Source organism: Phalangium opilio, unplaced genomic scaffold, assembly GCF_054372755.1.
Source record: "Phalangium opilio isolate 3A_F unplaced genomic scaffold, DU_Popi_V2 ptg000039l_1, whole genome shotgun sequence".
Lineage (NCBI taxonomy): Eukaryota > Metazoa > Arthropoda > Arachnida > Opiliones > Phalangiidae > Phalangium > Phalangium opilio.
This window is the reverse complement of record NW_028324162.1, coordinates 2,839,580-2,911,668: the sequence shown is the minus strand read 5'-3', so window position 1 is coordinate 2,911,668 and position 72,089 is coordinate 2,839,580. Positions and strand designations below refer to the sequence as shown.

Here is a 72,089-nt window from a genome sequence, read left to right as displayed (position 1 = left end):
AAGTTATTGCAAGACATGGGCATTGGAAGAGTGCCTGCACCACAATGGTAATCACATTGAACATTAACGTGGACGTTGATGTGTACCAAACAGATTAGAGGTTGTAATTTGAGGCCCAAATTCCAAGACTAATCGTAAGACTGTGCTTCAAAATTTTCTGTTGCTCCCCCCATTTGACTGGTACGCTAGGTGATATTTCAGTAGAAGAAAATTGGTTGAATTAGGGATAGCGAGAGATGGCTAGTGATGTGGCTTACTTATGGGCTAGACGCCCTTGTTTTTTGGCAACGTTATTACATTGAATCTTGCCAGATTAAATTGTTGCTGGTAATTTTGCGAACTATGTTAATGATATATTAAAATTGAAATGGAAAAGTTCCATTTTGACACATTCTTTACCCTAAAATTTTGTATTTGGAGCCTATTAATGTATAATGTAATTAATTTTAGTGTTAAATAGGAAAACATTTAGGCTGAAAGAACAACTCGCGTAGTTTGATCTTATTTAATTATTTCAGTTAAGGGTTATCTATAGTTAACCAAAAAACCTATTGTTTTCGATTAATTTCAAGTTAAATATGGTAATTAAGTTAAAATTAAAGGCTTATCTTCTTTTACTAGTGTTATTTCAGTTTATTATACGAGTTTGAACAAGAAATTCTCCCTAACTGCAAACTTTAGAGGAGTGACTGTTTGACTCTTGCGGAACAATGACTATTTTGCCCCAAAACTTTTAAATATCGCGGCTTTTCAATGGCTCTCTTTTCAAAATGGGAAAAATGCTTTTTAATGACAATTTAATTAATCGTAAGAATTAAACAGGAGAGTGGAGGCTGGGTGAAAGATAAGTGTAGTTTTAATTTTAATTTGTTAGTTTAATTATAAGATATCCATGAATTTCCCCAAAACACGAATCTTTCACATTAATTATACTTAATTTAACGGCTTATCTTGTTTATCTAGTGTGAATTTAGCTTATAATACAAGTTTCAATAAAATATTAACTTTAATTGCAATTACCCTAAAATTTTAATGTATGCGCTTTTATTGTATTTTAACGATCATTTTAATTAATTTGAAAGCGAAATAGGAATCTACTGTGGCTGTACGAAAAACTTGTGATGTTTTAATCTTTATATGAGCGTGGTTCGTGAGAGTGGATTAAGCTTAAAATTTATTAGAATTTTTTACCCTAATTGCAATGTTATTATTATTATTATTATTATTATTATTATTATTATTAGTGAGTAGGGGGGGCTCGCGCCCTAGCACCGATGCCACAGGCATATTGTGCACCCTCGTGTTCAGGCCTTGAATAGACCCGTGGCCACAGCGAAGAATTGCAATGTTAAGTGCAGTTTAATATTTTTGCCATATATTCATCATTATGGTACAGTCGCCGCAATTAAAAACTTTCTCTCTCGCGACGTCTTGTTTCAATCATAAGCCGCAAATTATTGATCTGATACAATGGGTATAAAAAAACGTATCTTATATTGTTGTTTCAATAAATTTTTTACTAAGCGTTTTTTTTGCACTCTCCACTTTCCATTTCCAACTGCTAAATAGGGGGTTTTGAATGATTGGGATGATTTTAAAGAGAAGGTGAACAGTTGAGCATAGCTCGTCCGAATTACCGAATGACATTCCAGTAAAGGGAGAGTGATGTTAATTGCAATTTTCTGAATACACGTCCCCCACGGAATCAATGCCTTGAGCCATATTGCACAAAGATATAATCAACAATTGTGGAATGAAACTTAAAATCTTCCTCCGGTGAAGATATGGCCACGGGTGCGACATTCTGTTCCACTATGGTTCGCAAATGCCAGGGGGTGGAGAAAGAATTCTATCTAGATTAGTGGGCGATTCTTGATGTCAGATTCAACATAAGTCTGCACGAACGTTTGGTTGAAAACGGCGCATTTCGGAGAGAACCATCTAGAAATTCAATGGCCAACCAATTCCCTCAATATGTCACCCATTGAAAACCGCTTGATGGAGGAAATAAAGGTTCACTGAAAAGGAGAATACCCACACTCAAAGTATAGCATGGGTCACAAAGTGGTGCCTACATTTGAGAAAGTGGTTGTGTTCATTGTCTTCAACTAATTGGGATTCGCCATAATCAAGATGACGAACCTTTCTCAAGAAACCCTTTATTTACAATGCGAAATTAGTATTATACTAAAGTTACACTAGTCTTAGCAGTGTATCCCATGGCAAATTATGGTCTTTTTGACAATCAATGGAATCTGCTGAGCTGCACGAAGTATTATATCCTTGAAGGTTAAGTAAGGACGCAATTAATGCAGAGTGTGTATATATTTTATTGAGAAAAACCCAACCAACATAACAAGTTAAATAAAGAATAAAGACACTTTGCTAATAACTATCCAACATTTATTCTTAATTATGTACATGATTAGGATAAATACATTTATACGTTTTCATTTTTAATTTCATTATGCGATTAATATTTGATCATTTTCCCGTTGGCGTTTACAACCTGTTGCATTCTCTGCGGCATTGATGAAAACAGATTGCTTATGTAATCGGGCCGCTCGCCAACCTCTTCCCATGCGGCCTGGATGATGGTGAATAGTTCGTCCTTATCATTGGGAATTATATTGTTCTGGGATACAATCCTTTTCATAATCGCCCAGACATTTTCGATTGGAGATAAGTCGGGTGAATTTCTTGGCCAGTTCATTACATCTATTTCCGGATGATTCTCATTCAAATACGCCATGGTTGCACGTGACTTGTGTATACTCGAATTATCTTGTTGAAATATAAATTTACCGTCCGGAAAATGATTGTCTACGACATGAGGAAAAAAGGTATGTTCCAATACATCAATATATTTATCGGAATTAAGGTTCCCTTCTATTCGCGCTAAGGTGCCAATTCCATGTTTTGAAATATAACCCCACACTGGCACAGAAAACCGTCCGCTCTTCTGGATTGAATGAATGTTAGCCGCATCATATCGGGTCCCTTTCTCTCTCCACACTCTTACGTGATGGTCCGTAGATGAACAAAATGTTGATTCGTCGCTGATGACAACTTCATTCCATTCGTTCCTCCAGTGAAGGTGAGCGCGCGCAAATGCTAGGCGTTCTTGTTCGTGCTCTGGTTTGAGATATGGCTTCTCCGCGGCGATACGACTGTGTAGCCCAACGTCACGTGATCGGTTTCTAATCGTTGTTTCCGACGCTTCCAATTCCATGATGGATTTTACAGATCGAACAGTGTTGGTAGGATTATTCACAACAAGAGCAGCAATAACGTCGTCTTCTTCTGCAGTGGTAACGCGTGGAGTTCCCGGTCTTGGTTTGTCTGTCAATCGCCCATTTTCACCATAAGCGGCTAGCCATGACCTCACGGTTGGCTTTGAACAGCCCAGTTGCTGCGCAATAAAAGGAACACCCCGACCAGCCTCATGTAACGCAACGAGCCTATTGCGTTCTTCCTGTGATAATCTTGGCATACTGACTGGTGAGAGAGTGAGACAAACTGATAGTCTTTATATAACAATTTAAGGTAAAAAATATATTCTAACACATATTTGTTCTTTGTTGATATGAGGAATTTGTAAGTTCCAGCTAACTTGAACTTTTCATTAGGTTTAAAGGGATACATAAATGTTCTGAATTTTATGAATAACCAGATCGGTCGGTCTACTCAAGGTGAAGGTTGAAAGTCGGTATTTTCTTAAGTATCTGTGATCTTATATTTGAAAAGGTAGTTTGTTTATAAGTTTATTTAGTCTTTATGTACAGTCACGGTTAGTTACCCAATTTGACCACTAACAACAGAGGATGACTTCACATGTGGATTAGCTGAGGCTGGGTCTACGAAGGTCTAAATATTCACTCTCTTAGGGACGTCCTATTATAGACACGCAACATATTAGTTTTATGAATAAACCCTGGTTAAGCATTGTTATTTTGAATTTGAGAGTTGTCAAACACCTGGTTAAAGTCAATTTTTACAACCGAACAACGCCGCGTAGCTAGACTAGTTTGAAATCCTTACACACCACACTATCTTATTCATAGAAAGAATGTTTAAATTTACGATTAATGTGACGTTCAATTTCTGAATGTCTTGGGTCATGAGTGAAAACAGTATTTTCAAATGATCATTGGTATGAAATTTCGGGCTTTTCTATTGCCAGGCCAATCGTAACATTGTTAGTACGACAGCAGTTACCACAAATACAAGTGGATTTTTAGTTCCGAATCTTAAATTTACTTCGAAACGGTATACGGACTAAATACCCTCAAGACCGAAACCCCAGGTCATAATCCCCACTATTGAAAAAAATTAAAACACCCCTCCTTAGACAAAATACCCGGTCGTTTTCCCCCATTCTCAAGGCAAAATCCCCCGGTCATTTTCACCCATCCTAGAAGAAGGTAACCCCCCTCCCATTCTCAAGGCAAAATCCTCTGGTCCGTTTCGCCAATCCTAGAAGAGAGTAAAGCCTCCCGTTCTCAAGGCAAAATCCCCCGGTCATTTTCCCTCATCCTAGAAGAAAGTAAAGACCCCCCATTCTCAAGGCAAAATCCCCCGGTCATTTTCCCTCATCCTAGAAGAAAGTAAAGCCCTCCCATTCACAAGGCAAAATCCCCCGGTCATTTTCCCTCATCCAAGAAGAAAGTAACCCCCCCTCCCATTCTCAAGGCAAAATCCCCTGGTCATTTTTTCTCATCCAAGAAGAAAGTAAAGCCCCCCATTCTCAAGACAAAATCCCCCGGTCATTTTCCCTCATCCTAGAAGAAAGTAAAGCCCCCATTCTCATGGCGAAATCCCCCGGTCATTTTCCCTCATTTTAGAAGAAAGTAAAGCCCCCCATTCTCAAGACAAAATCCCCCGGTCATTTTCCCTCATCCTAGAAGAAAGAAAAGCCCCCCCCCCATTCTCAAGGCAAAATCCCCCGGTCATTTTCCCTCATCCTAGAAGAAAGAAAAGCCCCCCACCCATTCTCAAGGCAAAATCCCCCGGTCATTTTCCCTCATCCTAGAAGAAACTAAAGCCCCCCCCCATTCTCAAGGCAAAATCTCCCGGTCATTTTCCCTAATCCTAGAAGAAAGTAAAGCCCCCATTCTCAAGGCAAAATCCCCCGGTCATTTGCCCGCAATCCTAGAAACACCTCACCCACAACGGAGCAGTTTAAATATGAACTATGAATTCATTTTATGAAACATTGTTTCATACGGACTAAGGAAGAATAAGCATTAAAACAAAGTTTACTTATACAGAAAAATATTTATTAACAATTTTGTTTCAAAAATTATTTAGTTATCGAGCATACGCCCGTGCACACTCTAACATTTTATTAGCCGTTTGCGAAACGACAGGCATACGGTTTCACAATAGTTTGGCGGCAGCAAATTGTAAGCGTTTTGGACCATCAGCAGTAAGTCTTCGTTATTATTTGGAACTCTTTTCTCCATGAGTTGAACTACTGGTTCTCAACCGGGTTCAAATCAGGGGACTTGGCAGGTCAGTTCAACGTCTGTATTCCTTCACCGTTCAAGATGGCCGTTAGGACCCTTGCAGTGTGCGCTGGACAGTTGTCTTGCATGAAATAGAGACTGAAAGCCAAAAATATTTATAAAACATCATGGTTCTACGGGGAAAACAGTAAATTAATAATACTCTGCTGCATGTTCCAATTCGTAAATTGCGGCTGCCGATGGAATCATGGCTTCCCGCAAAACGTTTATGTAAGCGTTACCGGTCAACCTGCCCTGGATATGGTGGAGTATTCCGGCTTAATTGTTTCCCAAGCAACACCACATATTGACGCTGCAGCGGCCACTCTTCTTAGTCTCTTCGATATTCCGCTGTTGCGCTCTTTGGGAGCGCCTTCTGGATACCCACAAAGTTGGCGCGGAAGAAGAGCTCTGGAAGGTCTAAAATAGATATCTCAAAGTGAGTGTTTAAACGCTTATTGATCAACAACTACTATATAATAATTTTTCGTCAGAAAAGAGAATATATTTCTCCAAAGTTTCTCTTGGCCAAGTCAACAACTCTCGACAAAACTCCATTGGCTCTCGTCTGTGCATTGCCGTTAACATTGGTTTACATAAAGAGCGTCGTCGTCTCACACCATGTTTCTAGAGGTTTCGCGACAGGGTTGGAACCGACAGACTTGCTATCGGTGATGTCCAATATTTCGCAATGAAAGATTCGGCCTGCGAAGAGCCTCTCTTGCCAGTCTTCGTCCCAGGACATCGTTTAATACCGGTGGTCTACCTTCTCGTGGTAAATCCTTCACAACGAGAATTAACAGAAAGATTATTGGCTATTTACAACGAAAATACTAATTTAAGAACGATGGAATAAACCCATTAAAACCGTGAAAATAATTTACACAAATACACCATACCATGACACGACCATGTTGACCATAACTGGTGTAAGTATACTATGCGCCGCCCACGGAACATCCAATTGCACCTGCAATATTCGCCCATGTTTCCCCTCGATCTCTCAACGCGATAATTTGAACTCGATCAGCTTCTGTAATTCGAGGCATGATTGAGAATAAGTGACATTTATCCGAGAGGGCCATTTATATAGTCGTATACCTTAAAACATAACCAACATGAGAAGTTTTTTTGGATAAAAGGGAACCCTACACACTCAACAATTTGCACGAAAAAACGTGGGGCCCGTCGTTAAGTTACAAAGTATAAATAAAACGCTATCCAGACTACTATTTGTGCAAAGTTCAAATATAATACCACAATATGTTTTTAGGAAACGGAACATAATTTGCGGTTTTAATGTTTTTTTTTCTATATAATGGGCATTCTACAACATGTTGGATTTTAATTTGCACAATTAGTGAAATGTTTTCTTAGAAATCTAAGAGATGATGAATTTTATCGATGTCCTCCATTTAATTTGTGCAAAAAAAGAGAGTGTAAAGATCGACATGACATATTTTTTACTCAAGCGGTTTTTCCCTGGTAGAGTTGGCCAACATTTATCCAAAAAACTTCTCAAATTGGTTATGTTTTAAGGTATTCGACTATATAAATGTCCCCTCTCGGATAAATGTCACTTATTCTCAATCATGCCTCGAATTACGGAAGCTGATCGTGTTCAAATTATCGCGTTGAGAGATCGAGGGGAAACATGGGCGAATATTGCAGGTGCGATTGGATGTTCCGTGGGTGGCGCTAAGTATACTTACACCAGATATCGTCAACATGGTCGTGTCATGGTATGGTAATTTGTGTAAATTATTTTCACGGTTTTAATGGGTTTATTCCATCGTGGTTAAATTAGTATTTTCGTTGTAAATAGCCAATAAACATGGTGTGAGACGACGACGCTCTTTATGTTAACAGCAATGCACAGACGAAAGCGAATGGAGTTTTGTCGAGAGTTGTTGACTTGGCCAAGAGAAACTTTGAAGAAATATATTCTCTTTTCTGACGAAAAATTATTATATAGTAGTTGTTGTTCAATAAGCGTTTAAACGCTCACTTTGAGATATCTATTTTAGACCTTCCAGAGCTCTTCTTCCGCGCCAACTTTGTGGGTATCCAGAAGGCGCTCCCAAAGAGCGCAGCAGCGGAATATCGAAGAGACTAAGACGAGTGGCCGCTTCAGCGTCAATATGTGGTGTTGCTTGGGAAACAATTAAGCCGGAATCCTCCACCATATCCAGGGCATGTTGACCGGTAACGCTTACATAAACGTTTTGCGGGAAGCCATGATTCCATCGGCAGCCGCAATTTACGAATTGGAACATGCAGCAGAGTATTATTAATTTACTGTTTTCCCCGTAGAACCATGATGTTTTATAAATATTTTTGGCTTTCAGTCTCTATTTCATGCAAGACAACTGTCCAGCGCACACTGCTAGGGTCGTAACTGCCTTCTTGAACGGTGAAGGAATACAGACGTTGAACTGGCCTGCCAAGTCCCCCGATGTGAACCCGGTTGAGAACCTTTGGTCAGCAGTAGCTCAACTCATGGTGAAAAGAGTTCCAAATAATAACGAAGACCTACTGCTGATGGTCCAAAAAGCTTACAATTTGCTGCGGCCAAACTATTGTGAAACCCTATGCCTGTCGTTTCGCAAACGGCTAATAAAATTTTTAAGTGTGCACGGGCGTATGCTCGATTACTAAATCATTTTTGAAACAAAATTGTTAATAAATATTTTTCTGTATAACTAAACTTGGTTTTTAATGCTAATTCTTCATTAGTCCGTATGAAACAATGTTTCATAAAATGAACTCATAGTTCATATTTAAACGCCTCCGTTGTGGGTCTAGGAAGATTTTGATTAAAATGTTATCATTGCTTCCTATATTATATGAATCGTAGTCCTAGTTTGTAAAAATTTCGAAAAATATTCATTAGTTTCAGTTTTTTTATCAAGCCAAAATGCGAGCCGAGTTGAGCTATTGGAATTAAAAATTTATAAAGTATGTTAAGTAGATGTTGGTAATTTCGGCACACGAACCAAGCAGGACGTTTATTATAACTGCCGCAGTCTCTCTCTTGTATGCCTCTTTTATCAATTTTTTTGGCGCTCTACATACTTCAAAACCTTAAGGAGTTTTTTTAGTATTAATTGGCAAAAGTAACACTAAAACCGTAAGAAAGAAATCCAATAGTATATCCAAGTGAGGTGTTTCTAGGATAGCGGGAAAATGACCGGGGGATTTTGCCTTGAGAATGGGGGGGGCTCTACTTTCTTCTAGGATGAGGGAAAATGACCAGGGGATTTTGCCTTGAGAATGGGAGGGGAGGTTACTTTCTTCTAGGATGAGGGAAAATGACCGGGGGATTTCGCCATGAGAATGGGGGGGGGCTTTACTTTCTTCTAGGATGAGGGAAAATGACCAGGGGATTTTGCCTTGAGAATGGGAGGGGAGGTTACTTTCTTCTAGGATGAGGGAAAATGACCGGGTGATTTTGCCTTGAGAATGGGGGGGGGGCTTTTCTTTCTTCTAGGATGAGGGAAAATGACCGGGGGATTTTGCCTTGAGAATGGGGGGGGCTTTTCTTTCTTCTAGGATGAGGGAAAATGACCGGGGGATTTTGCCTTGAGAATGGGGGGGCTTTACTTTCTTCTAAAATGAGGGAAAATGACCGGGGGATTTCGCCATGAGAATGGGGGGGCTTTACTTTCTTCTAGGATGAGGGAAAATGACCGGGGGATTTTGCCTTGAGAATGGGGGGGGCTTTACTTTCTTCTGGGATGAGGGAAAATGACCGGGGGATTTTTCCTTGAGAATGGGGGGGGGCTTTTCTTTCTTCTAGGATGAGGGAAAATGACCGGGGGATTTTGTCTTGAGAATGGGGGGCTTTACTTTCTTCTAAAATGAGGGAAAATGACCGGGGGATTTTGCCTTGAGAATGGAGGGGGCTTTACTTTCTTCTAGAATGAGGGAAATGACCGGGGGATTTTGCCTTGAGAATGGGGGGCTTTACTTTCTTCTAGGATGAGGGAAAATGACCGGGGGATTTTGCCATGAGAATGCGGGGGGGACTTTACTTTCTTCTAAGATGATGGAAAATGACCGTGGGATTTTGCCTAGAGAATGGCGGGTCTTTACTTTCTTCTAGGATGAGGGAAAATGACCGACGGATTTTGCCTTGAGAATGGGGGTCTTTACTTTCTTCTAGGATGAGGAAAAATGACCGAGAGATTTTGCCTTGAGAATGGGGGTCTTTACTTTCTTCTAGGATGAGGGAAAATGACCGGGGGATTTTGCCTTGAGAATGGGAGGAGGGGAGGTTACTTTCTTCTAGGATAAGTGAAAATGACCGGGGGATTTTGGCTTGAGAATGGGGGGGGGCTTTTCTTTCTTCTAGGATGAGGGAAAATGACCGGGGGATTTTGCCTTGAGAATGGGGGGGGGCTTTTCTTTCTTCTAGGATGAGGGAAAATGACCGGGGGATTTTGCCTTGAGAATGGGGGGGCTTTACTTTCTTCTAAAATGAGGGAAAATGACCGGGGGATTTCGCCATGAGAATGGGGCGGCTTTACTTTCTTCTAGGATGAGGGAAAATGACCGGGGGATTTTGCCTTGAGAATGGGGGGCTTTACTTTCTTCTGGGATGAGGGAAAATGACCGGGGGATTTTTCCTTGAGAATGGGGGGGGGCTTTTCTTTCTTCTAGGATGAGGGAAAATGACCGGGGGATTTTGTCTTGAGAATGGGGGGGCTTTACTTTCTTCTAGAATGAGGGAAAATGACCGGGGGATTTTGCCTTGAGAATGGGGGGCTTTACTTTCTTCTAGGATGAGGGAAAATGACCGGGGGATTTTGCCATGAGAATGCGGGGGGGACTTTACTTTCTTCTAAGATGATGGAAAATGACCGTGGGATTTTGCCTAGAGAATGGCGGGTCTTTACTTTCTTCTAGGATGAGGGAAAATGACCGACGGATTTTGCCTTGAGAATGGGGGTCTTTACTTTCTTCTAGGATGAGGAAAAATGACCGAGAGATTTTGCCTTGAGAATGGGGGTCTTTACTTTCTTCTAGGATGAGGGAAAATGACCGGGGGATTTTGCCTTGAGAATGGGAGGAGGGGAGGTTACTTTCATCTAGGATAAGTGAAAATGACCGGGGGATTTTGGCTTGAGAATGGGGGAAAACGACCGGGGATTTTGTCTAAGGAGGGGTGTTTTATTTTTTTCAATAGTGGGGATTTAAGATTCGGAACTAAAAATCCACTTGTATTTGTGCAGTGAGCACGAAAATAGAGGAGAGTCGGAGAGACCGAATTCTCCGTCAGCCCCCCTTTCAAAAACGTTACCAGTGCCAGTGGCTCTCTAGGAGCGTGGCGCACATGCGCAATCGGCGCAACCGAGAGAGAAAAAGTCAGAGAAGTTTGTATACATTATTACGGCCGAGGCTTGAGTTTTACGGTGTCCGGGTCTCGGCGATACTCCGATACTCGAGCCGCTTCGCGAATCGTGCGTGCCTACAGTGCTTCGGCGACGGTACTTATCAAATTTGTTTCTTGTTTTTAATCTACTGACCCTTTCCAGTGTTTTATTTATAACCTCTCAATATTCAAAGAAAAATAATAAATATGGTTATAATAAAGTATTGTTATTACCGTGGCTGTCGCAATAATTCGAGGCATTGGGACACTGCTCTACCGTACGAAATAATCCATCTTTTACATAGGTCAAATATGGTTTTATGTTTGGGGAATGCCGGAATGAAATGAATATAATATCGGGGCTACAGTTTTTCGTATTATTGTAACAGTTTTTGTAACAACATTTCTTATAGGAAACCATTATTAGGCTTACAAATTATTAAAAATTGTAAATTAACCGTAGACAAAGCTACAGTAACCACGCTGAATGCTGATCTCTAGTGTGTAATGTTAGCCTTTCTCTAACCGTATTTTCGGGTTTACCCTTTTTGAATTTCCCTCTCAACGGATCACGTGACGTCTTACTCCTCGGCTGTGCGCCGAGGTAGAAGCGCGTAAGAGCCAGGGTGCCCGGCCGTTATAAAGTACCTTCCCTCTTCTATCTCTGACTCTCCTTTGGATAATGTGTTCCCTGATTTGTGGTAACTGCTGTCGTACTAACAATGTTGCGATAGGCCTGGCAATAGAAAAGCCCGAAATTTTATACCAATGATCATTTGAAAATACTGTTTTCACTCATGACCCAAGACATTCAGAAATTGAACGTCACATTAATCGTAAATTTAAACATTCTTTCTATGAATAAGTTAGTGTGGTGTGTAAGGATTTCAAACTAGTCTAGCTACGCGGCGTTGTTCGGTTGTAAAAATTGACTTTAACCAGGTGTTTGACAACTCTCAAATTCAAAATAACAATGCTTAACCAGGGTTTATTCATAAAACTAATATGTTGCAGGTCTATAATAGCACGTCCCTAAGAGAGTGAATATTTAGACCTTCGTAGACCCAGCCTCAGCTAATCCACATGTGAAGTCATCCTCTGTTGTTAGTGGTCAAATTGGGTAACTAACCGTGACTGTACATAAAGACTAAATAAACTTATAAACAAACTACCTTTTCAAATATAAGATCAGAGATACTTAAGAAAATACCGACTTTCAACCTTCACCTTGAGTAGACCGACCGATCTGGTTATTCTTTAAATTCAGAACATTTATGTATCCCTTTAAACCTAATGAAAAGTTCAAGTTAGCTGGAACTGACTAATTCGTCATAGCAACAAAAGATAGGTAGAAATACCCTATATGGGATGTTTTAGATATCTGGGTAAACGGTTTTCATTTTCACTTTTTGTGGAACTTAGAGGGTTCTCAATTTTATAAGTTTAAACAAATTGAAATATCTTGCGAAAACTTAAAGATACAAGGAAATTGAAGACACTTTCTGGATATAAATTGACCCCTCTGATAACGAAAATCACATTTATTTTCTCCAAAAACTAATATTTAAAAAGTTGAACATTTTCAGATTTTCGAAAAATTCGCGTTTTTTGCACGTGCTTGGACCTACGACTTCAAATTTAGTCTCATTTGATGGGCAACTAAAATATGTATCTTGGTGTCAAATATCAATTCTCTGTGATCAACTTTTTTTGAATTATTCAAAGTTTTCTGAAAAAAAATCAACTGGCAAAGACTTTTCGAACAGACTGTACGGATTCACGTAGAAAGGGTGATAAGAAGTGTTAAGAAGTATCATCTATTAAATATGACATATCCGAATTCCATGAGTGCTCAGTTGCAAAAGATTTGGAGAATTTGTGCACGCTTAACAAATTTTTGCAACGAACCATTATTGGATGTATGCGAATCAAAGCAAGACGAAGGTCAAAGCACTACGGAACAAAACGAACCTCTATCAGATATAACTGTTATAGAAAACAATTAAAGATGTTTAATTTTCCATTTTTAAAAATTGTAATCTTTAATTTTCCAGTTTTAAAAATTGTAATCTTTAATTTTCTATTTTAAAAAATTGTAAACAGTTTTAACAAACTTATTTTTGAACTTTATTGTTTTAAACAGGAACTATATGCTCTGAATAAAATTTGACTAGTTTAGGAAGCATGTTATTTGTTATAAAATTCTTCTTGAAATTTAATTCTTTCAATGTGCGGATTATCATCTTCACAATCGACAATAATATCACACCATTGAAACCCTGTAATACCTAGTTGGCCTTGGATCTGGTAAAAGTAGTTATGTTTCGAATCCAATCTGATATCACAATTTTCATTTTTTTTAAATGATACGCTTGACTTTTTTAAATCCATAGCGTCTTTAATGGATATATGGCTAAGTTTACACCTAGATAAAGTTTTTACTTCCAATAAACCATATTCTCCAGTATTTTTTTTTCAAAGAATAGACGGTCTGGGGATGCACCCAACATTGGAATAGATGTGTTCATGCATAACCCTACTGAAGAAATTTTGACTGGACCTCTTGCGTTTTTATATTTTTTGGGCTGCAATTTCTTCATTTTTAATGCCTTCCTGTAAATATTTATTTCTGGACAAATCTGTCTCCTTCACGAATATTTTCACAAACGCTGGTGTGACGGCCCTTTTTCTCTTGCATACTATTCCAAACATGGATGCCGTTATTCGTTGAAGTCTTTCATTTTTCCACATATCACAGTTTGCTTGATTTCTGGTTTGGGTTTCTAGAATGTGAGGAGCATTTAACGTTATCTTGAGATTTGGAGGAGTTTTGGCCAAAGCATTTTCTATATTTTCAATGACATTGGCATTGCATTTGTTGACATCAAAAACGGAAATTGGGAGGGATATTCTTGAATCGCTCTGCTCAGTTTCTTCTGAATTGATTTCAGTTTCGTAAGCCAACGGTTTAACGGGCAAGAAGTCACCTTCTTCTAAAGAGCTAGCTAAAAGCTTCTTTTCGTACCCACTCCAAATTTTGTTGCCAATTTTTTAATTCTTTCTCTCATATTGTTTGTATCATTGGGGGTTTCAAAATCTTTAATACTGGAATAGCTTCTCAAATTGATGGATTTTTCTATTAAGATGTCACTACATTTTCCAAGTTTGTGGCGAACGAAATTCAAATTTTCAAAACATTTTTTTTAAGAGCCCCTTTAGTATTAGGAACACCCCAGGCTTTACGAATTTCTGTGCAGTAAATGTCATCAGGTATAAACTTTAAATCTTGACGTAAACAGTCTAACATGTGCCAAAGAAGGGCTGAAACATGAATGCAAACACCACCCTGACCAGCTTGCATTTACAATTTTCTTTTTCAATGAAGCCGCTAGTTCGGCAAATTTTAGCTGCTGTATCATACTTTTTTCAAGCTTGAACGAGGCTTGTACCTTACGTTTTACATACAACGATGAAGTTTCTTCAACCCCAACACTTAGTATTATTTTTGATACCTTGTTTGCTTGAAACATACGGTATCCATTCTGACAATGTTTTGTAGTCTTATGCCTGGTGAAATGTTTTCTGATTAATTCTTCTTTGAACGTTTTGGAGAAAAACCGCATTTGCTTACTCCAATTGCCCTTGGGAAGGTCCCATGTTTGAGTTTGGGGGATTGGATCCATAATATTCCGACAATATTCAGATCTGTCATTTATATAAAAGTTAAAAAATGCTCTAAAAACAACTCTCATCTTCATGTAAAATAGCAAAACACATACCTTTGGTCTAAGCGTTGGTTGCGTGACTCGTGAGGGAATTATTTCTCCGCGCCGTAGCGTGCCCTAAGCAGTAATTTTAAATTTCTTGCAGACGACATAACAAATAAACAAATTTTTAGAGTGACGTTTTGGCTGCGTTTAGTGAGATAAACCAATCTTATGTACTATACTGAATCAAAATCTTTGGTACTTTACACTGAACGTATTTATTGTGACGTCGACAAAACAGTAAACCTGTCCCGAAACAAATTGGAGAAACACCTATTGAATAGAGCCATTTGCGCTTCGTAACGTTTTCAGGGCTAGTAAGACGTTTCCCAACTCCATTTTCGAAAACAGCACTAACTTCAAAATGTCTTTTTTCCGTACAACAACCTTTTACGTCACTGTGACGTCTCGAGCCCATCGAACAAACATCAAGAAAACAGTGATTTCCTTGAGATTTTCGTTACAGATGCATATGACAAGGATATATTTCTCATAAGCGAGAATGGCCAACTTTTTTGTGTAAGAGACAGCCTGGCAGCCCGGTATTTGTTTGTTTCTTAGCGGTCAAGTCAGGTTAGAAGTAAAGGTTTTCACCTTTAGAAGTTAATACAGCCCTTTGAATTTAAATAATTAGAAATGAGAAATGTTATTAAATGAATGAATCTATACGGTTGCAGTTGTGTCGAAATGAGAGAAATTAAATATGTCTTTGATATTTAGCTCTGATAATTTCAGAAACTTAATAAAAAATAGTGCTACGTATTTAACCAGAATTGATTTTTATTGATTTAACAATAAAATAAAAAGCCAGAGAATGGGATCCTCTTAAAAACCAGAATCACGACCCATAAGCGTCAGTTTGAAACAATTTTTGGTAACGTACACTTGCGCCTAAATAAATCTATTCCCAATAATTTCCAAGACTTTGACTTCTTTGAGAAGGCTTAGTACCAACACCACTGAAAATGCATATACCAAAATTAATATTATTTAATTAAACATCGTGTTATAATCGACTTAAAAAACTCGGCCTCAAAATTGCGAGAGCTACGTTTGTATGTCGAAATTAAGAAATCGTGTTAGAGATCCAATGAACAGCAATATTTTTACCTTTAATGTAGAATTTAAATAATGCAAATGTAAAATGTTATTAAATGAAAGAATCTATACAGTTCTGTTTGTCATTATTTCCCTTGGAGAGTTATCACTTACGCAGGGCTTCCACAGAAATTTCTTAAAACAATAGTGAAACAATAGACCTTTCACGGTAAAAATAGGGTACAATAAGGACCAAATTATTGGAAATAGGAACCATATAGAGACCAATTCAAAATCAAAATGAGATCTTTATTTGTACGGAAGTATAACAAAAAAGTGTTTAAGCTTTAGTTATCACATTAATAAAGATTATATGAGGCAAATTCTTTAAGATTATTCACTTTTTGATAAAGTCACATTAAGAACTTCTGTTTCGATTTTCAACAAAATACGAAATAATATTTTATTTCTTCCAATCCGTTCTTTATTTCAAAATAATACTTCCAGTAAGTTTCAATTCGTTCTGAATTTACCCAAGAAAGGTTGTCTTCTCCAAGCTGGATTAACGTCCAGAAGTACGTCAATTGGAAATTTTATGGGGAGAGCTGAAGCTACTTTGAATAAATCAATGCAACTTCTTGGCTTTGTTCTCTCTGCTGGTTGAAGGAAACGAAAATGTTTCATGTTGTTTTGAGATACTGAAGTTTTCCTTATTATGTGATTTGATGCTTCAATGTAGCACTTTTTAACTCCGATGAGGAACTCTAGAACGTTGTTTTTAGAAACCTTGATCAGACAGGTCTTAACCGTCTCGCCTCATTTCATATCTTTTCTTGGAAGAAGATTCGCTTCGTCAGTAATGAGTTTCTCTTCGTATTTAGCTTTTTGTTTCAATAAGTCTTTTTTGACAAAACGACCAAGAAGTGTTTGTAATAAACTTCTAAGTTCGTCGTAAAGGACGTGAGTCAAAGGCTCTTCGCGTTGAAAGTGACCAGTGAATCTCGTAAAAACTTACGCCAATGAAATTACAAAATGGAGCCTTGCCTTCATCGTAGGGTTTTTGATTGCCAGGCTAATTTTTTTGTACATTTCATTATCCTTGATTTTTGGTTGATTCTTTGGTTAAAAAATACAAAAATATTTTTCGATAGCTAGCCACTGATCGATTACACACTCACGCGCTGGTTCAAGAGTTAGCCATCGGCATGGAACGTGCTTAACAAATGGTCGGACTTTGAAACTTAGTTCCACTTGGATCTCCTCAAAGTCCTCGCGTCTTGTTGGCGTGTCATGGAAAAAGTATTAAAGAGATAGTACAAAATCCGAAGGATTGCTATCAAGTTATTCTAGGCCTTTAAGAAATGCATTGTGCATAGTGTGGATAGAATACGTTCCAACGTCAATCAGGCCGCAATTTCTGTCTTTCACCAGTTTTCATTAATGGATCTCCAAACAGTTTCACTAACATTGGGGCCATCACTACCGATCATTAGCACATGGTTTATGGGTAACTGGGCATTATCTATTGCTTTTAGAATGTTCTAGGATAATTCTTTGCCTTTGCCATGTCTAATAAAAAATGTTTCAAGATGTTTGCCTATAACAACGTTTTGGGAAATTGACCAATATCTGATAGCAATCTCAAGTTCTTTCTTTCCTTCAGAATTTGTAGTCTCATCATACTGAATGGAATAATAAGCTCCAACAACATCACTTAACATCATTTCTCTGAAGTATAGACCCAGAGCTTGGCTGACTAGATAGCTCAATTTCGTTTCTCCAATGGAGAATTGACTAGGCACAGCTTCGCCAAACATTGCTTTGAATGTATCGGCGATTCAATTGCACGATGCCGCAGAGCAATTACAACTTACGTTTTTCATAGCCCAAATAAGTTCGGCTTTTCTGCCACGATCAGTTTCGGTTTCTTGCATCTTTTCCATTGGAGGAATGACTTGTACTTAACCGAAGTTGAAGTTTTCCCAAACAGGCTTTGGCTTTTTCTTTCTGTGTGCGTGTTTGGCCATGTTTCTGTATAGCGGCGTATCCCTTAAGGTACCTAAATGATTTGAGACATACAAAAGGCTTGTTTCTCATCAACCTTCATACACCAAGATGAAACTTCATGTCCATTTTCGTCCATTTTTAACAACCAGTCATTGCAAAAATGTCACTTTCCCATTTTAAATGCGAAATGATAATCATAACATTTAAATGACACTCACACGAGACACATATAACCACTATCAATTTCCCGCCTAATTTGTCGTCTGCTTCCAAAATACATGGGCTATAGACTAATATTTAAAGGGAGAGTCGAACCCCTCGCAGCATACCAATGGGGTTAGATCCCTTGAGAGAGGGTTTACTACGTCAGCGGACACGGGTACCTACCGCTGCTGCGACCCCAAGATCCCCCTTTCGATATTGGACTATTCCTACTAAGTAGCTACTGTGAAGAGACAGGAGAGAAGTAGGCTATGAGTTAGCTTAGAAAACTAAGGTAAGCTAGTGGTGCCACCTTGCGAACTAATAAAGGTTTACTAAGTGTGGTTTAGAGACCAAATGGCGATTTAAGGGTGGTTTAGAGACCTACCCAAAAAGTAGAGAATTTTAGGTATTTTAGAGACAAGATGGGATCCCTGCCAGCACCCATTTTGCCTGCCACCGGATCGCCAACACCGACTACGCCTGCCACCGGATCGCCAACACCCACTACGCCTGCCACCGGATCGCCAACACCCACTACGCCTGCCACTGGATCGCCAACACCCACTACGCCTGCCACCGGATCACCAACACCCTCTACGCCTGCCACCGGATCGCCAACACCCACTGCGCCTGCCACCGGATCGTCAGAACACTCTTCGCCTGCCACCGGATCGCCAACACAAGACCACAATTATTTTTTTCAGATTCTAATATTATTTTCACCTTTTTTTAGCAAACCGAAAAGGGAACCTTATTCATAGGATGACGACAAAATGCTTATACAGTTTGTTATTTAAAAGGAACAACAGGGATACTCCATATTCGAAACGAGAATTTGTGACATTTGTACATAAATTATAGGCATGGAGTATTCCTACCATTAAAACAAGGAGACCAAAGCGACTTAAGAGTGTAAAATCGTCTGCTGTTTTACGCTCTATGTTCCCTGGTCTCCTTGTGCAAATGGTATAAATCCTCCTTGCGTGTAAACTATGTATAGATTCCTTTTGCTTAGGGGACGTTAATAGAAGCTTGAGTATTATGCTTTTTTTGGAAATTACTTTTAAGTTTATCTTCTTTAAATTAGGGCCTTGTCTCTATGACAGTATAGAAAAGGAAAAGCATTTCGTAAATAGGACCGAGAATTGCATAATGACTGGAGCTAGTAGGCAGCTGAAGAATAAATTAATGAAACGATAGATAAATTAAATAAAACAGTGTCTTCCGGTCTGTTTTTCTTTTCCATTTCTTTCCTTATTATTCCTGCTTTTAATTTGAAATTTTGGCGCAGTAACTGAAAAAGACAGTAAAACACCTAGTTGTGAGATATTCCAATTCAAGTTCTCGGTTCAATCCGAACCAAAAAAGGAGGAACCCGAGTCGAAACCCGTACATGAAAAAAAACCAGAACACGACCCTAAAACAGAACTAGACGTTAAACCCGAACAAGAAGACACACCCGAACATAACCTAAAACGTCAACCCGCCGTTAAGGATAAAAATTCCTGAAAGGATAAATAATCTTTTAATGTCTCTAGATTGGGTATTATCATGCGCTTAACGAAATTTTGCTTACTGTTTAAAAACAGACGTCAAGTCATTAACCATTTATTAAAAATGACACCAATTCGATGACTTTGACAGTCACTAAAGAATTTTCCGATTGGGTAATTAAATATTTCCATTCGCCCCCCCCCCTCTTTTTTTGTTTGTTTTTCTGATAAATTTGTATTTGGCGCTTAATTTAAGTTATGAGCCTCCAAGAGGTTCTAATCGAAACGAGCCTTCAAAAGTATCTTGGCTTGGACGAAATCAAGTTACAGCTTGGACGTAACGTAAAATTGAGTTTACAAAAAACGCAGTGAAATTAACGGGAGGCGGAGAAGATATACTAAGCGCGAAAAAATTTCTTCGCAAATTAATACAATTAAGGCTGAAACCCGTAATTTTTTCCAAAATTTCAATGGAGACGATAATGGTAAGTCTTCCGTCAGTGGCTTACATCTTTTTATGACCCTGACAATTCCTCTCATTTCCTCAGAACTCAACCTCTTAGTAGAGGAAATGAATCAACTCGTAATCAATCGGCTAGAGGGTCCGAAAGTGAATTCCTTCGTCGAGTTCATAAAAAATCAGTAATATTTATTATTTTGGTTTTTACTAGACCCGCGCCAGTATCCTGTACCCGACTATTACTTAATACCCCAAAGCATTCAAATTTTTAAATTTTCACGCTCATTACCCGTGACCACCCATGTAGCAAAACCCCGTGATTTGCACGTCTAAAAGCGGTGTTCGGTAAACCTAATGATCAACGTGTAAATCACCCATACCATGTCACCTCTAAAACACCGTCTTATTCACGTTTACAAATAGTGAAGATCACGTTGTTTTTATTAAATATGTAAACAATATTTGCACTCAAAATTTACGTGAAAATAAAATAAGGTAATTAAGTGTTCGTAACGTGCACTTTATGTGGGTAGCACGTGTACCCAACGTTTCTCAGGCACCCAAAACCCGTGATTCACAGGTCCGAAAGCGGTGTACGGTAAACCTTATTATGAACGTGTAAAACAACCATACCATGTCACCTCTAAATACCATCTTATTCCGTTAATCAACAGTGAAGATCACGTTGTTTTTAAGCTTTTTGCGCAAAGCAAAAGCTTTATACGGAGACCCCTGGAAGCAGGCTGGCTGGCTGTTTCGCGTTCGCGTAAATTTTCGTAAATTTAAATTACGCGGCAGAGCTCGCCGGAATTTGATTCTCCACCGCACTAGCGACATCTATACTAAATTCGATCATATTTTCGACGAGAAAATGCGGTCTTTCGGAGGTAGCGGGACTCGAACTGACGACGCCGGTGTGGGATGCGGATACTCAACGTCTGAGCCACTACGGGTTGTTGATAAGCCATCGATATTTTTCCTATACTTTTCCACGCCTTTGCTTATTGGTAGCGGGAATCGAACTGACGTTGCCGGTGTGAATATCACTTATTTCGGGTTTTGTTAAAGACAATATCACACTGCAAAAAGCGTTGATATGCCTTGGGGCATATCTTGTTATTAAATATGTAAATATATTTGCACTCAAAACTAACGTGAAAATAATGTAAGGTAATGCAACGGTTCTCATCCAGAAGCCGTTGCTGACGACAGAGGACTGAACCTTCCGTTCGGAATATGTTCAGTCCGCTGCCGTCCACGTCACCTCCTCTTTCTCCCTTTTTTCTTTTTCTGCAAAATAGTTTTTTGCTCGACCTACGACAATATAAAACCATGTAGTTGGTGGAATAGGCGCGCAGTTAAGAAACGGCCAGGCTCGGGCCGCGAGTTTTGTCAGTTAATATACGCGACGTTTCAAGAAACGCATTGTCAACAAATTGTCAAATCTTTTTCCGAAAATAAAGTACCAATTCGTTATAGATATGAGCCAAAAGTATGTTTCATTTTTATCATTATTATTCCCGATGGGGATTTGATTGACGGTTAGGCTTATAACAATTTGGGAATCCCTGTATCGTAGCCTTGTATCGGAAATCCCCCCTTTAGACCGGCCACTTCATTAAGTTTCAAGGGGATAGCTGTTACAAATGGTGCCGTGCCCGTCGTTTTGAGCCTCGGTCCCCTTTCTCCCGTCCCGTCGTTTTTTCTTTTCCGACGGTGTGGTCGGGCCTGATTCGCGAGCTTCGTTACAGGTTGGTTCAAATTTAGACAGATCGCCGCCATATCGGGTCCCTTCCTTCTCGAACATTCGAGGCGTAGTTCAAAATTTCTATTTAAATTGGGCTGAATCATAACTTTTATTAATTTTACCATTTGAATTTATTTATTTTTCAATTAAATCGCGTGATAGATAACATTATTTTCCGAGATAGATCATTTTAAATTAAATTATTTTGTAAATTTAAATGAGCAATCCCGAATCGTACCCAATTTCGAAATTATACCGTGAAAGACACGACACAGAATCTTATTCGGCTTCAGGAAATATTTCGGAGTCTTCAGGGTCCACATTGCCGTTAGCTTAGCCTAACCTCGTGGTCGAGAATATCATACGCCCCCCCCCCACGATTGAGTGATTCAAATATAACGTATGCCCTAAACCCAACTGATGATTCCCCATGGGACGATAATCTTGATTTAACCCCGTATTTAAGTACAAGGTATGAAAGGATAGAAAATTCCTCCCATATTTATACAAGGAGACATTCGAGGGAGGAAGAATTAGATATGAGCCAAAGTTTCAACCCCCAGGGGAGTAGCCTCGTCAGAACCAGACATAAGGGAAGTACCGCTGATTAAAGGTGCGTTCTCAAACGAGCGAGAAAGCCATAAAGTCGAGGCAGATCGCGCACACATGAAGCTGATTTTTGAAACTGATTCTCGCGCCCTCGTTCACATATTTGCGAGAAGATTACTTGAACGCGCTTTTTGCCGATAGATGGCGCTGATTCTCATCGTTAGCTCGGATCTAACAAGATCAACAGGTGTTTGATTTTCTCGCCGCTTATTTTTATCGCAAATCGTCACGTGACAATTATAATCCAATAGAAACTTCAAAATTTAAAATTTAAGGGCTTGGTGCTAAAACTGAGAGATAGTCCCGAAATATATATAAGTTTCTGTTAATAAAAATTAGCGTTTAGTTGTTAAGTTTTATTTAACTATGAAGTCCATGAAAGAAAAGGTGAAGCAAATGAAAGCTGAAGAAAGACAGAAAGAAATAGAGAAAAAAAGAAGCCTTAATTGAATCAGTGAGAAACAATAATGTTTTATGGGATAGATTCCTTCCGGCCTATAAGGAAAGGGATATAGTAGAAGCCGCATGGGAGAATGTTAGCGTGGAAACTGGCATTCCAAGTAAGTAAAGAATAGTGACATTTAAATTGTCTAGTATGAATAAATAAAATGCGACTTTTCACTGTAGAGAAAGACGCTAAGACGACTTGGAAATATCTGAAGGACCAGTTCAGAGTAAACTTCCACGCAGTTTCAGTGAAAAAATCGGGTCAAGAATACTTGGAAGACAGCGATATTTCTGGCCCTACTTCAAACAAATGCTCTTTTTGAAGGACACGGTTGCCAAGAGAGAGTAATTTCAGGACATAACTGAAAGCTTGTTAGGAGTTCTCATTATATTTTCCAACTTATCTAGCACATCATTTAATGTTCAGCCAGAGATGACATTCCCATGGCGAAAAGAAATGAAAATAGCCTAAATAGGACATCCGAGGAAGCCGATAATGCAGCTGCGTTCGAGGTATTACCTTAAAAATTTTCTTTCTGGTATATTCTGTTCAAGTTCCTTCAATCCTAAGATTGTTACAATTGTAATTTTTGGTTGTTAAAAGATTCTGTCAAACCTGGGGCAAGGCGGTATCGATATCGATATCGAGATTGAGGAAAATGATGCTTTAGATCCAACTGAACCAGGAACCTCAAAGAACAAACCAAAATCTAACACCGCACCCAAGAAACGCAAAACAACAGAGAGTGCCCTGCATTCAAATACGTTAGATAGGGAAATTTCAGTTGTTGATGAGTACGTGGAATTAAATTGAGAAAGAAATATTTGGTTTTATCTATGGGATCCTGATTAAATGGATGGAAACATATTCTAGATTATTGAAGCAAAGAACTGCCAAAGATGACGATGAAGAAAAATTTGGTAAATATATTGCTGTTTTGTTGAGACGTGTTGGGGCAAAGTACAAGTCCAGATGTGAGTTCCAATTACTTCAAACTCTATATGAATATGCTGAAAAAATGGAAGCAGATAATTCTGAAAACTAAATTTGTAAATATGGAAAATTATCTCATGTGTCTGTAAACTAAATTATTTATTTTGTCAAGTCGTGCTCAAATAAATTGATTTTAAAAATTAAATTCCTTTGCATTTTTTATATTTAATTAATCATAAACTCGTACAATGTTCGCCTATTTCGCATTGTCGTCGTCGTTTGCGAGCGTTCACGATTTAGAAACGGCAGCGGATAGGAAGTGAGCCGGCTTGGACTCTCGTTAGAGGCAAAACTATCCTTTGCATTTTCTATATTTAATCTTGATTTCGGGGATTAGTAACCCCAGGCATCTCCCATTGCCAGGGAACTTCTCCCTCCTCACTCCAAAAATAGTCGGTGTATTCTAGGAGGATGTAACTCGTTCCGGGAGGGGAAAAGAGAGCTGAGCGGGTGCGCCATGATTGGCAGTGTAAAAAGGTGGGCATAAGATAGTGGCACCACCTATCGAGCGCTTAGTTAGTTATTTCCTTGGATTGTTTTTTTTCTCGGTGATGAGGTTTGAGACTATCAACCGTTATATCGGGGCGGTTTATAACATTAATACTTTTAGCGCATTTTTCAAAATTTCTACCAGGTTTTGGTACAGGGAAAAAAACTATCTTTGTGGCATCTAAAGTCACTATTGCAGTTTTGAAAGCAACAATACTTCATTCTTCCACGAAACTATATACTACTTAATCATTAAAACTAAATACTACTTAATCATTAAAACTAAATACTACTTAATCATTAAAACTAAATACTACTTAATCATTAAAACTAAATACTACTTAATCATTAAAACTAAATACTACTTAATCATTAAAACTAAATACTACTTAATCATTAAAACTAAATACTACTTAATCATTAAAACTAAATACTACTTAATCATTAAAACTAAATACTACTTATCCATTAAAACTAAATACTACTTATCATTAAAACTAAATACTACTTAATCATTAAAACTAAATACTACTTATCATTAAAATTAAAACTAAATACTACTTATCATTAAAACTAAATACTACTTATCATTAAAACTAAATACTACTTAATCATTATAACTTTATGAATCGAAATGAAACGAACAGAAGACATCCAAACACTGAACTTCCTGAAGAGTGAAGCAGACGGACGGTTAGAATTCAAATTTTTTTCTCAGGGTCATAGAGAAGGGGCGGGGGTGAGTAGGGGACTCAAGAAATATGATTTGATTTTCGTCCACTAGGCAGCAGTTAAAGCGTATGCCCACTTTTTCACACTGCCACGCATGGGTGTAAGACTTCTGTACTACTGGCAAGCTATTTTCCCCTCCCGGAACGAGTTCCATCCTCCTAGGTGTATTTTTAACGAACTAATGTCGCTTCGTAGCTAGAATTTCGTGCTGTTGAGCTAGCAATATCAGAAAAACTATTCCCAGGCTCATCGTTCCATGTGCCATAACAAAATGTTCCTTGTTTATATGTGAAATCAACGTATCCTGGTGGGCAATACACCCTGCTTTTTTCTTTTGACCCTGCTCCGTAGTCATTAATAAATTGTGAAGCACAACCGTTGCTTTCACAACTCTATCGGTGTTGTCTGGGGTAAAGTTTATTGTTCGATGGTAAACCTGCCATCTGGCTCCAAGTATCCCAAATGCATTCTCGTTGCAACGTCTGGCTCTGCTAAGCCTGTAGTTAAAAACCCTTTTCTTCGAGTCTAAATTTCCTCCAGGGTAAGGTCGGAGAAAATCGGTCCTAAGCTGGAACGCTTCATCACCCAACAATAAATGGGGTACTCGAATGTTACTTCTTGGTAAAGTAGACAATCCCGGTATGCCCGATGTTAATTTATCTAAGGCTTGGACAATTTCAGACGATATAAATATTCCGCCATCGGAGCTTGACCCGTAGGCTCCTACATCTACTGCCAAGAACTTGTATTCTGCGTTCACAACAGCCATGAGGACAATGGAATTTGTACCCTTTTCCAACAGTAACATATATTTTTGTTTAGAAGATTATTTTGTGTGAATTTATCTAGTAAAAAAGATACGTACTTTATAATTAAAGAACATTGACCCCGTTTTCGCAGGCTGTTTGATAGCCACATGCTTTCCATCTACTGCTCCAACACAATTGGGGTACTGCCATAGGCGACCAAACCGTTGGGCCGCTTCCCTCCATATTGCCGCAGTTGGGGTCTTTAAAAATCATCATTACTTAATATTGGCTGTCAAGTTTAAAGTCTTAGCAAAACTTTTCCGCGAGGTACAATGGTTGCAAAACGTTCCATAGAGCATCGCAAGTTTCTTTAATCACGTATTGACACGTCAAGATGCGCGAAACGCGGACTTTTTAAACTTTTCCTCGGCATGTATGTGAACGGCCGCGATGAGGTTTACTCTTGTAAATTATGTAATTACGGAATCGATGATGGCGCCTTATATCGTGGATTTGGATGCTGGATTACATTCTCTGTTTGTTTACTCTGACGTAGTTACAAATACGATCGTAGGGGATAGTAAAGTCCCCCTTTTGAGAATAATCAGCGTGAAAGGAAAAGATGGAGAAACTGTGGATGTGGAATTTGCTCGACATCATTATCTGCCTGTAGCTTCTTCGGACATACAAACTATAGAAATTAACGTTATGGATGAACTGGGAAACCCCATACAATTCGAGCGAGGGAAGGTGAACGTTACTCTACACTTCAGACTGCGAAGAATCTGGCTCACCTTATAATACGAGCTGTAAAGGGTAACTTTCAGTTCAGTGAATAGCGGCGAGTGACAAAACATCATGGGACGACCCCAATACATTTCCGTCCTAAGCGATTATGAGAACTATTATTTAAACCAGGCTGGTTTGGGATCCATGCCTGTCTATCGGGGTGTTTCCTGTGCAAATTAAACTATTTTGTCACTTTTCTAATAGTATAAATTTTAATAAACTAAATATGAAAACAGGCAGTTGTATTTTAAGGCAAACAAATTTTTGGTCTAAATATCAGTATTAAAATTCATAGAATAACAGCCTAATTTTAAGAACTACGAAAACATCTATCAGAATCAAAAATCATATGATAGTGCACATGCTATCCAGGTTTTTTTCTAAGGGCTGTATGTACCCCTCGATATAACACAGAGTATATCCCTCATCCATGAACTATGTTGGTTCTATCACCATATACGTATACCCAACTTTGCTGATCTCTTAGACCCCACAGTACGCGATTTGTTCAAAGACGGTCATACTGTAACTTGATTTTCATCGCTCCAAAAAGTTTCTTTTTCTTCTCTCCTATAAACCGATTTACCTCTCTTAATTACAAAACACTTCACCGCAGAAACACTGTCTCGTACGAGTGTAACGCACGCATAAACAATTTATGAAATTCGAAACCTTGAGTTCTCTCATCGTAAGGAACTAGAGCTTTCTTTTTTATAACCTTGAACCTTGCGTCCTCTCCTTGCCAACCAATAGAGACGATTAAGAGAAATTGAGACGAAATTATATCCTCTTTAAAGGGTTATATACCTATCGTAATATTCCATAGGGTATATATGTCTCATGTTTCTTCTATCACAATATACGTATACCCAACTTGCTCTATCTCTTATACCCCACCTTAAGCGATTTGTTTAAAGATCGTCATACTGTAACTTGATTTTACATCACGCTCAAACATTTCTTTTTTCTCTCCTATAATCCAATTAATATTTCTTAATTGAAAAAAACACCGCCGCAGACAACTAGAGCTCTCTCTCTTCTCTCCATGCCATCCAAGAGAGACGATTCAGAGAAATCGAGACGAAATTATACACCTAATGTTATTTCTATGGTCCTAACCCGTCCCGCTCTGTTCTCATTTTACGGTGAAACTTACGTACTCCCCGTGCCGTTGAAGGTGCACAAAACAGCCGCTTCATAAAAATTCGAGACCGTCGAATTTTTAAACCCACTACTAATTTTCTCATAAAGAATCATACCCCATGTTATCTCTGTGACAAATTCATACCCATCCCGTTTTCTTAATTATATACTACTTGCATAGTGAATACCGTTACCACTTGTATTACAATTTCCACTAAAGGAAGACCAGGTCACTCTTAAACGGCTCAATCATCAAATTTCCTTCATAATATTCGCATTATGCCGAGCGGGTGAAAGCCTCGCTATAGTGGAAGCAAATCTTTGTCAAACTTACGATTCCACACTAGCATAAAAATTAGGTTAACATTTAGCAAAGTTCAAATAGAACAATTTCAGTCTAGATTGAATAGCATGACCAACACTGCAAAAATTATCACTTTAAAGGTAAAATATCTCAAAAAATATCCCATCTTCTTTACAGTATCGGTATCGTAAAATTTTGGATTTAATTTTAAGCAATTACAGTATTTTTTACATCAGAAATTTTAATTTTAAAAATGAGGTTTTCGCATTTTTTGGTATCTGTAACGTGAAGCTATGTTTCAAAGATTCATTTTAAAAGTTAACAACTCATATATTTTTAGTTTGAATAATACCTCCTCTATCTCAGAACTTTCCAACTTAAAATAGATTATGTTAATGCGATATTTTGGTCGAAATTTCGCCCTAATCTAATTTAAACAAATATAATAATATTAGAAAAAAAACATATTAGAAACTAATATTATTTCTCTACTAGAGATTCAAAATCGAGAACATAACTGAATTCCCTGTATAATATCAAGTTTAAGGTGACGTAACTGTTATGATCGGCGCCATGGTTCCCGCTCTGGAAGTCAACCTTTCTAAATTATTACTATAACCATAAAAATATAATACATTTATATTTTGAATACAAATTATACATAAATAGATATATATGGTCTATAAATTACTATATCCACGAGTATAAGTAAAATTACTACTATTTTGCTAAGAGAGTATATGAGTGTTGTATCAAATATTATACCTATACAGTACATTTTTCGAACATACCTTAAATTTTAGATTTTAATGGTTCATATGAGATAATATTTATACATTTGATTATTAGTCTTGTATCACGTGACGTAATTAAGTTACAGTGATTCTTCATCATATTTTTGAGTATTAAAAATTATATTTTAACAAATTTTAATACTGACAAATAGCTAAAACTGAGAAATGGACAAATGTATATCCATTGCTTCACTTACAGGGTTTTTCATTTACTACCATTGTAACCAAAGTCATTTAACACTCTTATTAGCGTCAAACCATAGATTTAGGTCAAAAACGAATTTATATTCCAGTCGGTCGCCTAGTTTCATTCCCTTTTCACATTAGAGAGCAGATCAATTAAAACGAGTGACATATATGGTGATTTTTGAGTAAAGATATATGAATACCAAAGTAGCCGAATCCAAAACGTCAAATACTGCCAATAATCCCTGAAGTTTTCATATCTCGTCTGAAAAAACATATATCACTCGTACATGTGTCAGTAAGGCATGATCGAGTGATCTATGACTCAGGAAAAGGCGCCATCTCGACACTGCCCGAAACTGAAAAGTTTCGAAACTGAACACGTGAATCTTTTATACGCAGTCATTCATGAGTGTGAACAGTCTAGTTTAGCGAGGAAATCAACTACACCGAAGAGAACGTAAGTTTTACTCAAGTTGCATAATTTGATTAGGTAGCCACATGAAGTGAAAGTTAACTTGTTTTGTTTCTGATAATTGAAATAAACTGGAATAAATGGGAATACGGTCATTCCATCATTTGCATCTTCAGTAAATATTATGAGTATAACTCCATCCTCATTATTGAAATCATGACAAAACTTTTCAGAGCATAGTGCAATATAGTTTCATGGATTTAGTGTTTCAAAACCCACTTATTAATGGGGTTAGTGCTACTTTTTTGAATTATATGAGAAGATATTATAAGACAATTTTGTTTGGTTAATACAAATCTTTAGTTAAAGCCCCCAAAACATATGTAGCTAAAGATGGCTCTATTATGGTTCAACCTTATTTTTAAGATCCCTTACCAAAAAATAAGTCTGTTTGTGGTTTACATTGAGTTTGTACACCCAATCAGGGAGAGAGGGAGAAGCCGCCTAATGCTAACAGAACTCGTATCTAGCGGGAAGGAGTTGAAAACGGGGGTATGAAATACTGTGCTCTCTCTCTCTCTACCTTGGGTCATTCGGTGGATCATTGAGCATGCGCGAAGTGACATCACGAATAGTCGCTACATGAGATAAAAAATTTGGATTTTGCGCAGTAGAGCTCGCTGTAGCCCGGGCGATACTACCCCCGTTGGCTGGGAAATTTACTTCCCCCACCCAAAAGAGAGACACCTCGCGCTATTCACGCGGCATCTCTCTCTCTCCCTGACCCAATTTACGTTTATATTATCTTGGTTTCTAGTAGTCCTAAGTTGTTTGTATTATTTTATCGTTTTTTTCTAAGTGGACTTCAAGTTTGCACAAAAAACCACTATTTTTTGGTTGGTAATTAGCCTGTTTATAGTTGTCAAAAAGTTATCAATAAATTATTAAGTTCGTTCTAAGTTTTTTTAATTGAAGTGCCAAAGGCCTTTCTTTGAACGTCATTTGGTAGATAAATACCAGGGAGTTCTTTAAAGCCTGGTAAAAAACTTATCTGACTCTCTGGTCCAAATTTCTTGAAAAAGGGCTATGTCTGATTGCATAAGTTTCTTATCTGAAACAACATCTTTTAAATGTAGATTGAGAGACTGAACATTGTGAAGATATAGTGTAATTTTTTGGGTGCTTGTAAATGAAAGATTCAGAAGAGCAGTTTCTTTCAGGCGTTTCATTTCCAATACAACAGCATTAGTTTCCTTTGGTGGATTGGGGGCCTTGAAATCACCAACTATACACAGTCCATTTGCCGATTGAGCTTTGCTGCATGCAACATAGAGCTGAGAACGGTACATTTGTTTTTAGGCATGTAGATGGACAACTACTTCGTTGCATGTATCTCCTTGACGCTTGTGCACTGTTATGGCTTCAGAAAGGACAATAGGGAATTGTTTCCTAGATATATAAATATTTTGCTGTTCGTGGCGTCTACAAAAAGACCTCATAATTTTATCTTTTGGGGTCCAATTGGCACTTGCGTTGGCAGCTCTTATTAAGGGTTGTCTTAAGTCCCTACCAGTCTTTTCCCCATCAAATTCCATCCAAACTCTAATAGGAATACTGACGCCTTTTGGTGTTTGTGCTAAATCAATTTGGCGAATTTTACTTGTGCTTCCATTTACAAGACCATCGGATGTAGAAACATTAACTGTCATCATGTATCTTAATCCAACTTTGAGAGAAAGTTGCCTAGGTAAACCATATGTTTTTGATGCGTGAAGATTTTTACGTGATTAGAATGGTTTTCTTTATGGATTCAGAAACATCTCCCGTGGCCTAGTCAAAAGCTACTGAGTGCGCAGTTTCCAAGAGAAGAAATAAGTTTAAGTTCGTTGTAGTCAGTTACTTCTCTGTTAGTTGCAAATAAGTGGATAGCGTCTTTACTTGGCTTTCGGCTATTAGTTACCTTTAAATGCGTAAAAAGTGCTACATCCTCCTTTGTCATGCATCCAGTAGCCATTCGATTTAAAGCCATTGCGGACACCTTATCATCTTTTTGGCGCATGATTTCAGTTAATTCATACAACTTGAATTGTTCCCACTAGGGGTTGTCTATAAGGGGTGCGTACGAATTATCTTTTTCCCTCATTCGCTGAAAGACAAAACTATCCCCAACTGGACCCTTACAAAAACATTCTATAGACATTTATTTAGAGTAGCTATATAAAATATCTATGGTCAGTAGCCCTATCTTGGAACACTTTCTCAAGCTCTTTGGAAAGTCAGATTTTTCAGTACCAAATAAGTTACTGAAGTGAACAAGCAGACCAATACATGAAGTTTGAACTATTGCCGATCTATTGCACCCATTTTCAGATTGCTAAGACGCGTACTTTTCCAGCAAAATGGGTTTTAGAAAAGGTCGATTTCCGCCCTAACTTGGAACGGTCCGTCCTAAATTGGAACGCCCCCGTCCTAAATTGGAACACCCCGTCCTAATTTGGAACACCCTATTTAAATACAAAAAATCTGAGTTTTTGTAACAAATATTAAGCAAATATAATTTGTTAGCGATGCTACGACCATCTAGCGACCAACGCTTTCCATTTTATACCTGTACATATATTTTAAAGGCCACCGAGTGTCATCTGCTTAAAGCTTTAAAAATTGGCGCGCTGTCAGTTCATTACGGTTAAAAATTGTAAATTAAATGCACTCTAACGCTTATGTACGGTATTTCAAAGGAAATAGTTACTAAGTTAAATCAAAGTAAACTACACTGCTTTGTTTTTGTGGCAAAAAAGTGGTCGAATCTACATTTTACATCAAGTGAGTCATGAAACGGTGTTTGGAAGTATAGTTAAACCCAATATCACTCGGCCAAACATGCTAAATCAGCTAAAATTGGCATCACGTTTATGACTAAATCTGGATACTGGGCTAATAATTCCCGTATCTCTTCCGCATTTTAATCTACGCTTACGGGACAAACATTATTGGACAGGTAATGAATCAACGCATCTTGTAAGGTCTTTTTGTTGTCCTTTAGTGAGTAAAACATTAGTTATGGATGTAAAAAGATAGAGTAAATCTCCGTGTTCCGGGGTGTTCCATTTTAGGCAAATGAAGACATATTTTCTATTCGAGTTTTCTCCATAATTTTTAGGCCTAAACTGGCGTTTAAAGTGTTTAATTTGAAGAAAAAACATCCAAAGTTTTCAATGGAATTGTTTTCGTAAGCCTATGTTTTTCCCATTGGCCGTGAAAGCTTATTTCCCGAGACCTATGGGGGAACTTTCCCTTCATTTTGGAAAAAAATAATTATGCAAAATATGAGGTTGTCTAATTATGCTTGTACCTTCTCTGGATTTTATGATAGAGTCTTAAACCCGTGTTCTATGGATAGAGGGAATTTAAGTCTTCAAAATGAGTCCTTAAACTATTCATTTGAAGCCCTCAAACTTAAGTTATGACGATTTTAAGAAAAGTGTTCCAAATTAGAGCTGTTCCAAATTAGGGCAGCTGACCCTATAGCGTATTTTTTAGAATTTTTATCGAACACATCAATAGAATGTCTTTAGCAAATGGGTCATTTTTATAAAGAATTATTTTAGATTATTTTTAGAAATTCCTTTAGATTCTATAGATTGGATTCTAGGTTTTGTTTAAAACGTTTCTAGGTTTTGTTTAAAAAGTTTCTAGGTTGTGTTTAAAAGGTTTCTAGGTTGTGTTTAAAAGGTTTGTAGGTTTATTTTAAGAAGTTTCTGGGTTTATTTTAAAACGTTTCTAGGTTGTGTTTAAAAAGTTTCTAGGTTTTGTTTAAAACGTTTCCTGAATTTGAAATAAATTTTCATTTATCTTTAAATTAATATAAAAAACAATCACATGTTTAAAAATGCTAGGTACCCGTTTATTTTGAAATAAAACTACATTTTATCTTCAAGTAACCATATATTTAGTATTTATCTCCTTTACTTTGTTTGACAATGAATCCATAATTTCTCTTTTCGTCGCAGTGGGATATCTTTTCATTGTATATCCTAAAAAATATTTAGGGTGATCCTGATCAGGCTCAATGTAAATAAAAAACTTTAGACGGAAATAGTCACCACAAAGAGAGTGAGATCAGGCTAATTGTAAATAAAAACTACAGACTGAAATAGTCACCACAAAGAGAGTGAGATCAGGCTAATTGTAAATAAAAACTACAGACTGAAATAGTCACCACAAAGAGAGTGAGATCAGGCTAATTGTAAATAAAAACTACAGACTGAAATAATCACAACAGAGGAAGAGAATCAGGAGATTAAGACATATTTACCATATGGCCATTGCTCTCGAGATTCCGTTCAAAGTTTTAAAGTTATATACAAATTTTTGTATTTTCATTAATTTTAGATTAGAACCAACAGCCTTTAAACTTACCAATAATTGCTTCTAATTTGATTTTATCCAGACCTGGCTTTGGTGCTTTCCCTTTATGGGCGTTACTTTGCCGCCCAGTTAGTGACTTCCCTATCAAGTCCTCTGTTGTAAATAAGTGCATAAGGAGGGATCTGGCTAGAACTGTTGGCCCAGTAGAAGTTCTTAACATCATGGATAATATACCTTTACTAACGTTTACAAGGTTTCCAATTGAAACCATAACCTGAAATAATATATTTTTTTGTTGACATCTATCATAATATCTATCAGACGCTAAAGATTTCTTACATTTTGAGCATCATCTGAATTTTTTGGTCGAGATGTAGGAGATGAACTTGTGGAGATGGTATCATCCAAAGCAGATACATTGCCAGCCGTAACTGATGATTGAAAAGTATTCTCGTTACTTGAGATAATTTCCCTGGCAGATTCGACTAATGTTCTTAATTCGGAGAGCAGTGTTTTCCCCTCTACATAAAATAAATGATATATTTATAAGTTAATAAGCCAAAAATTAAAAGAACTCTTTAAATGATCGATAGTAATTATTCAAACCTTTCATTCTTTCAACTTTTTCCAAATTACTTGAATTTTCCCTTTTCAACAATTTGTATTTTTCTTTCAAAGTTTGATATTTATTACATTTGCAAGGCATTGGGCTTAATGGTTTAGTTAAAGAGTCAGAATTTAACTCTGAGGTGCTAGTGTTCAATACTTGTTGCATCAATAATGTTTGTTGATCTTCTTTAACTCTCTTCCTCTATAATCAAGAATAATTGTTAGTTTTATGCTTAAAATTCAGGCCAAATTTGTTACCTCATTCTTGCTAATGCCAGCTGTTTCAGTCGAAATACTAATTGATGGTCGGTCATCACTAAGCCTCCTCAAATTGCTGTTAGCAATTTCAGTCCTTTTAGCTTCCATATCGGAAAACTTACCTAATTAAAAAGAATTAAAGACCTGATGAGGATTCATTTTTAGACTTCTAGGATTAAAGGGCGATACTCGATAACGATATTTGTTTACAAAATTTCCGGGTTTTGATAACAGTAAAGAAACTGATTTATTTATCATTAAAAATCCAATGGCCTACCATGGGCTAGCAAAAGTCCCGTAGCTAAAGGTTTTCCATCACTCCAATTAATATCCAACTCCTGCCCAATAAATTTATCAGGGTTTTCCAAGACATTTCTTTTCATTATGCGATTATGTTTTAACATATCTTCTACATTTAAAACATCCCACATATCATCGTCTTTCCATTTTACAACAAAGTAAACCGTTTTAGCCTTGGCCATTGTGTGTTAATCTAAAAGACAAAATCATAAGTGCAAACGTAGGCAATTTGAATTTCTAATAAATAATTAATGAACATTTGTACGTAACTTACCTAAATAAATTTTGCAATAAGAAATTCTTGTAGTTAAGCACTTAAATTCAACTTCGAAATAGCATAAATTCTAAAGTTCAATATGCGTCGGACACGTAGTTTCGGGATTCCCGTACAAGAGAAAAAGCGGGAAAAGTTAATACTACGGCACAGCCAGATATATCACTCACGCGTGTAGGGCAGCCGAGGAGCCAGACGTCACGTGATCCGTTAAGAAGGAAATACGAAATTTTTTGGGGGGTAAAACGGCGCGCGCATACTAGCTGACTGGAACAGGATATATAGCATATAGAATATAGATGTTTACAGGCATGGAGGATTCCTACCATTAACACAAGGAGACCAAGCGACTTAGAGTGTAAAATCGTCTGCTATTTTACACTCCAAATTGCCTGGTCTCCTTGTGCAAATGGTATGAATCCTCCTTGCGTATAAACCTTAATTGTAAAGTATTCCGCGGTCCTTATATTTCCTGCCAGCAAAATATTATTAATTTTAACAAATAGAGTTAATTTTTCAAAATTAATTGGTATTAACCGGTATTAACGAAACTTTTGATAGTTTATGATAAAGTAAGATAAGGGTCATAAATGTTTAATAAACATTTTCTGCTGTTGGAATTAGTAAGCCTTGAATAAACATTTTCTGCTGTTGGAATTAGTAAGCCTTGGAGTGTAAATTATTGAAGATATCATCGGGAACTTTCTCGGAAAGGATCAGCTGTTTAAGGACTATACAAGATTTTAATGTCCAGTTGAGGTTTTTGGCACTAGACGAAATGGGAAAAGTTGCGAAGTCAAGTCTTTGGAAACAGCCGTATTTTACTGGAGTTTTCCGAATTCCAAGAAAGACTGAATATAGAATTCGAAATGCTAAAAACAAGAGAAGCAAGAATTTAGTTTTTGAACCTGATCCCAATGTTCAGAATCATGAACCTCTCGATGTATTAAACAAGCCCTCAACATCTACCATCGGAGTAAATAACCATCTCAAACATATGACCTTGCGCGCGAGCTCAACAATTTCTTCAGACAGTTTGGTGGATTCTACCCAAGGTATAAAACAAGAAGGAAATATTGTTTACCCTAGGTTATTATTTAATTAAAACTATAATTTTAAAATTTATAGATATTATTAGATCGACAAACTCCAGTATTTATGATTGTGAATCTGGGTCTGAAAAAACGTCGGATCATTCCATTCCATTCGATGGTCAACCACAGTTTAATGACATTGGGCCCGAAACAAATTATTGCGATGTTCGAAATTCAGATCCCACCGAATCTAATTATGTAAGTCTGTCATGGTATAAAAATAGGTGACTGAAATAGGAGTTAGTTATTTACTGAATTTGTTTTTTAATAAATATACCACCTGACATGTGAACGCTAAGTTCAGTTAAAAAATGTAATTTTCCTATTTATAGGGTGATAGAATTTCCGAATCAGGCTCCGAAGGGGTTGATGAGAAACAAGATCATGCAGACACTCTAGTAAAAGCAGAACCACATATCTTTCAGCTGTATTATGTGACTTAATCTATATGCTATTATTAATTTGTTTACAAATATTAGTAAATTTCCTCTAGGCTCAAGTTTTTTATCTTATATAATTATTTGTAACGATAGATTAAGTCAAATTATATAAGCTATATCCCGAGATAAAAAGCTGTAGTGCAGAGGGTGAATTTTGAGAATTATCTCAAATTTAGCCGTACTTTGAGGTCTTTTGGTTAGGATTAAAAAGCAAGCATTCAATTAAGGATGCTTATACGCACGCAAGCTTTTTATGGCCATTACACAAAAATCTATTATTATGCTTGAAATATACTTTTCTTATGTTATTCTTTTAGGATGAAGAGCTCTATGCTGGTTCATCTATCACATTAAGACAAAGTCTGTTGCTGACTATGGCGCATATTATACGTTTCCAAGAAAGCAAAGAAGCAACGGCTTCGTTACTAAAGCTTTTGAGTTTTCATATGCCTAGCGATACTGAATTACCACAAACTTTATATCGCTTCTATAAAAATTTTGATCATTCAAAGTCGTTATTCACATTTCACATGTACTGTGCTAAATGTTGTGCGTACATTGGAAAAACGTCAAAATGTTGCCAGTTTTGCCAGTGTTTGGTATCTTATGAAAGAGCTTTGGAAAATGGAAATTATTTCCTCGTATTTGATATTGAAAATCAAATTCAAACAATTTTACAAAAACATGAGGCTACCAAAGAGAAATTTAAGCCAAGAACCAATTTGCATCCATTGCAAGAGGGATATTGTTACAAAAAATTGGGCTTGGGAAAGAATGACCTTTCAATCACATGGAATACCGACGGGGTACCTGTATTTCACTCATCTAACTTCAATATTTGGCCATTACTGTACGTTCTTAATGAATTGGAATATTCCGGCCAAAAAGATGTTCAGCTGGCTGCTTTGTGGTTTGGAAATGGTAAACCAGACATGAACACTTTTTTAAAACCATTTGTAGACCAAATAAATAAGCTGTCATCCGAGGGTTTCAAGTATAAACGTGCAGGTGCAAATAAGGAGAAACTAATAAAAGTATTCCCAGGGCCTTTGACGTGTGATTCAGTGGCACGTTGTACCTTGCAAAATTTAAATCAGTTTAATGGAGCCTACGGGTGTAATTGGTGTTTAAACCAAGGCGAAAGGGTTTTGAGAGGTGACGGTCATACAAGAATATACGAAGCAGGAGAATTTGAGAAAAGGGACGAGGCACAGATGAAAAGAAATGCAAAAACAGCGATACAAATTAAAAAACCAGTTAACGGAGTCAAAGGATTTTCTATATTAATGCTCCTTAATTATTTTAACGTAGTTAATGGATTCGTAGTAGATTATATGCATTCTGTCTGTCAAGGTGTGGTGAAAGCAACGTCATGTATGTGGTTTGACTCGTCTAGCTATCAACGTGAATATTACCTTGGAAGGAAAATTGATGAGATAGATAGCATATTTCTCTCGCTAAAGCCCATCGACGAGATTACAAGAACACCGAGAACAAGAAAAGATCGAAAACAGTGGCACGCTAATGAATGGCGTTCGTGGCTCCTTTTTTACTCACCTGTAATTTTAAAGAATTACCTCCCTGACATATATTTTAAACATTGGATAAATTTAGTGCTCAGTGTGAAAATTTTGCTATCAGCCAATGTTTCACCTGAAATGATTCTAGAAGCTGCCAACTATCTGAGAATATTTGTTCAACAATATTCTGGATTGTACTGAAACGATACTATGACCTTCAATGTCCATTTGCTTCTTCACTTGCACGAAACTGCAACTAATTGGGGACCTTTATGGGCTGTATCATGTTTTCAGTTTGAAAACATGAATGGCAAGCTTATGAAACTCTTTAATGGAACACAGAAAGTGCCCCATCAAATAGCTGAAAAATTTGCCATTTTAAGTCATATCTCGGTAATATCTGACAAAGCTTTTTCAACTTCTGCATCAGACATTCAAGATTACTTCTTTGATTTGCTTAGAGGGTACCCATTGCTGAAACGAATTTGTATAGTGAATGATTTAAGTTTCGCTCACGGTTTACCAAGAGAGTGTGTGATAACTAGCGCTGTTAAATTAGCTTTTCAACCATATTTGGGAAACGGAAACATTTCAAATTTGAAAACTGCACGGGAATTTACAAAAATAACGACTTTTGGTCGCACAATTTGTTCTCACGAAGTAGCCAAAAGATGCAACTGCGGAATAAAGTTAAAGAATGGGTCCTTTGGTATAGTTCAAGGTTTATACAGGTTAAAGGATGGTATCTGCAACTGTCTTTCAATTAATTGTTCCTGTAGTTTCAATTTTTTTGCAATTGTGAAAGAGTTAAGAATATATCACCAGTCGCAAATGAATAATCAAATTTCTTCTAAATGCAAATTTACCAACAAAATATTGGCTTACCCAGTATCGGATATAAAAGAAAAAGTTTTGGTCCTTGGCACAAACACTCCAAAATTTGCTGGTTATATTTATGTAATCGAAATGCCCAACTTTTATGAATGTGATTAATTGATGTAAAATTTCTTTAATATAGCTATTTCAGTTTTTTAAATTATCTTTATAACTCAAATACTATTGGTGAAAATAAATATTTAAAATTTATTCGTTAAAGCTCTTGAGAAAAATAAATTTTGATTCTTAAGATTGTGAAAAATAAAGAATATTTTTCAGCATTTTAAAGAATATTTTTCAGCATTTTAAACAGATTTAATAGAATTGTTTTGAAAAACATTGTTTAGAGTGCTTCTTAGAATTTTAAAAAATAAATTCTAAAGGTTTTTCTATAGCACAATCTATATGCTTTAGAGCACCATAGGAACTCTTTAGAGCTCTATAGGACTTCTTAGAGTTCTTTTAGAATGTTTTTGTAAGGGGGATGTCACAGCTCTTGAGGGAGGCAATCAAGGTAGCGAAAAATAAAGGCAGTGGTATAAAAGAGAGATTAAAAGTTATTGCTAATAAGTTTATTCATTGTGAAGAAATTAGTGTCCAAGAATGCTGTTACATACTACTTTCCATTCCAATTTGCCGGAGCAGTCGTGCTCATATTTTCAGAAACACTTCACCCACTGAAGAAAGGGTACACATTTTGAAAAGACCATCTGAATTGGAATTATTGCCTGATGATAGTACTAACGTTTTTTCCGATGGAATCATCGAGCACTACATTGTGAGACCCGATGAACTGGAAAATCTCAGTCTAGCGGCTTTCGCCTCATGGTATGAGTTTGCCCGAACCAAACGCAATAGGAGAACCCAAAATTTGAACGAAGATGAAGACCAAGAAATTGAAACGACTTCTGTGGAAACGTCTCTTGAGCTGAAAGATTCTTCAGGATACGTCAGGAAAAGGATGCAGGCTAAAGTAATCAAATTCAAAAAGTACAGTAGAGTAAAAGATCTCAAAAACTACTGTCGAGTGGAAATTATGTTATTTTTACCTTGGCGTTGTGAGGAAACCGAATTTCTAGAAGCTAACGTAGAAGAAATTTACGAAGCCCATAAGCAGGAAATATCTGAAGCTAGAAAAGAATTTATAAGTGAAGTTGATGATTTGGATCTGGACCAAATGATTCAAGAAGTAAGAGAAAACCAACAATCAAATGACGTTCAAAATATTCAACCTATGATTGAACATCAAAACGAGCGTGATAGAAGTTTCGCATTGAATGACCCGCAATTTTTTGTCAACTCTCTTCAAGAAGCCGTTTGTGACGTAACTTCTGATATTCAACAGTCTAGCGCTGCCGACTTCACTCCAATAATGAAGAATATTACAGCATGCTTCGAAAACTAAATTTAAAGCAGCGAGAAATTTTCTACTACGTACTTAATCATTTCAAAACATCTCAAGAAGAATCTCTGAGGATTCTGATAACAGGTGGTGCTGGTGTTGGGAAAAGTCTCTTGATTCAAGCCATTTTTGAAGCCGTATCCAGGCATGAAAAGAATAAACCCGGTGCCGATCCATCACGATTATCTGTTCTAAGAACGGCATTCACCGGGAAAGCGGCTTTTAATATTGATGGTGTCACTCTTCACTCTGCCTTTAACTTGCCAACAAATCAATTTTCTGGCAAGATGAATCCTTTGGACAACGACACTTTGAACAGAAAAAGATGTTCACTTTTAGGCCTGAAACTTCTGATAATAGATGAGATATCTATGTGTGGAGCCAAAATCTCCAATTATATTAATGTAAGAGCCCAAGAAATCTTCGGATCTACAAAGCATTTTGGTGGTATTTCAGTTGTTCTCGTGGGAGACTTCAACCATTTACCCCCTGTTGGGGATAATTACACATTTATGCCCTTAAAAGAAAAGAACAACCCCTATGCGGCCCTAATTGGAAGTCCACTGAGGGAAGAATTTAAGTTGTATGAGCTTGACGAAATTATGAGACAGAAAGATGACAAAATATTCGCTATGGCTTTAAATCGAATGTCCATGGGAGACATGACAGCCGCCGACGTTGAATTGTTTCGAAGCCTGGAAATATCTATTTCAAGGCCTCTACCTCTGGAAGCCCTTTATTTGCTTGCAACAAATGGTGAAGTAAATGCGTTCAATGAATCAAAGTTATGTTCACGGAATGCTGAAAAGATATGCTCTGTCGCATTTGACTCGGCTACGGGTGACGCTAGCAATGAAATCAAAACAAGAATTCTTGAAGCCGTAAAAACCTTGAAACCCCAAGAAACCAGCGGTTTACCAAGAGAATTAACTCTAATGGTTGGTATCAGGTACATGATTACCAATAATTTCAACACCGCCGATGGACTAGTAAATGGTGCAACTGGAAGGTTAAGAAAAATACAGTATGGTCAAAATCAAAAAGGTGAACAAGTCCCCGTTCGAGTTTGGATTGAATTTAATTATAACAAGACTGGAAAAGAGACTAGAGCCCAGTCTCAAGGATTAATGACAGCCAATAATATTAATGAATTATGGACGCCTGTTGAGAAGGTTGTCAGAAGTTTCACTAGACGTTCAGGACAAAAAAACATCTACGTTTCAAGAAAGCAATATTCTCTAGTAATTGCCGATGCTATTACTGTACACAAGAGCCAAGGAGACACCTATTCCGAAGTAGTTGTTCATCTTAATCAAAAACGATAGATGAAAAGGTCTCAATTATACGTCGCTTGTAGTAGAGCCAACCCCTAGAAAAATCTTCTTAAGAGATCTAAAGGAATTTCTTTGGAACCCTACGGAGCCCTTGGGATCATTTTCTAAAGAAACAATTTGCAAAGACTTCCTTGGAATTTCCTAAAGAATTCTTGAGATAAATTTCCAATGAATGTCTTGGGATTATTTTCTAAAGAAATTCTTTAGGAATTCTAGAGATAAATTTCCAAAGAATTTCTTGGGATTACTTTCTAAAGAAATTCTTTAGGAATTCTAGAGATAAATTTCCAAAGAATTTCTTGGGATTACTTTCTAAAGAAATTCTTTAGGAATTCTAGAGATAAATTTCCAAAGAATTTCTTGGGATTACTTTCTAAAGAAATTCTTTAGGAATTCTAGAGATAAATTTCCAAAGAATTTCTTGGGATTACTTTCTAAAGAAATTCTTTAGGAATTCTAGAGATAAATTTCCAAAGAATGTCATGGGATTACTTTCTAAAGAAATTGTTTAGGAATTCTAGAGATAAATTTCCAAAGAAGGTCTAGGGATTATTTTCTAAAGAAATTCTTTAGGAATTCTAGAGATAAATTTCCAAAGAATGTCTTGGGATTATTTTCCAAAGAAATTCTTTAGGAATTCTAGAGATATATTTCCAAAGAATGTCTTGGGATTATTTTCTAAAGAAATTCTATAGGATTTCTAGAGATAAATTTCCAAAGTAGGCCTAGGGGTTGTTTTCCAAAGAAATTCTTGAGATAAATTTCCAAAGAACGTCTAGGGAATATTTTCCAACGAAATTCTTTAAGAATTCTTGAGATCAATTACCAAAGAAGGTTTAGGGTTTATTTTCCGAAGTTTTTTCGTATTTTAAGTTTGTGGATGACGAAAATTATGGCAATAACTCTTTAAAAGTAAAATAAGAGTAATTAAAATCGTTATGTTTAGATTTACAGGGAATCTAAGCTGTCAGTCGGAATTTTTGCTTAATTCTCTTATTGCATGTTTTATCTTTATTTCGAGCGTAATAAGAGTCCATAATAAATATTTTTTAAAAAACATTGTAGAGAAAATTAGGTTAAACGTGTTTCTGATACTTGAAAAACTCTCAGTGAATATACATTATAAAATTTAACAACAACGTCTGTATCTACTGCTTGGCCGTTATAGCCTCCAAAACCCACATAGTACCCCATACAATTGCACAAGGTTATAACTTTCTGCCGTTTACGGATGTTTTTAAGTCGATTAAATGTCTGACTTTATAAGCAATTTCACGCTGCACGCGAGAACTTCCTTCGCTATATGGGGTGTAGTTCACTACACTCCCTGTGTTGGGAAATGATTCTGCGTGTAAGAACTATCCTCGTTTCAAGTGGCTAAATTAATTTACCCCCTTCTCAAGATATTTCCCAAGATAATTCCAAAGACATTTATCAACCAAATTCCAAAGACATTTCCCATGTAAATTCCAAATACATTTCCCAAGTAAATTCCAAAGACACCCAAGAAAATTCCAAAGATATTTCCCAAGAAAATTCCAAAGATATTTCCAAAGATATTTCGAAAGTAATTTCCAAAGACATTTCCCAAGTAAATTTCAAAGACATTTCCCAAGAAAATTCCATAGATATTTCCAAAGTAATTTCCAAAGAAAAAGACGCCAATATTCCCCAATTTCCTAAAGAACGCCTTAAGGATTTCCAAAGAAATTTCCCAAGGAATTTTCTTAAGAGTTCTTAAGAAGATTTTTGTAAGGGAAAACTTCAAACGGTTTGTTCATCGTGGGAAAGTTCACGGCACCTAACCCAGTGGTTAAAAGTAAAGACTCTGTTGCCTTAGAGATGGAGCGACTTCGAAAAGATTGCCCGTTGATGCTACCTATTTTGGATAAAAAAATGTCTATTTATGTGCATAACGTACAGTCGTTAAATTGTCATTTACAAGATGTAACCTCGGATCTCAAGATAATGGAATCGGATATGATATTTCTTGTGGAAACCTGGGCCAAAGAAACTGACAATTTTAAAATTCCTGGATTTTCGGAGCTAAATGGTATATGCCTTCCTCGTCAGTCTCGACGAAAACCATATGGAGTATCAGCTTATATCAAAGAAACTGTAACTCACACCAGAATTCGTATGTACACATCCGAACCGACAACAACCTCTCACATTGAATGCTTGTGGCTGGATGGATCGTTAAAAGATTTACGCCTTTCTGTACTAGCAGTTTACTCTTCCCCAGCTTGCAACATTCGCGACATAATATATGGTATTGGGAAATGCGTGGCGGACTATTATGATGATGATATTCCCTGCGTCATTGTTGGCGACTTCAACATTAACCTTCTTGAGACATTATCTCTTGAAACCAAGAAGCTCATTGATTTCTTCTCTGATAATGGGTTTCAACTTTTACAAGGGCTTAACCCTAACAAAAATGTTCTTAAAAATTCCAAGGCCATTCTTTAGAACCCTTTGGAGCCCTTGGGATCATTTTCTAAAGGAACAATTTCCAAAGACATTCTTTGGAATTTCCTAAAGAAGTCTTGAGACAAATGTCCAAAGAATGTCTTGAGATTATTTTCCAAAGAAATTCTTTAGGAATTCTAGAGATAAATTTCCAAAGAAGGTATAAGGATTATTTTCCAAAGAAACTCTTTAGGAATTCTAGAGATTAATTTCCAAAGAAGGTTTAACGAATATTTTCCAAAGATATTCTTTAGGAACTCTAGAGATTAATTTCCAAAGAAGGTTTAACGAATATTTTCCAATAAAATTCTTTAGGAATTCTAGAGGTCAATTTTCCAAAGAAATTCTTTAGGAATTCTAGATTTAAATTTCCGAAGAATGTATAAGGATTATTTTCCAAAGAAACTCTTTATGAATTCTGAGATTAATTTCCAAAGAAGGTTTATCGAATATTTTCCAAAGAATCTCTTTAGAAATTTTAGAGATTAATTTCCAAAGAAGGTATAACGAATATTTTCCAAAAAATTCTTTAGGAATTCTTGAGATGAATTTCCAAAGAAGGTGTAACGAATATTTTTCAAATAAAATATTTTGGAATTCTTCAGATAAATATCCAAAGAAGGTCTAGGGTTTATTTTCCAATGAAAGTTTTTAGGAATTCTTGATATAAATACCGAAAGAAAGTATAAAGTTTATTTTCCAAAAAACTTCCTTAGGAAGTCTAGAGATAAATGTCCAAGGGCAAGATATTTGTTGCAATTAATCTCTAGAAATAATTATCTCAAAATAAATTTAGCCAACTCTTTTCGGTTTAATTGAAAGGCAAACCTTTCAAATCTAGAATATTGAATTAGAAATATCACAACGAGACCATTAAATTAAATACAATGCTTCAAGCAAATAAACACAATTAGGCCTAACGACACTGGACTGTTTTGGGAAAATATTGAAATAACTTTAATTTCCTTCCAGAATGTAAAGCATTTCACAAAAAATATTTTTTCATGATCCATCTTCAATCTTAAACACTTCTTCAGCGAATTAAAATTCGTTATTTCAATTAAGATATTTTGGTTAAGATCTTTTAGCAATTTAAAGTTCTGTATATGTTTTCTTAAGTCACTTATTATTAAGTTTTTTTATGAAAATTAATATTTTTACCCATGACATAAAGGTGCATTTCGTCGTCATCAAATGTACGAAATATTTGCTTTACTTTTAAGTATATATGATCAGTCTCGTTACTTAGAGTTTTCAAAACAGTTCTCTCTGTTTTTACTAGAGAAAGACTCGGTTGTAAATGTTATTCCATTAATTTTTATATATTTATAAAAATATAATGTCTTCTCGAGTAAATTGTTCAACCTCAAAATATTTCTCTCGTTAACGCTAATCTCTACTGTAGTAGCAGGGCCTACCATTGCATAATTCTTCACATCAGTTGTTGATGGAAACTGGCTAAAATAATTAGTAAGGGAATCGAAATACGTTTTCGCCAGTGGGTATCTTTAAATATATTTCGCTCAATCATTAAGGTGGGTAAGAACTGAAGTAAAATAAATTTATTGGCAATTTGAAAATGGACATACTGTTGCAACGGTCTACCCCGGGGAAAATTAAACTGGCCGGTCGTGAAAAAGGGGGATTTCCGTTACAGGACGTTAGGTAGCCCTAATTAAATTAAGGGGGACCTCGTGACAACGTTAAGTCTTAAAAACGGGAATTGTAAAGATAGGCCTAATTAATTAACTTCCTCCCGTTGGAATTCAATAAAAGAAATTATTCATACCTTCTGCTCATGTTGAAATCGACAAAAATTTTAATAACTTTAAATTTTACAAAAAACGTCGCGAACTTTCCCGAAGGACGACGGCGCGAACAACAAAACTATCGCGTAATGTGGGAAGCAGGGCTTCTTCCGAGGGCGACTGCCGGCGACTTGACAGGAACAAAAAGAGAGAGAGAGAGCCGTGGGTCTTACACGCTCTTATATACAAAATTTAAAGGGGGGGGTAGAGAGAAGGAGGAAGGAGGTGACGTAGACGACGAAAGGAGCGGACATATTCCGGAGAATATGTCTGTCCCTTTTGTCGTCTGCAACGGTTTCTGGGCGAAACCGCTGCAAACGCCCCCTCGAAAAAAAAGAGAGGATTAGGATAGAAAAAAGTTAAAGGGGGAAGATAATGAAAAGGGTTTACGAAGCCCGTATAATGAAAAGGGTTTACGAAGCCCGTATAATGAAAAATGGTTTTTTTTTTTTTTTTTTTCATTAAACACAAAATTATTATTTTTTTTCTCAAAATTGGATTCGGGTGTTAAAAATGCCGTTTTGCCTGTCCTTTTGTATAAATTTTCGGGGGCATAAAGATGATCGGTGGAGACCCTCAGCGCGACACGCGGTGCATATATAATGAAGGGGGGGTCTTGTGATCAGCGGAAATCCCTGGGGGGTGACGGGGTATAGTCTTACTATGTCGTTTTGAGACATATTTTCCCAAGAAACGGGGTACAATTCCCTATTCCGCGGGGGAGCGCGTTGATATGGTTGGTCTTGCAAGAATAATTTAGCGTAGTCGTCTAGCTCGTATAAATTTTCTTGAGGGATGGGGATCTGTCCATAGTCTGCGAAGTTTATTTCCAGTTGGGAAACGGTAGGTCGGGGTCGAATTCTGGGGGGAATCGGAACCATAGCGGCGGCTTCTTGGTTGGCGGGGGTCTCTTCCGGATCTTCTTCGGTTGCGATGGCGGCGGTCACAGGAAGCTCCCGGGGATTTTCGTCAACTGGGACGGCAATGGTTTCATTTTGTTCCCGTGGGACGGTTTCCTCCATAGCTTCGGTTATGGCGGCAGCAACCTCCAACGTAATTTCGTCTTCGGTCGTGGCTGGCAGGATCGGAGGTTCCCCTCGAATTTCCTCCTCGTTAACCTCTAGGTCAGCGGGAAATTCCCTGATGATCTGTTCATCTGCAACGGATGCGATTGAGTTTTGTATTCGGATCTCGATGGGGACATCGTCCCTTTCTTCTTCCGGTATTTCCGCGGCGGTTGCTCCGTTGACATCATTGATTTGATCCTCCGGATCCGGGTGGAGAATTATGACATCGTTGATGGGATGTGTCGGATTCTCGGTTCCCGGGTTTGTGGAGATTCCTGGGTGAAAGTAGGAGGCCACGGGTAGGGAGACGATTTCGAAATCTCTTTCTAATGGAATTAACAGAAATTCTTCCGGCGCTACGGTTTCGGGTTGTTGCCTTGTTAGTCGGGGTTTTGTGGCCCAGTATAAGGGTTTTTTCTGGTTATCTCTAAAAATTAAACTTTCATTAGAAAATGATGACATAACAAAAAGATAAGAATAAATTCCCAAGGGAAGAAGTTATTAAATGTGTAAAGGTTCGCGATCTTAGATGGCCGTTAGCACGGCCCGTCTTGGATGAGCTAACCGGACTCTTTCCCAAGGAGGTTTTGCGATGGGTACGCGTTTGAAGTTGAAGTCTTCTGGTACTATATCGGAGATTCCTTTTTCTTGTAAATAATGGAATATTTCGTTTCGTGAGCGTAACTTGTGGCTTTTGGGCCCTGGCGGGTAATAATATACGTCCATCTCTACCTTGCCAGGTTGGACAGTGTGGCGGTAGCATAACTCACGAACCCATCCCTTCTTGAAGGGTTTCTCGTAATTGGTCGGAATTTGTTCCTGAGTAGAAGGCGTTATAGGAGGGTTAATTTCTGCGCTACTTTGGGTTTCAGATATTTCATGGACGGGAACTAAACGTTCAGGGGTTAAGGAGATGAGGGGTTCAGGACTTGTTTCTCGAGGTTGTGGTTCTCCTTCCGGACTCGTCGATAGTGTATGAAGTTTTGGAGCCTTTCTCTTTGGTTTTGCCGAAGAACTTCCTGTTGTCGGAATTCTGGCTCGTTTTCTCCTTTTTTCTCTATCGGCTACTCGGTCTATTTCGTCTGAGGATGAACTTAGTTGATCTGGTAGTTGGGCTTGCGGCCGTCTTTCTCTTCTTTGAATAGGTGGATTTTGAATAATTAAGGGTTCTTTTGTAGTGGTACTACTTGATAACTTTCTTAATTGTTTCTTCTTCCGTCCTATGGAAGAAGATGTGGTCGTTGGGTGACTTCTCTTTCGGAGATCGGGGATCTCAGGTTCGTCACTGGAGAGGCTGCTACTTGATAATTTTCTAACTGGTCGCCTTTTAGGTCCAGGAGCGGCGGATGAGGTAGTCGGATGACCCCGTTTTTCCGGTTCCGGTTCGGACATTCTATCGTCATCAGTAGAAGTACTCAGTTTTCGCAGCGTTTTTCTTCTAGGTCTGATTCCTTCTGTTGTCGTTGTTGTGGGGTGATCTCTTTTCGGTCTTTCGACTATCGGAATTGAAGGGGGATTCACTTGAATTGTCGCTGGAGGAGTTAGAGGTCCTTGAGGCAATGGCTCGGTTTCTGGAAGCGTCTCTCCTTGATTGACAATGGGTTCCTGTGACTCTGATTCCGGTTGGATTTCTTCTGGTTGACGTATTTCTGGTTCTTGAGTTTTCTTTTTCGGTATTCTGTCAACAAATCGGAATGGGCCTATCATTTCTTCTACTTCCTCAAAAGACTCTGAGGAAGGCTGAGGTCTCTCTTCTAGTACTTCTGGGGGTGATGTTCTTTCTGGAGTCGGAGCTCTTGATCTCGGTGGAGGAATAATTTCTTTTGGCTGAGTAGCTTCATCTTCCGGGATATTCTCCTCAGGGATGTTTTCGACCTGTTCGATTATTTCTTCTCTGGGAGTTTCTGAGTCTTCATTCTCCTCTAGGGAAACTTCCGAAGTTTGGTAAAGTTTGAGTTGAGCTATGTTTATGGGACCTGTTTTCTGTCCAGAGATCATGTCTTCGAGGATGTACAAAAGGGGACTTCTTTTTTCCACGATCTTGAAAGGTCCAGTCCATTTCGGGCACAGTTTTCCCATTCGTCCAATATTGGCGTTAGATAGGGGATGAGTTAACTTCCATACTATCATTCCAACGTCGAATTCGAGATCTTCTCTTCTTAAATCGTAGTATTTTTTCTGTTTGGCTTGAGCCAATTTTGAAAAGTTCTTTGTTAGTTTCCATTGGTCTTTGAGGATTTTTAGTGTCTCGGATCGGTCTTCAAATTCTTCCAAGGGCATACCGATGTCAATGTCCCATGGGAGTCTTGGTTCTCTTCCCATATTGAGGTAGAAGGGAGATCTTCTGGTTGTCTCGTGTGGAGCTGAATTTATCGCGAAGGCGAGAGCGTTCAACGTTTCGTCCCACGTTCGGTGATTATTCTCCACGTAGATTGAGATTGTTTCTCCAAGAACGCGATTAACTCTCTCGGTGATGTTTGACTGTGGATGATAGGGAGAAGTGTGGATGGGTCCAATGTTGAATAACTTGCAGGTGTTGTGCCATAGAGAAGAAACGAACTGAGTTCCTCGATCGCTGAGGATCTGTTTTGGTGCTCCCCATCGGCAAACAAAGTTCTTTAGGGCTAGGGCGCAAGCATCCGCTGTTATTCTTTTCAGAGGTACTAATTCGACGAACTTGGTCATGTAGTCTGTGAACACGAGTAGGAATTTGTATCCTCTTCGGCTAACGGGAAATGGTCCCATGATGTCTACTCCTATCTTGTCGAAGGGTCCAGTCGGGACTGTGGATATCATAAGCCCGGGAGTTCTCCTGTTGCTTATCTTGTATTGCTGGCAGAGGACGCACTCTCTGACGTATTGTCTGACGTCCTTGTCCAGATCGGGCCACCAGTATCTATGTCCTACTTTTTCTCTTGTCTTATAATTTCCTCGGTGGGCGGAAAGTGGATGATCATGTAGAAGTCTCATGGTTTCTCTTCTGAGCGATTTTGGTAGATAGATTCTTGCTGGACGTGTTCCAGATGCTTTTCTGTATATCAAGTTGTTGACCATCTCGAAATCTGGGTGTTCTAGCGGATTTTCTTGTCGTAATAGTTCAATGATTTCGCGAATAACTGGGTCTTCTCCTTGTGCGGTAATGATGTCATCTCGGTCGAAGATGTGAAAGTTCGCGTGCGGAAATGGAGGAAGAATGTACGCATGATGAGAGTGATCCGAGGGGACATTCGAGTTTTCTGATGACAGTTCTTGATTTTCCTCTTCAACGTTGGAGGCGACTGACATAGCAAACAGTCCTAGTGGGGCTCTTGAAAGTGCGTCGGCGACAATATTTTCGACTCCTTTCTTGTGTTGGACCTTGAAGTCGAAGGTTTGGAGATACATGGCCCATCTGACGAGTTTAGAGTTCGGCTCCTTGAGTCCGAATAGCCATTGTAGTGCTTTATGGTCGGTTACGACGGTGAAAGGTCTACTTTCCAGGTACGGGCGGAAATGTCCTATGGCCCAGTATATCGCGAGACATTCCTTCTCGGATGTGCTGTAATTTGCTTCGGCATTTCTTAGGTTTCTGCTGGCATAGGCGATTGGAACTTCAATTCCGTTTTGGATCTGTGATAGCATTGCTCCTAGGCCTGCGTCTGAGGCGTCCGTAGTTAGGATACTTGGCGCATCTGGCTTGTAGGCTGCTAGAGGAGGGGAACTGCAGATGGCTTCCTTGATTTTCTGGAATGCTTCCTCTTGAGCGGGACCCCATTCGAATTTGACTCCTTTCTTTTTCAGGTGGTTGAGCGGAGTGGTTATCTTTGAGTAGTGTGGTATAAATCTGTGGTGCCATCCAGCCATTCCAAGGAATCGTTGAAGTTGTTTTAGCGTCTTCGGTTTCGGATAGTCCTTGATGGCTTCCACTTTGGACGGATCGATGTAGATTCCGGTTTCGTTGATGACGTGTCCCAGGACTACTGCTTCTGACTGGGCAAATCTGCATTTCTTCAATTGAAGAGTGAGGCCTGCGTTTTTCAATTTGGTCATGACGTATTCCAAAGCGTTCTTCTGCTCCTTCCAAGTTTCGGATTCGATCAGGATGTCATCTAAGTATACGACGATAGAGAAATTTTCTCCATCTCGGAATACCTCATCCATCAGACGCTGGAAGGTGCTTGGGGCATTGCAAAGTCCAAAAGGAAGAACGTTGAATTCATATTTTCCGGCGTGAGTGATGAAGGCGGTCTTTGGTGAACTTCCTGGCTCCATTTCGACTTGCCAGTAGCCTGATTTCAGATCCAATGCTGTGATGTATTTGGGTTTCCCCAACTTACTTAAGGTTTCGTCGATACGAGGAATAGGGTAAGGATCCTTTGCGTTGATTGCGTTTAGTTCCCGAACGTCGATGCAGAAGCGGTACTTCTTTCTTCCTGTTCCGGATCCGTCGACTTGTTCCAGGATTACGACTGGTGAGGCCCATGGTGACGTGGAGGATTTGATGATGCCATCTTTTAGCATATCGTAGATGTTTTGTTCGATGATTTTCTTCTTTTCGTCGCTAACGCGGTATGCTCTTTTATGTATAGGCTTAGCGTTACCTGTGTGTATTTCATGGACTACCAGACTGGTTCGTCCTAACTTGTCGCTGAATAGTTCAGGAAATCTGAGAAGGAGTTCCTTCAACTCTCTCTTCTGCTTGTACGAGAGAGAGGTTGAATCAACTGCTTCGTTGACGTTATTTACCATTTGAGGTGACGGGGGCAATTTGTCCTCTGACACCTCTAATAGTTTAAGTGTTAGTCCATTTATAGAGCATGTTAAAGTTCCAAAATCGATAATGGTATTCCAATCTTCTAGGAAATCTTGGCCTAATATTGCGTCACATAGGAGTGAAGGGACAATATGAAACTCTTGACTAAAATTCCTAATGATGTCTTGTTCAAATTTTATTTCAAAGTCTAATACTGTTGATCCTTTAGTAAAAGAGTACTGTCCGTTCCCCATGACTATGCATTCTGATCTCTCTGACTTAGGTTCTAGTTTGTTTTCTCCCCTAAATCTTTGTATGGCCCTCCATTGGTCTAGGCTTATCATGGATACTTCAGCACCATTATCGATTCTTGTATGTAGGATTGTGTGTTCAAATTTTATTTTTATTAAATGAGGGTTCCTCTTTGGGAGTCCTCTTCTTTGAATTGTGGCCAAGTGAAGTGGCGTGGTCACAATTCGGTCTTCTTTTTGATGGACTATTGAGTCGCGGGAGGGAAACGTCCTCTGATATTCCCCCCCCCGAGTTGGAGTTTCCCGGAAACTGACCTCGATTTCTTTCCATTCTGGCTGACGGACACTCGGTTGCGTAGTGACCTAAGCCACCGCAGTTGAAACAGGTTATTTGTCGTGCTCCCTGGTTGTTTACCGGAGGGTTTTGTCCTTCCGGGTTCTGGTCCTGTTGACGTCTGGGAATTGGTGGAAGGGCTAGCTGTCGAGGTTCACGTTCCCTTGGTTCACTAGTTTGATTTCTCGATTCAAAGACTCGTGTTCGGCGAGGATATTCGTCTCGTTGTTGGTTTTGTTGTCTTGGTTGATTTCTTGTTTCGGGGTTGGATTGCCTCGTTTGGGGATTGGGTCTCGGGAAAGGAACTCTATAATGTTGAGCTGGGTAGCTTTGAGGGACATATTGGACGTGGAAAGGATTTTGGGATCCTTCCGGAAGAGGGAGGGTAGTGTTCCCATGAGGGATGTACCGCTCAAAGTTTGTGTCCGTGTTTGAGTAATATGGTCCCATTTGCGGGATATACCCTTGGGGAGTTGTTACTGGCGTATAAACTGCTGTTGGGGGAGCTACCTGCTGTATAACTGGTTGTGAAGACATTATCGGGGGTTGGGGTATCACTTGAGGTGGTGAGACTATTTGGGGTTGTATTTGATATACTGGTTGTTCTCTGATTATTATGGGGTCCTGATATGTCTTGACTTGAGTCTCAGGGGTTTGTTGAGCTTTTTCCTCATTAGGATTTGTCTTACTTGGGGGTTGACTAGCTTTGGGTTTATTTAAGCCTAAGGTTTGTTCGATTTTTAAACAAGCGTCATGTAAATCCGCGGTAGTGTACAGGGGGATAAACATTAGAAGCCCTTTTAGTTCATTTCTTTAATTCCGCTTTATCATTACGAGTAATTCATTATCCGGTATTGGGGGATGTAGATTTTGGTTTACCCTTGCAAAATAACCGAAAAATTCGTCTACTGACTCATTGGGTTTCTGTAGCCTATTATTTAGATCTATTCTAACCTTAGCTTCCTCATCCTCAATTTTATAATGTCGTTTCAGTCTCCCTTTAAATTCGGGCCATCCCATTCCTTGAGGGAGGGAGCGAAACCAGTATAGGGCATTTTCTCGTAAGAGGAGGGGCATAACATGCATTCTCTCGTCCTCGCTAATTTTGTGGTAAGTCGCGTATTCCTCAAACTGTCTGAGAAACTCCGGTACACTTTCGTTTTGCCTGCCGTAAAAAGCTAGTCTATCCGGGGGATCTAAACCTTTTACGCCGCCTTGGCTAGCGATGGCCATATTTGCGAAAGATTGTAAAATAGAGGCTAGAAATGCAGCCTGTTGAGCACCTCCACTACTTGGATTATTCTGTTGGGGTTGAGGATTTGACATTCCTGGGGGCTGACTATAGCCTTGACCAGGAGGGGGTTGTGAAATCCCTTGTGGGATATTAGGTGACTGTCTAGGGGGTCTCTGTGTTTGTCCTACAGATTGGAGTAGCTATATTCTGTCTAAGAGAGGCATTTGTGTATATCACCGAACTAGTACGTGGAATGGTTCCACAAGGAGGGGTATTAGGTACTGTGATTGGTATAGTAGACATAATTGGGTTATTCATTTGACTAGTTGGGGCCCAATTACTCATAAATCTCTTGGCCCTAGTATATGCGTTATCTTGAGCTACTTCTACTCTGGGTGTGGGTTGACTAGTTTGTAGGGGTTCAGGTACATTTGCCAAGTCAGGGCTACTCCCTCCATACCTATTTTGAATGTTATTTGCCCTATGGGGGTTGTAAACTTGGCTTGTGCGACGGAATAAGGCTAAGTTTCTAGCGCGTTTATTCGATTCGTCCTCAACTGTCTTTGGAATTGTTTCATTCTGCAAGGGATTTTCTATCCTTTCTTCTTGGATATTTAAAAATCGGCTCAAATCATAAGTACTATCCCATAAGGGTTCATCATTTGGGTTAGGCGCGTATGCCATATTCGTTTCGGTTAGCCGAGAGGGACGTAGGATATTACTAAACACGAGGTTATGCTCAGTGATGGGCACTATCATATCTTTTTTGAATCTGATACTTTATTTGATAGTTGGAAAAAAATCTAGCTATCATTTGACCGATTTTGATAGTGATAGATCAACCTATAAATGATAGGCATGAAAAATTGAGTTTGAAAGTTCCGATTCCAAAGGAATTTTTTTGATACTTTTCCTGATTTATTAGTTTTTAAGAATTTTTAATTTGATTTAAATTTGATAGGTATCGCTACCTATTAAAACTATTTGAAAGCAAAAATGATATTTCTAATATATTTAATAAAATTTTAGTGAATTCCTTCCTTCCCTCTTCCCGGTATACAGCAGCGGTAGGTCTGGAGAGAGATCTACCCAGGCCGACGAGTAGCTACTACGCATCAGCGGTGCGCAAGTACGTCATCACTGACGTTAGAGAGAGAAAAAACCAAGTTTCAAATTTCTAAGCCTAACCACGGATGTGTATTGTAGATGGAGTAGAGACTAGGCCTCTAGGGCCTAGACATAAGCGTACTAGTGCTCCACGCAAAATTTTCGCGCATACCGAGCCAATGTAAACAATCTCTGACGTCACGTATTTAAAGAAGGCGTCCGTTTTCTTCTTTCCCGGCTTAATTCTTTGAATATTTTCCATTTTATAATTAATATAAATAGAAATAATAGTAAAAATAAAAATTTATATAAGATTTGCAAACCTTTGAGAAACTCCCGTCACTCGGACTCATACACAAAAGACCCAGGCTTAACCCTCCTGAACGTTCGTAGCTCGCGGCCATCTTTATTGTTTACATTGGCTCGCCTAGGTTTGGAGGGAGGGTCAAAATTCATACCCCCTTTTTATGGACAAATAAGGTCTAGCTCTTTTTAGTAGAGGGGAAGCTACGAGTCTCTACTCCTTCTACAATACAGCTCCGTGGCCTAACGACTCGCGCCGTCGCGACTCACGCGAGAGTAAATTTTAGCGGCCGACGGTCCGGAGAAAAAAATCGCGCATGCGCCTGAAAAAAAAAGAGCCTCGGTTAGGTCTCAGGGCTCTAACCCGGAATCTGCTAACTCTCGCCACCCCTCCCACGAACCCACCCTCCCGGTGTGAACGAAAGTTTCAAGCGATGGACAATATGCCGAAGGAATGAAAGGCTGTAACTCCTCAGTTATTTTGAAGCTGTCCCTTTTCGCGGTATTTCTCCCTCCGAAGCTGGCCTGCATATTCATTGGATTGTTTCCGCGAATCGGTTTATTTATTCTAGTGATATTAAAAATCAAATTTTTAAGTGTTAATTTTCAAGTGTTAATATTTAGTTTAATTCATAATCAATTTAATTAATTAATCGAGTAATATTTTTTGTAAAATGTTCAATCTAAATATGTAAAACTGTTTTGTTAAATTTATTGTATATAGAACTTTAGGTAAACCCCCTTATTTTTTGAGTTCGACACCCTTTTTTTTGTAAAGATATTTGTTTCGGTCAGTGACGCACTAGGTTTTTTTCCATTTACGTTGTTGACGAACTCCTCGCTTGGGTATTTTATTGAATCTAACAAACAAGAAAGTGAGAGTATTTTTAGAAAGTAAAAGCGAACAAGAATGATCATTGGCTAAAAAGGTAGAAAGGTCATTGGACAGAATTTGAGCGTTTGAAGCACGCTATTTTCTATAAAAATCGGGGTTGACCAGGTCACAAAAGAGACTCCCTTCAGAACTTTTGAACGAGAAGGTCTATCAGTTCACATAGAGACCACCAGCGGGAGAAAAATACTCAAGGTGCGAGTTTAAACGAAAAAATCCTTTATGTGAGACCCAAAGCGCGGGAACAAGTTAACAACAAAAGTTAGTTTTTTGAAAGGCAAAGTGCGCCACTAAGAAATCTTTAAAACTTTGTAGAAAAGAAACTCAATGTGCGAGTCAAATTTGGCAGTAATTTTTTAAGTGAAAATAAAGTAATTTTTTGGAGATTTTAATTAACAAAAAAACCGCCTTTTCTTATTTGCGAGTAAAAAACGTGCCAACGCGTGAGTAATCTAAATTTCCATCATTAAATCGCCTTAGTGTTTTCAGTCCGCTAACGCGATCGACTACTCAAATAAACTCAGCTCTCCCAAAAGCTATTTTCGCGTCCGTATGCCACATTATTTTGGTGCCGAAACCCGGGAATTAACTCGCGATAAGACAATTAGATAAGAATTAAATGGAACAATGGCGGTAGATTTAAAATTATTAGAAAAACAGAGAACGGCTCTGCGCGCCGGTGTTACACGGGCATGTAACATTATAAAGGACGAATTAGAAAAAGCCGCGGTAACTTCAGAAGAAACTTTAAGTGACTGTATCAACCAGCTTGATGCAAAGGAACCAAAGCTAGAGACGATAAGCAATAAGATCCTGGTTCTTCTAAAAGACGATGAGCAGGACAAAGAACTGGAAGAGATCGAGAAATACAACGAGCGCCTAGTACACTGGAGAGGACGCGCAAAAAGATGGCTATCGGGAAAAAATTCGCCGGCATCGAGCGTCGGACACGGCCGCAACGAGGACGTGGATAACATAGAAGTAGCATCCAACCGATCATCCGCCATGGGACGAGAAACTACGGCGACAGTACGCCTACCGAAGTTAGAAATCCGGAAGTACGACGGGAACCCGGACAAGTGGCAAGCCTTCTGGACCCAGATTAAAGGAGCCATTCACGACAACCCTAATCTGAGCAGCGCAGATAAGTTCAATTATTTAAAATCATATTTGGAGGGTGACGCTTGGACGTCCGTAGATGGTTTAACTTTTACTCAGGAAAATTATGAGAGCGCTATAGCAGATTTAATAAATAGATTTGGAAATAAAGGTATGCAAGTGAGCACTAGGCTTGGAATTTTTTTGCAAATGAGTCCCGTACTTAAATCCACAGACATTGCGGGTCTAAGAAAATTGCATGATTCTTGTGTAATTGAAGTTAGGAATTTAGCAGCGTTAGGACACCTAACAGATAGCTATGGGGAACTGTTGGCTCATATTGTTGGCGGACTTATACCGTTAGAATTGCTAGAACAGTACACTCGGGGTAGAGATGAAGAAACTCTTTGGAAAATTAAGGACTTATTGGGTTTCTTAAATGACGAAATACAGTGCAGAGAAAGGGCATTAGCCGTGCATAAATCCAGACAGCAGCAATTAAAAGCCAACAGCAACCATACTCAAAAACCAGTTGTAAAAAATTATCAAAACAATAAGAGTGAACCCCCCTTTAAGCCGTTTTCAGCGGCAGCTTTAAATACGGGTATAACCAATAACTATGTTAGTGATTTAAGAAAGTGTATTTTTTGTGAAAGTACGGAACACCCATATTATAACTGTTGTAAGGAAATTTCAATCCCTGAGCGCAGAGCTATAGTTAGCCAGAAAAAATTATGTTTCTTATGTTTTAAACCTGGGCACCAGCTCATAAGTGTAGAGGTAGAATTCAAAATTGTAGAATTTGTCACCGTAAACATCACCAAATTATTTGTGAAAATACGATTAGTAAACCACCAGTACAAAGTGAACGGAGCAATGCGCGCTCTGAAGGTCAAAACTCAGTCACTCTAAACACAGGGTCAGATGAATCCAGCGTGATTCTATTACAAACCGCTAGGGCCGATATAAGAGATAGTTTTGGGCGAAATTTAAGAGTTAGGTGCGTACTAGATGGAGCTAGTCACAGGAGCTTTATAAAGGAAGACGTTTCCCGAAAGCTAAATCTGGAAGTTGTAGGCAATGAAGTTATGAGCCTTTTCCCTTTTGAGAGTCAAGTTCCCATCAGGTCAAATCGCAGGAAAGTCAAAGTTGGGTTAAGAAACATAAATACAGGGGAGGAAGTCACGATTATTGCGTTAGAAACACCCTCTATTAATGGGGCAGTATTTGCAGTTCCGGGGAAAAGTGTTAGAGAACAAATGAGGGAAAAGAATTTACAATTGTCAGATTTATTTGGGCAGGAAAACGAGGAAAATAGCTCCCCAATAGAGGTCCTAGTTGGCGCTGATTATTTTTGGAGAGTGGCCAATGGGCAATTTGAACGTCTCTCTCCAGATTTAATGGCCATTAACACTGTATTGGGCTGGACAGTACAGGGTAGAACGGAAGGGGAAGAGTATAATACCGAGGTGAAAACAATAGCGGTCAACCATGTGGCGATCGAAAGAGAGGAGACCTTGGTGTCAGACCAATTGCGCGCTTTTTGGAATTTAGAATCGTTGGGAATCCAAGATCAGGTAGAAGAAAGGTCAAACGAAAGAGAAACCATGTTAAGCAATTTCGAAGAGAATATAAGCTTTAAAGAAGGACGATATCAGGTAGCGCTCCCTTGGAAACCCAACAAAGAGCTAATGGGGGATAATTTAGAAGTAGCCAAGAGAAGAACAATTAATTTAGTTAGTAAATTGGAATCAAAACCCGAAGAAATGAAAAAGTACAATGAGATAATAGAAGAGCAGCTAAAATCGGGAATAGTAGAAAGGGTTGATGACAGTAATGACAACCACGAGGTGAACACGTGCTACTATATCCCTCACCGTGGTGTTGTCAGAGAAAGTAGGGAAACTACAAAATTAAGAATAGTGTATGACGCGTCCTCCCATGCGAAAAATTCTCCCTCACTCAATGAGTGCGTTGAGGCAGGACCCAATTTGGTCCCAGAACTTTTCAAGATATTAATTGGATTTCGTAAACATAGAGTAGCCTTTACAGGAGACATCGAAAAAGCATTTCACCAAATCAGTATAGTTGAAAGAGATAGAGATGCTTTAAGGTTCTTTTGGGTTAAGGGTTTGGTGGGCGCTGCAAGGAGAGAACTAGTAACTTATAGAATAACTAGAGTTCCTTTTGGTTGTACGGCTAGCCCGTTTTTGTTAGCGGCTACCATAAAGTATCACGCAAAAAAGTACATGGAATCCCACCCTAGGGCTAGCGAAGTTTTGTCTAAGGACCTATATGTAGACGATTTGGTTTCAGGGGAAGGTAGTACTAGAAAAGCCAATCAAACCATCAAACAAGCATCCGAGATATTGGGAAAAGCGGGAATGAATTTAAGAAAATTCCATAGTAATTCTAGAGAAATTAGGAAAAAATGGGGTGACGTCACTCAAGTTGAAAGGGAAAGTGATATTAGTGCGGGAGAAACAGAAAAGGTGACGCAAGTTTTGGGAATGACATGGAATGAATTCAAGGATACTTTCCATTATGACGTTAGCGAGCTCCTAAAGTTTTTATTGAAAAGGGAAAATACCAAACGTTGGGTTTTGAGGGCGGTAGCTAGAGTTTTTGACCCCCTGGGGTTGTTGTCCCCTTTCACAATACGTGCTAAACTGATTTTCCAAGAAATGTGGAAGAAAGGGCTAGATTGGGATACCCCATTGACAGGAGAAATAGCAGAAGAGTTTGACGCATGGTGCGCGGAACTCTCCCATTTAGTAACAATATCAATCCCACGGTACTATTTCTCGAATGAGCCGGGAAATGAAGAACCGGAAATAGAAATGCATGGTTTCGTTGACGCTAGCCAAAAAGCCTACGCGGCTGTTGTCTATCTTAGGGGTGTTTATGCTAATGGTGAAGTGCATACCTCTATGGTGGCAGCAAAAGCGAGAGTGGCACCCATACAAGCTTTATCATTACCTCGTTTGGAATTAATGGGTGGACTCTTAGGTGCAAGGTTAATGAAAAGTCTAGTTCAAACACTAGGATATTCCCCACGGTTAATTAGAATGTGGACTGATTCCACGATAGTATTACACTGGATTAGGGATAATGCAGCTAGATGGAAACCCTTTGTTTCTAATCGGGTTAAGGAAATTCAAGGAATGATAGATCCCTCTTGTTGGAATCATGTAGCGGGAAGGGAAAACCCAGCTGACTTGCCCTCGCGTGGTGGAAACATGGAAGAATTCGTTAAGTCGGATCTTTGGCTTCATGGGCCAACTTGGCTATCAAAAGACGAGCAAATGACAGATTTGGTAGAGGTTGACGAAGAAAGCCCAGCAATTAAAGTAGAAAAAAGGGGGAAAGAACAAGTAATTTTAGCAATTCCAGTAAACACGTTACAACCAATAATTAAGCTAGAAAAGTATAGTTCAGCAATGAAAGTGTTTAGGGTGACTGCTTGGGTTTTGCGTTTTGTAGAGAATTTGAAAAGAAAACTAAGAAAAAGTACAGAAATTAGTGGTCCTTTATTAACAGATGAGATAAATAATGCTGAGAAATACTGGGTAAAATTAGCGCAAGAAGAACATTTCGCTGAGGAGATAAATAGCTTGAAAGCAGGCGTTGGAATTTCCAAAAATTCAAAAATATTGTCATTGTCCCCTACTCTTGATAAGGATGGTCTGTTAAGGTTAGGCGGTCGTCTAGAAGCCGCAAACATTAGTTACGAAGAAAGACATCCTTGGATATTATCACACAAAAACTTGTTAACTGAATTGATTATTGTTGATTGTCATGTGAAACTTAAACACGCTGGTGTAGATGATATTTTAGTAGAAATTAGAGAAAAATTTTGGGTTAATAAGCTCAGACGTGCAATTAAGAGCAAAGTGCAAGGGTGCCCAAGGTGCAAAAGATTTCGGGCAAGAGCAACTATAACTGAAACGGCTCCCCTGCCAGAAGCTAGAATAAACCCATCGCCTCCTTTTTCGGTTTGTGGTATCGACTTTGCCGGTCCACTTTTTACAAAGGATGGACAAAAGTGCTATATCGCGTTATACACCTGTGCGGTAACGCGTGCGGTTCATTTAGAGGTCGTTTCGGACCTGACTACCGAGAAGTTTTTATTATCGTTCCGAAGATTTACTGCGCGCCGCGGAATTACGAGAATCATATACAGTGATAATGCCAAAACATTTAAAAGAGCAGAAATCGATTTGAACGAGCTAATCCAGAATTTAAGACACTCCGAAGTCGCTAATTACTTTGGATCATTAAGAATACAATGGAGGTACATAGCGGACAGAGCGGCTTGGTGGGGAGGGTTTTGGGAGCGGATGGTCCGTTCGGTAAAATCCTCTCTCCGAAAAACCCTTTTAAAGGCCAGATTGACCTACGAAGAGCTAGAAACAATTCTAATTGAAATAGAGGCCACCGTAAATTCGCGCCCTATAAGTTACGTGTACGAAGGGGCAGGAGAACCGGCTCCTTTGACCCCCGCGCATTTTTTGACGGGAAAACGGTTGACGTCACTTCCTTCACGGGTATTCGCGAACGACGAAGTCATGAACGCAACGCGAGAAGCCTTGACGAAAAGGTTAAAATATCAACAGACTCTTTTGGACTCTTTCTGGAAAAGATGGAAAACTAATTACTTGTTAGACCTGCGGTCCGCGCATCATAAACCCAGTTGCACCCCAAGTGAACCTCTAAAAGTGAATGACGTAGTATTGATAGAAGAAAACAAGACCCCGCGTTTGATGTGGAGAATAGCGGTTATAGAGGAAACAATGATGGGCAGGGATGGAGTCGTTAGGTCGTGCATGGTTCGCTTACCGAACGGTAACAGGTTAAGAAGACCTGTACAGTTGCTCTATCCCCTTGAAATTTAATTTTGAACACTGTTCAAGGTGGGGAGGGTATTAAAAATCAAATTTTTAAGTGTTAATTTTCAAGTGTTAATATTTAGTTTAATTCATAATCAATTTAATTAATTAATCGAGTAATATTTTTTGTAAAATGTTCAATCTAAATATGTAAAACTGTTTTGTTAAATTTATTGTATATAGAACTTTAGGTAAACCCCCTTATTTTTTGAGTTCGACACCCTTTTTTTTGTAAAGATATTTGTTTCGGTCAGTGACGCACTAGGTTTTTTTCCATTTACGTTGTTGACGAACTCCTCGCTTGGGTATTTTATTGAATCTAACAAACAAGAAAGTGAGAGTATTTTTAGAAAGTAAAAGCGAACAAGAATGATCATTGGCTAAAAAGGTAGAAAGGTCATTGGACAGAATTTGAGCGTTTGAAGCACGCTATTTTCTATAAAAATCGGGGTTGACCAGGTCACAAAAGAGACTCCCTTCAGAACTTTTGAACGAGAAGGTCTATCAGTTCACATAGAGACCACCAGCGGGAGAAAAATACTCAAGGTGCGAGTTTAAACGAAAAAATCCTTTATGTGAGACCCAAAGCGCGGGAACAAGTTAACAACAAAAGTTAGTTTTTTGAAAGGCAAAGTGCGCCACTAAGAAATCTTTAAAACTTTGTAGAAAAGAAACTCAATGTGCGAGTCAAATTTGGCAGTAATTTTTTAAGTGAAAATAAAGTAATTTTTTGGAGATTTTAATTAACAAAAAAACCGCCTTTTCTTATTTGCGAGTAAAAAACGTGCCAACGCGTGAGTAATCTAAATTTCCATCATTAAATCGCCTTAGTGTTTTCAGTCCGCTAACGCGATCGACTACTCAAATAAACTCAGCCCTCCCAAAAGCTATTTTCGCGTCCGTATGCCACAAGTGATCAGTCAAAAGAAATTACACATAAAATTAATCGGAAATTTCGCGGTAGTAAGTTAGTAACTAAGCTCCTTCTCCTTATGTCTGTTATCTATTTCATCACGGGAACTTGTAGAAACCTATCCTTGATAGGTAAAAAATTGATAGGTGCAAAATACAAAATATTTTGATAGGTAAAAAATTGATAGGTGCGAAATCCAAAATATTTTGATAGGTAAAAAATTGATAGGTGCGAAATCCAAAATATTTTGATAGGTAAAAAACTGATAGGTGCGAAATCCAAAATATTTTGATAGGTAAAAAGATATATCGAAATAAATGCGCCCAACACTGGTTATGCTTAACTTCTGGCCACGTGTATCCCGACTTTTCTGATTCTCGGGAAGAGATCGAGGAATTTTCCGAGTCCTGTCTTTCGCGATATAATTTTACACTCGGGCACGATTCGGGATGATTCATTAAAATTTTTCAAAATTATTTAAATCCAAAAATCTATCTATTCGAAAAATAATTTGGGATATCACAAGAGTTTATTCTAAAAATAAATAATACAAATCTAAATAAATACTATAATAATTAATTTCGATGATTGATATCGATTTGAAAAATGTGGAAGCACGCCTTCGAATGTTCGAGAAGGAAATTTCCAAGATGGCGGCTATCTAACTCAAACTAGAACTAGCCTGTAACTAACACACGAATCGGGCCCGACCACCCCGCCGACGAAGAAAAGCGACGGGACGGGAAAACAACAACCGAGGGTTCAAAAAGACGGGCACGGCACCATTTGCAACGGTCTACCCCGGGGAAAATTAAACTGGCCGGTCGTGAAAAAGGGGGATTTCCGTTACAGGACGTTAGGTAGCCCTAATTAAATTAAGGGGGACCTCGTGACAACGTTAAGTCTTAAAAACGGGAATTGTAAAAATAGGCCTAATTAATTAACTTCCTCCCGTTGGAATTCAATAAAAGAAATTATTCATACCTTCTGCTCATGTTGAAATCGACAAAAATTTTAATAACTTTAAATTTTACAAAAAACGTCGCGAACTTTCCCGAAGGACGACGGCGCGAACAACAAAACTATCGCGTAATGTGGGAAGCAGGGCTTCTTCCGAGGGCGACTGCCGGCGACTTGACAGGAACAAAAAGAGAGAGAGAGCCGTGGGTCTTACACGCTCTTATATACAAAATTTAAAGGGGGGGTAGAGAGAAGGATGAAGGAGGTGACGTAGACGACGAAAGGAGCGGACATATTCCGGAGAATATGTCTGTCCCTTTTGTCGTCTGCAACGGTTTCTGGGCGAAACCGCTGCACTGTGTGCCATTAAAAAGTTTAAGCAAACGGCCATTGTTATTTTCAAAGGGAAACGCAAAAAAAGCCAAACAGGGCCCCACCTAGATGCACATTCAACTAAGTGAATTAATTGATGATAGTTAAAAACCATAGATTGTTTCCCGTATAAGCGCTCAAAATTTCTGAGAAAATCTATGCAATTATTTTTGGTGTCGTACAGACAATCTAGGGGTAAAGTTGACATCATTAGGGTTCGAAAAATAATAACAAATGTCACCCAATTTTCATAGAATTTCTTGGGCAAAATATCTTTTAACACTACAACTGAGTAGAATAAGGCCCATGATCGCCATTCTGATGCTTTCCAATATTTACGTGTAGTAAACGATCGTGGCCGCCTTGAAAACTCTTTTGGTACTTTAATATCTAGCAATTTTTCGTCAAGAGCCTCTATTTTGTTGCCAATATAGAAAGACAATTTGTTATTTTTGCTATCTAGCCACATATTTGTGGTGGTCCTAACTACCCCTAAACATAAACAATGCATATAATCAGGCACAATGTCGTCACAAATGTCAAAATGTTTAAGATACAGCAAAACTGACGGGCGTTTAACCCCATTCGACGTTTCTCCTCTAGTTACTGCGTTTCGAACGTCATCCAAAACCGATTGAAGAGTTCTAGTCTCAAATGTCTCAATATTTTCCATGCTATAAACACGAGTGATTCCAAAGCCTTTGTCCACGATTTCTCCTGGGTGTTTACACCAAGGACACCCATACAATCCGTTAAATTGAGTCATGTTCATCATGGCGCATCTTGCGACTGAGTCAACGGAACACGGGCCTGGAAAAACTCTTGTTTTGACTATTTCTTTATTCTTATTAGTCCATACTAAACCACTGGATAAAAGATAATTCATTGTTTCAACAAATGGCTTTAAAAAAACAGTTCATATTTGGTTTGCTTTCTCCAAACCAAAGACTAGCGATGAGGGTGTTTCTACCTCTTATTTGCCATGGGTGTTCATTTATTACAAATTAATAATGGCCAAATGTTGAACTTAGAAGATTGGAAAATTGGTACTCCATCCGTATTCCAAGTGATAGAGAAATCATTCACAGATATGTCCTTCTTATTGTAACTTGAAGTTTGTGTGATATCACTCACGTCTATCAAAGTTTCTTTTGGTTTCAGCTCGGGGTTTAAAAGTTCCAATAAATTAATTATTTGACTCTCAATGTCAAAAACCAGAAAGTAATTTCCATCTTTAAGAAGGTCTTCTTCTTTATACACTTTTTGGCAAATGTCACACGCATAGTCAAGATGTGTAGTATCTTTTGCTCCAATATTTAGATCGCACGACTTGCAATAAAAATGCGGAGAAAAATTAGATTTCGACCCATCAAAATGCTTGAAGAATAAGTAGTTTGCCATGGGGAAACTGGAAGTGGAAATTGCAGGCAACTGGAAGTGGAAATTGCAGGCAGATGCAATTTCAAGAGCTGCAGCAGACTTTTTGTAGCTTCTTCCTAAGAATGTAATTGTAGAATGTGTGACATTATTAATAATAAACTCTCTTTCCTCGTTAGGTGAGATCCCTTATATAACAATTCATCTAATTCTGATATTTGATTTTGATTTGAATTTCCCATATCCATTGATTCGTCTTCATCCAATGAGCTTGACATTAGGAACTCCTGTTCATTCTCGATACTTGAGCTAATGAAACATACAAAATTATGTAAACAAAGGAAAACGATGCAATATTTAAACATACTCATGACTGGTGTCTAATTGGGACGTTTCCACATTTCGCGAGGGGTTTAATAAAAATTCATTATCTTCTAAATTTTGTTGAAATCCTCCTTGGTGTGGACATTGATTGGTACGATTACGACTTGCTCTTTGCTCATTTCTCATTCCCAGGAATCCCAGTGAATTGTTGCGATTCCTGTATCTTTTTCGGGACCGGTTAGGTATTTTTCCCGTATTATTCCATAAATATGTTTTTTAAGGCATCGTTTAATTATCTATATTGTTAAAAATTTCAGTATTACCGGAGACTAGGCCCTCATCGACTTAATACACATAAATATTATCATTATTACTTTCTCTTGGGGTTATTATGAATAGGAGCTGTACGTGGTCTGACAACGACTCTCAAAACTAGCCCGTTCAGTGATGTTGGCTAAGTTTTAAAGTTGAAAATCCCTCAGTTCCCGTATAAAAGCCGCCCACAATCCTCTCCAATTTAACAAACCCTCGACCCCCCTCCATAAAAACTACCCGGAAAACTGGTACTACGTTTGGGGGCGTAATAAATTTCGATAATTTTTGAAACATTTTTTTTACCTCTCCGAGTGACGTATGTCACGAAGAGGTTCTGTAACGATCGTGTGTGTCTTTTTGTGTGTCTTTTGTTACACCCACGTGACCGCGTTCCTAGTTTCCAAATCGGAGCAAACGTGTTCGCCATTTCCGAACTGCTTTCACAGTCACGGAAATGGCTCCTCTACTTGAGTTCTCACACCACCATCTTCTGGTCTTTGTCCATCCCACACGGACACCAGTACTTACTGGCTTCTAATCACCAACAGCTTTTGGTCTTCGTCCATCCCACATGGACACCAGTCTGTACATACTGGCTTCTAATCACCACCATCTTCTGGTCTTCGTCCATTCCACTTGGACACCAGTCTGTACATACTGGCTTCTAAACACCACCATGTACTGGTCTTCCGTCTATTCCACATAGACACCAATCTGTCTCATTGGCTTCTAACTCCATCGTCATCGTTGGGTTTAAGACATTCGCGGCGATCAGCTAGGGTTACGAGAAACGTCTAGCCTCCCTAGGGTGGGTTGTCCACCAAAGGTTTTCGCAATTGCGGTTGTTCTTGCTTTTAGCTGTAGTTCGACACCATTATATACTACCTATTTGAGTAAGGCAAAGCAACCAGCGTATGCTTCATTTCAAACGCCAATATTAGTCAAGTCTCTCAAGAATGTTTAATTGTTCTTTTTTAAAACGATGTAACGTTCAATAAGGTGAATAACTAACGAAGAAAATATTAATTATATTTATTTTAATATTTAATATAATCTTGTTTCTCAATTCAAAATTAATACGAAAAGGGTTGAAAAGCTGTCTATTTGATTGTCTGTGTGTGTCCGTCCGTAGTGCGCCGCGTTAGAAGTTCGTTTTGTTTTGGTGTGTAAAGAAATCCTACAGAACCATAATATTCTCTTTATCCTTAATATAAAGTGAACATGTGGAAATATTTTTCGTAATTATGATGCATTTAGTACTTTTGTAGCTTTAAAGCTCTGTTTCATTTTGATATTCCAAAGAGTTTTTTTAATATTATTATTTGAAATGGCTGTTTATATATTACTTAAGCTATACTACATCTGTATATAGAATAATTCTTGGTTTTGTGATTTCATGAAGGAAGCTAAGACCTAAACTCCGGCGGGTATATCTAGCATTACCCCCAATAGGCTTAGTGAATTAAAGAGTAAATAATTGAGGCCTGAGGTGAAGCAAACTTTGGGTTTTGATTTTCGTGTCTGAAATGAAGAGACATCAACGGTTCAGAGTGAGCCGAAAGTTAAATACACTCTTAAATAATCAGGTTAAGATTTTATAATAGAAGAAAAGATCATGGTGGCAATTAGATTAGTAGGGCTAAGCTACAGAGCTTTTAATCTCTTTATGGTGCGCATTGACTAGCAGTGCGTCTAGCTACAATTTAGCTTTGGTATTATTTAACGTTAACACTCATGTCGGCAAACTAAGTATATTGTTGAGGTGAGACGAGACGATAGTGTTTACACTGCCAACCAGTTGTGAATGTAGCTATCAGAATATACGGTAAACAGCTGAAGCGTAGACTTCATTTACCAATCTTTTCCCCATTGACTGATTTCCATGTGTCCAAGATTTATCCTTATTTGATGTAAAATGCCGTCTGCTTTACTGTATTATTCGCTATGCTTGGAATTCTGCTTCAATATTTTGTAAATTTTTACTTCAAAAAAGAGAAATAATTCCATATGGAGGATGCCCATCAAAAAGAAACATATTCACTCCTTATACAAAATATCTGATCAGAACTGGTTAAATCGATCTCGATGTTTTTAATTACGTTAATGTATATAGAAGGGTAATAATTTACAGAGGGTGAAGGTAAGGCTTATGTAAAAATTATATAATGTAAAACTTCAGGGCGTCGTACAACGTGGGCAAAGGTTAAATATAATTTAGAGTAAATTGTTTCTCACATTTTTTTGACCTATTTAGATATCTTGAGGGCAGTTTGAAGAATTGTAAAAAGTCTTATCTTTGGATCTCAGTCTCTCTATTAAGCGGCCTTTACACGCTCAATGTTTTGCACAAAAAAAGTGGGGGACATGTATAAAATTCATCACCATATAAATTATCCCCGAGACTTTTCGCTAATTGCGCAAATCAAAATCCATCATGATGTTGATTGCCCAATATTTAGAAAAAACCTCAAAATATTATTGGACAAATATATTGACTAAATTCAAATGATTTATTCAATAATATTGACTATATTCCAAATGATTTATTCAATTATATTGACTAAATTCCAAATGATTTATTCAATTATATTGACTAAATTCCAAATGATTTATTCAATTATATTGAATATATTTTTGTCACAATAAAATACTTCAGGGTAAAATGTTATTTTCCAACCATTACATATAACATTTCTTTTAATTAGTGTTGTCGTCTCGCAAACATGTCCAGAAAGAAAGCATTGTGGGCGTTGGTTCTTGCAATAATATTAAATAAAACAACTAAGCGTCGTAGGCCTATCCGTATTTGGGCTAAAGATTGGTTTTTGAAAAGGAATTTATATACGGACATGACCCTACTTCGTGAGATTCGGAGTTCATCACCAATTGACTATGAGAATTACCTTCGAATGGACGTAAGCACTTTTCGTATGCTTTTAAGCAAAGTGTCACAATTAATTGTCAAGAAAGACACGGTAATGAGGGAGGCAATTCCTCCTGAGACAAGGCTGGTCCTTACGCTTAGATACTTGTCAAGTGGTCGAAGTTTCGAGGATTTAAAATTTTCTATGCGTATCGCTCCGCAAACGATATCAAAGATAATAATTGAGACTTGTGAAGCTATAATTGTAGGACTGGCTGAGTACATAAAGGTACGTATGATGAAAAATGTTAACGGATATTGCTTAGATTAGATTGATGTTGTCAGTAGTTAAAGTTACGAGAAGGGACTGTTAATGTTGATATTCCAATGCTCGAATGTCAAGTGGGCATATATAAACACTTGTGGCAGTTAAGTTGTCGTTACCAATTTGCATCATATTCGGAATTGACACACTTCATCACATACCCATAAAACATGTTTCTTATATACATTTGAAGACACAATTGCTAGTGTTAGTCAGAGAGGAAGACCAACGGGGAAGGGAACCAGTACCAGCCTTAAAGCCAAGTGCGGGTCCAATGGATCCCATACAAGACGACTTTCCTTACGAACACCAGTTTTGGCTTGGGAGGAACTTTTATCACCTTTTATATATTTGATAAAGGGGTTTGCTTCTTCTATGTGCACAGTCACAATTATTGAATGGTGTATATCAGTACTTGTAGGGAAGATTTTAGAAGTGTTGGTTTAGTTGCATAAATCTGATCTACGAACCCCATGTCGTTAAGCCTGTAAAGCACGTTATTATTCAGATCCGGAAAATTTTAGGTTTATGTTTAATTCATTAGTAAACATCGTTTTAGTTCAAATTATTCATAAATTCTCAACCTAATTAGAATTTTAAAATCATTCGCAAATATTTCCTGGATGTGTCACTATGCAGAATTGGTCTTATAATTAGTAGAATAATCGATAAAAACATCTCTTGATTTCTCATTTCACTCTCCCTTTAGAAGTAAATGACAACCATTTGTTATGCTTCACTTATGTTTTAATGGGTTTATTACATGTACAGTACGTATTTATATATGTTGGTAAACACATTTTATATCGTTTTGATATGCAAATAAACACCTAAAGGTCCTTCAAAAACTCCAAGAGCGGCTCATTATAGTTAGAAATACTCGATTCACTTGTTGTGAAAGACGAATGAGAAGATGTCGCGGTATTCGGGGAAATAACTAGTTTGGATGTTCTCGTAAGGTTTTCTAATTCGGCCTCCATGAAGACTTGTCCAATAAGGTTTTCGGCGTAAATTCTTTGAATGCGAGTCAGCTTTTTAAGCTTTTCAGAATACCCCCTCCCAACAGCTGTAAATTCATCATCGTCTTTACTCAGGTGGTGTAATGCAACCGCTATCATATCATCGGTTCCCATATCTGCAGACTTTCTTTTTTTGGCAGTCTTTTTCGTGGAGCTTGCCGTGATATTCATCTCAAAGCTTTCATCCTCGCTACCCTAGAAAGCAGTGATCAAGTACTTAATGACTATATTTGTTTTAGTAACAACAATTATTCAAGGATGGTAAAGATAGTACTTAACCTCAAGACCGAGCCCAATAAATATACTTATGCTAAAACTAAACACATAAAACTAAACACATAATAACTACTTTGCGATTATGGAGGTTGACACTTTACTTGATGATTAAAATATTACATATGGCAGTTTCCAGAACACGAATCCGAATGGAGGAAAGTGGCTAATGAATTCGAGCGTACATGGAATTTTCCTCATTGCGTTGGGGCCATAGATGGAAAGCATGTTACCATCCGAAAACCAGCAGGAACATGCTCTCGGTATTTTAACTACAAGGGCACTCATAGCATTGTACTGCTCGCAGTTGTCAATTCTAACTATGAGTTTATGATGGCGAGTTTATGATGGCGGATGTCGGAGCAAATGGTCGAATATCGGATGGCGGTGTCATACGAGAAACAACGTTTTACAGGAAACTTTTGGAGAACTCGTTACATCTTCCTGAACCCGAGTCCCTACCAAGTTCCAACACTTCAGCCCCGTTCGTTTTCGTCGGTGACGAAGCGTTTCAACTTTTGGACAACTTCATGAAACCATACTCTCAAGCAACTCTTGACAACGAATAAAGAATATTTAATTACCGGCTGTCAAGAGCTCGAAGGATCGTTGAGAATGTTTTCGGGATAATGGTCTCGCGTTTCGGTGTTTTGGAAAATCGAATAAATCTTTGTCCCAGGAAGGCTGAAACCATAGTTTTAGCATGTTGCTACTTGCATAATTTTTTACGAAAAAGAAAGTCAGATTATATCAGCCCAGGTACGGTGGATTCTGAAGACCTTGAAACTGGACTATTGAAGTCAGGTTCTTGGAGAGATGAACACGTCATTATGAAACTAAAGGACACTCAGAATGACGATGACCAACGATGTACCAACGGACAAGCCACAAGAGATACATTTCGTACTTATTTTTGTCGGGAAGGCCAAGTGCCATGGCAAGATAAGGCCATTTTCAAATAAGAACATTAAATAAACTACATATAATCCTTTCTCACTCGAACGGACAAATCAGTTGTTAAAAAGTCTATTGGGTCGTATGCCACTGATTATAAATTATTATATTAACCCTACCACATGCATTTTTAGAATATGTTAAAGCTTAACTCATTAATAAGATGTTTATAGTTACCTTCTTGTAGACCTCTTCGATAACCGAACAATTCGTCTTCAAAGTTGATCTACCAGCCCTGGGTGTTTCGTGGTCAGCAAGAAAACTTAAGGCTTCGTAATACCACAGACTTGGCTGGTAGATTTCTTCGGTTCCTGCACCCGACCTTTTCGAATTTCGAACCTTAGTTAGTTCTTTACGGTAGTTAGTTCGCAGAGAATTTAACTTCTTAACAACGGTGTCACGCGAGGCGTCGGCTTCTACTTCTTTATACTTCTCTACAAGGACGTCGTATGCCACTCGTTTAGAGTTTCTATTAGAATAAAGT

At 38.2% G+C, this 72,089-nt stretch overlaps 4 protein-coding genes and 1 long non-coding RNA gene across 6 annotated transcripts in view; 3 read left to right on the top strand and 2 right to left on the bottom strand.

Moving 5' to 3' along the window:
• Positions 1-33,126: 33,126 nt before the first annotated feature.
• Positions 33,127-35,212, bottom strand: LOC149681258 (uncharacterized). Of its 2 annotated transcripts, XM_089834453.1 has the most exons (8): positions 35,058-35,212; positions 34,761-34,976; positions 34,484-34,605; positions 34,223-34,427; positions 33,956-34,137; positions 33,851-33,890; positions 33,668-33,769; positions 33,127-33,282 (listed from the first exon to the last, which is right to left on the bottom strand). In XM_089834453.1, the coding sequence occupies exons 2-8, from the start codon at positions 34,963-34,965 to the stop codon at positions 33,182-33,184; spliced, it is 957 nt and encodes a 318-aa protein (XP_089690579.1). In that variant the 5' UTR covers positions 34,966-34,976; positions 35,058-35,212; the 3' UTR covers positions 33,127-33,181. The 2 variants fall into 2 exon arrangements, with proteins under 2 accessions (XP_089690579.1, XP_089690578.1); XM_089834452.1 differs by having other exon boundaries at positions 33,668-33,890; positions 35,058-35,209.
• Positions 35,213-36,088: 876 nt separating this feature from the next.
• On the top strand, positions 36,089-36,550 carry LOC149681257 (uncharacterized). The gene is made up of 3 exons (XR_016365553.1): positions 36,089-36,112; positions 36,186-36,349; positions 36,484-36,550. It is a non-coding gene; the product is annotated as an uncharacterized LOC149681257 (long non-coding RNA).
• A 3,826-nt stretch (positions 36,551-40,376) lies between these two features.
• LOC149681256 (uncharacterized) lies at positions 40,377-41,714 on the top strand. Its single transcript, XM_089834499.1, has one exon. It carries the CDS (start codon positions 40,377-40,379, stop codon positions 41,712-41,714), a length of 1,338 nt encoding a protein of 445 aa, XP_089690625.1.
• Positions 41,715-56,550: 14,836 nt separating this feature from the next.
• Positions 56,551-61,916, top strand: LOC149681255 (uncharacterized). Its single transcript, XM_089834498.1, has 2 exons — positions 56,551-57,625; positions 57,940-61,916. The coding sequence occupies exons 1-2, from the start codon at positions 56,551-56,553 to the stop codon at positions 61,914-61,916; spliced, it is 5,052 nt and encodes a 1,683-aa protein (XP_089690624.1).
• An 8,168-nt stretch (positions 61,917-70,084) lies between these two features.
• The window catches only part of LOC149681254 (uncharacterized), a 2,380-nt gene continuing 375 nt past the window's right edge, over positions 70,085-72,089 (bottom strand). Inside the window, exons 1-2 of the mRNA XM_089834451.1 lie at positions 71,783-72,089; positions 70,085-70,573 (exon numbers count right to left, since the gene is read on the bottom strand). The exon at positions 71,783-72,089 is cut by the window's right edge and continues 375 nt beyond it. Coding sequence (XP_089690577.1) covers positions 70,190-70,573; positions 71,783-72,089 — 691 coding nt within the window. The 3' untranslated portion in view covers positions 70,085-70,189. The remainder of the gene's footprint in view (positions 70,574-71,782) is intronic.

What these genes read in the sequence shown, in the direction of transcription:
- LOC149681258 (XM_089834452.1), bottom strand. Translation starts at nt 34,965, where the DNA reads ATGGCCAAGGCTAAAACGGTTTACTTTGTTGTAAAATGGAAAGACGAT. An exon ending in GGGACTTTTGCTAGCCCATG is followed by an intron (nt 34,606 to 34,760) that starts GTAGGCCATTGG and finishes CTTTTTAATTAG; the next exon opens with GTAAGTTTTCCGATATGGAA. An exon ending in ATTCAGATGATGCTCAAAAT is followed by an intron (nt 33,891 to 33,955) that starts GTAAGAAATCTT and finishes ATATTATTTCAG; the next exon opens with GTTATGGTTTCAATTGGAAA.
- LOC149681255 (XM_089834498.1), top strand. Translation starts at nt 56,551, where the DNA reads ATGGCGGTAGATTTAAAATTATTAGAAAAACAGAGAACGGCTCTGCGC. An exon ending in AGCGGCAGCTTTAAATACGG is followed by an intron (nt 57,626 to 57,939) that starts GTATAACCAATA and finishes CTCTAAACACAG; the next exon opens with GGTCAGATGAATCCAGCGTG.
- LOC149681256 (XM_089834499.1), top strand. Translation starts at nt 40,377, where the DNA reads ATGCTTCGAAAACTAAATTTAAAGCAGCGAGAAATTTTCTACTACGTA.